At 51.2% G+C, this 54,320-nt stretch overlaps 4 protein-coding genes across 7 annotated transcripts; 1 reads left to right on the top strand and 3 right to left on the bottom strand.

Moving 5' to 3' along the window:
* The first annotated feature begins 9,889 nt into the window (after window positions 1-9,889).
* On the top strand, window positions 9,890-22,483 carry ZNF132 (zinc finger protein 132). 3 transcript variants are annotated; one of them, XM_070772410.1, is made up of 5 exons: window positions 9,891-10,252; window positions 11,071-11,964; window positions 12,694-12,774; window positions 12,931-13,099; window positions 17,425-22,483. In XM_070772410.1, the coding sequence occupies exons 4-5, from the start codon at window positions 13,000-13,002 to the stop codon at window positions 19,347-19,349; spliced, it is 2,025 nt and encodes a 674-aa protein (XP_070628511.1). In that variant the 5' UTR covers window positions 9,891-10,252; window positions 11,071-11,964; window positions 12,694-12,774; window positions 12,931-12,999; the 3' UTR covers window positions 19,350-22,483. The 3 variants fall into 3 exon arrangements, with proteins under 3 accessions (XP_019833697.2, XP_070628511.1, XP_070628510.1); XM_019978138.2 differs by lacking the exon at window positions 11,071-11,964 and having other exon boundaries at window positions 9,890-10,252; XM_070772409.1 differs by lacking the exon at window positions 11,071-11,964 and having other exon boundaries at window positions 9,891-10,263.
* Window positions 22,484-24,730: 2,247 nt separating this feature from the next.
* On the bottom strand, window positions 24,731-32,350 carry ZNF584 (zinc finger protein 584). Of its 2 annotated transcripts, none has more exons than XM_070772434.1 (3): window positions 31,823-32,350; window positions 30,909-31,035; window positions 24,731-26,244 (listed from the first exon to the last, which is right to left on the bottom strand). In XM_070772434.1, exons 2-3 carry the CDS (start codon window positions 30,940-30,942, stop codon window positions 24,977-24,979), a joined length of 1,302 nt encoding a protein of 433 aa, XP_070628535.1. In that variant the 5' UTR covers window positions 30,943-31,035; window positions 31,823-32,350; the 3' UTR covers window positions 24,731-24,976. The 2 variants fall into 2 exon arrangements, with proteins under 2 accessions (XP_070628535.1, XP_070628534.1); XM_070772433.1 differs by having other exon boundaries at window positions 31,902-32,350.
* An 8,580-nt stretch (window positions 32,351-40,930) lies between these two features.
* Window positions 40,931-45,925, bottom strand: RNF225 (ring finger protein 225). The gene has a single exon (XM_070772437.1). It carries the CDS (start codon window positions 44,765-44,767, stop codon window positions 43,787-43,789), a length of 981 nt encoding a protein of 326 aa, XP_070628538.1. The 5' UTR covers window positions 44,768-45,925; the 3' UTR covers window positions 40,931-43,786.
* Window positions 45,926-46,040: 115 nt separating this feature from the next.
* Window positions 46,041-51,818, bottom strand: RPS5 (ribosomal protein S5). Its single transcript, XM_019978165.2, has 6 exons — window positions 51,574-51,818; window positions 50,738-50,846; window positions 47,345-47,554; window positions 47,070-47,198; window positions 46,230-46,328; window positions 46,041-46,150 (listed from the first exon to the last, which is right to left on the bottom strand). The coding sequence occupies exons 2-6, from the start codon at window positions 50,843-50,845 to the stop codon at window positions 46,082-46,084; spliced, it is 615 nt and encodes a 204-aa protein (XP_019833724.1). The 5' UTR covers window position 50,846; window positions 51,574-51,818; the 3' UTR covers window positions 46,041-46,081.
* Window positions 51,819-54,320: the final 2,502 nt, after the last annotated feature.

The following is a 54,320-nucleotide window of genomic DNA, read 5'->3' as shown; positions in this document are numbered from 1 at the left end:
GGCCAGAACGACCATGGGAGAAACACTCCACAGTGTGGGCCATCTCAGAAAGCGAGAGGCCCCAAAACATGGGGTGATTAGTTTGTATGGGCTGGGTTACTTCATAGACTTAATGAGTGGAAGGGCTTTTCCGACTATTTGGGGAAAGAAGTGAAGATTCTCAGGAATTGGGCCACTGCCCACTTTTTGACCTTTTACCATTGGCCTCAGCACTGTCAAGGTGCTGGTGCGTGTGTCATGTAACTTCTCTGGGGCTTCTCTGCACTGGGGAGGGGCTCTACATGTACCCCCACTTCAGCTGCCTTTGGTGTTGGTGGAGGCTGGGGCTGAACTGGGAGCCTCCCCGCCACGTCCCCGGGTACATGGCTTCCACCTACTACAACCAGGTGTCTTTGAAGATGTGTACACAGGTGTCACAGGGGTGGGCTCTCCAGCTTTCTGGGTCTGCGTGGTGGTCCTGGACTGTGAGCCTGACCGCACTGGTACAGATGGCAACCCTCCTCGACTCCAGGCCTCGTGGTGGCCCTCGGGCAGGTTAGGAGTCTGCGGACATCTTTGGTGGGGGACATGATTCTGCTGACCAGGAAGGGGCAGCTGAACCAAAGGGCCTTGCCGGAATGTGTCACATGTGGAGGCTCAAGAGGGCCCATCCCCCCGCCCTTCACCCAGTCCCCCTCCCTTCTCCACGTGGATGTCAAACGGATGTTCTTTTTTTAAATGTATTTATTTGGCTATGTCAGGTCTTACTTGAGGCATAGGGGATTTTCCCTGTGGCTTGTGGGCTCCAGAGCATGTGGGCTCAGCAGTTGTGGCACTCGGGCTTATTTGCATCTCGGCACAAGGGGTCGTATTTTCCCATCCAAGGATCAAACTTGCATCCCCCACACTACAAGGTGGGCGCTTAACCACTGGACCACTGGGGAAGTCCCAAAAGGGATTCTTGTCAGATCGAGTCACTCCTCCAATCATGTCTCCCCAACTCATGCCCCACCCCGTCCCCCCCAGGATAAAGGCCTAACATGAATCCTTCTCCCTTGGGACTTTGTGGTAAAGGACTTCAGGTGTCCTGCATACCCTCCTCCAAGCCTCTGCACATGCTGATCCCTCTGAAGCAGGACAGAGAAGTTGTTTTTTTTTTTTAATATATATATTTTTTATTTTTAACTTTACAATATTGTATACAGAGAGGTTCTTTTAGACAGAACCTTTAAAAGAAAGGCATAGCTATGGAACACGAACGATATGGGGCTTCCCAGGTGGCTCAGTGGTAAAGAATCTGCCTGCCAGTACAGAAGGCACTGTTTCAATCCCTGGGTTAGGAAGATCCCCTGGAGAAGGAAATGGCAACCCACTCTAGTGTTCTGCCTGAAAAATTCCATGGACATGGGGTGGCAGAGTCAGAACTTGTTAGGCCCTAACTGCACAGGGGCTGGGAACTGACCCTCTCTGGCCGAGGGCCCCATGGAGGGTCTGCTGGCAGTGCCAGGGGAGCTTCCCTCCTTCCTGAACAGGCTCACTCTGCTGGGGGCAACTGGAACGTCCTGGGAGCAACTCCCTTCCGACTGCTCCAGACTCTGTGACAATAAAGCCGGAAGGGTTACATCACCTTGGAGCCAGGGCTGTGGCCCAGGAGGCAGAATAGAAATGGGTCGTGGCCAGGGTGCTGAGGGGGCAGATTCTCGATGACAGCGATGTCCACGTGCCTCTGGGGACAGAGTGGGAGGGCAGGGGAGGCGCCCTGTCCTCTTGTGGTCCAAAGGGTCTTGTGACTTCCAGGCCTCCAGGGAAAGCACTGTGGCCAGGTTCTCAGTCACCTGTGTGCCCAGAGCTTACCTGAGGTGGAATCATAGGACTTGAGGGGTACAGCGGTCTGAGAATAAGGAAGCAGGTCCCTCAAACCAGCGCAGCTTCGTGTGGCCACCAGCTGGAGATGAGCCATCTTTCTGTGCCAGGCCAGAAAAACCAGATCCCTGTAATCACCACTCCAGGCAGACAGGGGCAGGTCCCCTCTACGTAGATGGGGAATGGAGGGGCACAGGGAACAGGCAACAGGGGACGCCAGAGCCCAGTACGCAAGGGCACAGGCTGTGAGATCTACAGGGGCCAAACTCATATCTATTAACACCACGCATAAGGTCACTGAGCAGCTGAAGTTGTCCTGAATCCTGCAGTCTTCTGAGCCATATTCCTGAGAGCTGTCACCCCACCAGCAAAAGCCAGGGAGGCTCCTGTTGCCCAAGCTGGGTTGCTGGTGACTTCAGCAGTCATGACCTTCATGGCTGTCCAGCCTCAGGGCGCAGAGGCACAGCTGTGAAGAAAGGAAAGCGGGAAAGGTAAGCACAGTTGCAGGATCTTCTGTTGGGTGTGTACTTCCTGGAGGAGCTAGACCTTAGGATTTCTTTGTGGAACTTCTGCTTTTATAATTTTTGTATCTGTTTTATTTTTTGGCTGCCTTGCATGGCATGAGGGAATCTTATTTCCCTAACCAGGGATGGAACCCAGACCCCCTGCAGTGGAAAGTGCAGAGTTTTAACCACTGGACTGCCAGAGAAGGCGCAGCACTTATTTTACAATATCTAATACCATGAGAATCTAGAAATCTTCCCCAATGGCTCAGTAGTAAAGAATCCGCTGCAGTACAGGAGATGCAGATGGGTTCAACCCCTGGGTCAGGAAGACAGCTGGGAGGAGGAGATGGCAACCCACCCCAGTATTCTTACTTGGAGACTCCCATGGACAGAGGAGACTGGAGGGCTGCAGTCCACAGGGTCGCAAAGAGTCAGACACGACTGAGTGACTGAGCACGCTCAATAGCCATGTGAGTTCAGTGTGGTAGGCAGAACCACGGTTCTCCAAGAACGTCCACACCCTAATGCCTGGAACCTATTAACACGTTACCTGACGTGGCCATAGATGGGAATATTATCCACAATTGCCCGGGTTAGTCTAGTATAATCACATGAGCCCTTGAAAGCAGAAAAGCACAACACAGATATTTTAAATCTAAGAATGTCCTAGGTCTGACACTCATGTCAGCTGCTCTAAAACCAAGGCCTCAGCAAGGCTGCATTGCTTCTGGGGGTAAAAGGGCTTTCCTTGCCTGTTCCAGACTGCCAGCATTCCTTGGTTCCTGGCTTTTTCTGTCTTCAAAGCCAGCAAAGGCACCTTGAGTTTTTCTCACATGACATCACTCTGATTTGGTCTCTCTCCATCTCTATGCCTCCCTCTTCCACTATAAGGACCCTTACAACAAGGACCCGTAATAACAAGGGTTATTACGATGTTTCCTCCCACCCTGCCAACCTCAGACAATCCAGAATGATCTCCATGTCCCAAAGTCAGCTGGTTATCAACCTTATTTCCACCTACCATCTAAATGTAGTTCCCTCTTGCCCTGTAACAACATGTTCTGGACACTAAGTCCTCCACATCTTTGGCGGGAATGGTGCTTTAGTCTGCTTACCATGCATGCTCAGTTGCTTCAGTCGTGTCGGACTCTTTGCGACCCTATGGACTGTGGCCCACCAGGCTCCTCTGTCCATGGGATTCTCCAGGCAAGAATACTGGAGTGGACTGCCATACCCTCCTCCAGGGGATCTTCCCGACACAGGGATCAAACCAGCATCTCCTGCACTGCACACAGATTCTTTACCCACTGAGCCACCTGGGAAGCCCTGCTTACCATAAGTATACTTACACAAAAATTAAGCATTGCCTACTTGTTACATCAAGAATGAGTGCACTTTTTATTTTGGTAGATGTTAAAGGAAGAAATGTTCACATATTGAGGGCTAGGCAAGTCATTCTTGCTTATATATGATTTAACTTGATTTCTATGCTAACTAAAAAAGATAGCACAGAAGGAAGTCAAAGTAGGAAGTCAAGAAATACCCAGAGTAGCAGGCAAGTTTGGCCTTGGAGTACAGAATGCTGCTGCTGCTGCTGCTAAGTCGCTTCAGTCGTGTCCGACTCTGTGCAACCCCACAGACGACAGCCCACCAGGCTCTGCCATCCCTGGGATTCTCCAGGCAAGAATGCTGGAGTGGGTTGCTATTTCCTTCTCCAATGCATGAAAGTGAAAAGTGAAAGTGAAGTTGCTCAGTAGTGTCTGACTCTTCACGACCCCATGGACTGCAGCCTACCAGGCTCCTCCGTCCATGGGATTTTCCAGGCAATAGTACTGGAGTGGGTTGCCATTGCCTTCAAAGCTGGGCAAAGGCTAACAGAGTTTTGCCAAGAGAACACACTGGTCATAACACAACAACACAAGAGAGAGGACTCTACCCATGGACATCACCAGATGGTCAACACCGAAATCACATTGATTATATTCTTTGCAGCTGAAGATCGAGAAGCTCTATTCAGTCGGCAAAAACAAGACTGAGGACTGGCTGTGGCTCAGATCATGAACTCCTTATTGCAAAATTCAGACTTAAATTCCTTATTGCCAATTCAGAGTTAAATTGAATAAAGTAGGGGAAAGAACAGGGTGCACTGGCCAGAAATAAAGAATGTCCATGTTAAAAAAATAAAGTTTAGGGATTTCCCTGGTGTTCCAGCAGTTAATGCTTCCCAGGTGGTCCCAGTGGTAAAGAATCCACCTGCCAATACAAGAGAGGTAAGAGATGTGGGTTTGATCGGAGTGCACACGCATACACACACATACACACCCACTTACTCTGGTGGTCCAGCAGCTAATGCTTCCCTGGTGGCTCAGATGGTAAAGAATCCACCTCCAATGCAGGAGACGCGGGTTCGATCCCTAGTCCAGGAAGATCCCCTGGAGAAGGAAATGGCAACCCACACCAGTATTCTTGCTTGGAGAATCCTTTGGACAGAGGCGCCTCAGGCTACAGTCCTTGAGGTCGCAAAGAACTGGATATGACAGAGCGTGACACGTGCCTACACATACACACACACACCCCGTGCTTCCATGAAGAGGACATAGGTTCCAGCCCTGGTGTACCAACTAAGATCCCACATGAGTGTGGACACACTAGGTTTGAGCTCAGGAGGGCTGTGGTGTGTCATGCTTGCCACACTTGCTGGCAGAGCCCTGGGCGAGAGGAGGGCTCAGCCTGGCAGGGAGGTGCCGCGCAGGCTCACCTTGTCCTGAGAGTGGGTGCAGAGCAGGTGTGAGCCGCGGCGTGCTGCTCACAGCCAGACGACAGTCTGCAAGCAGGCGGCCTCCTCGGCCTCCCTGGGCTTGCTTCTGGCAAGGCCATCACTGCAAGGCAGGAGCCCTGGGGCTTAGAGGTCTGCAGCCAGGATCTCAGGGGCACAAGCGACACTGCAGGTGAGCCTGGGGGCACCTGCCCTCATCATCTGCTGGTTTCCACCGAGGCGGGGCCCAGAACGTGGGCAGGGATGGTGGGGTCCACATTTGGTGGTCCCATCCGCTGCTTTTCCAAGAAGAGTGAGAGATGCATGTTTTACATGGAGCCTTTTGATTTTATAAAGGTTCAAGACTGTTCCCCCCCAAACTTCAAAGTCTATAGGTATGTATGAGCTCCACTCTTTCTATATATAGAGAGAGAGCTATATACAATGTTGGTTTCTGGGCTATCATTTGTGACTCAGGACAAAAGGCAAACCAGGAGCCCAGGGGTCCCCAGACAGGAAGGCACAGGGCCCAGGGTTCGCTGCACAGCACTCTGCGGCCACTCTCAGGACGCCTCTCCACTCCCTCCCCATCATCGACCTGAAGCCGACACTCCTGCAGGCCTGTGGTGAGCCAAGCTTGGGGCCTGTCTTCCTGAGCTCTCCCCAGCGTTCCAAGGCATCAGTATGTCCACTGAACTCAGACCTTCCCTTCCGCCGACAGGGCAGCTTGCGATCAGAGCTGCAGTCAGGTGTGCCTTGGGGCCTCAGGCTTCCAAGCAAAGGGTGGGCTCAGCTCCCTGTACCAGAGCGGTCAGCTGTGGTCAGCGAGGCCTCATGGCGCTGCCTCCCACGCCTGGGAGAAGCCTTTCCCCTGCCTGTTACCCTCCCCACCCAGGCTCTGTGCACTTTATGGAACACCCATGTTTCACCGGTGGTGCCAGAACAAACCCAGGTCCACTGGTTCTGAGTGTGCAATCCCTATCAGAACCACAGCCAACATTCTGAGCAGAAACTAACAGGCTGACCCTAAATTCATAGACATGCAGAACACAACAGGGAAAACAATTGTGCTAAGAAAGAAAGTTGCACTTTCCTTACTAAACTTCAAAAATGTCTATAAAGCCAAGGTACTCACGACAGTGTGGTCCTGTCAGTAGGACAGAAATATAGATCAACAGATTTAAGAGAGCAAAATAGCCTTAACTGATTTCCAACAAAAATATAATGTGGAAAGATGGCCTTTTCAGCAAATGGTTCTGGGAAAACTAGACATTCACATGCAAAAAAATAAATTCAAACCCTTATCTCAACTATACGTAAAAGTTACCATGAAAAAGACCATAAATGTAAGAGCTAAGACTATAAAATTTATTGAAGAAAACAAAGGAGAACTTTTTGACTTTTGGCTAGACAAATAATTTTTTAGGTATGATACAAAGACAATATATAAATAGAAAAACTAATATATTAGACAATGAGTGTAAAATTTAACATCAAAATGTAAAATCTGCTCTTCAAAACGCATCATTAAGAGACTTTCCTGCTGGCCCAGTGGCTAAGACTCTGCGCTCCCCATGCAGGGGGCCTGGGTTTGACCTCTGGTCGGGGAACTAGATCCCACATGCCACAACGAACACCCAGCACAGCCAAATAAACAAATTTTTTTGTAAAAAGACACCATTCAGAACACTAAAAGATGCACACACAGCCTGGATTGGAGAGGAGTTTGGCGGGGGTGATAAGGGAGATATGTGTATGTAGGGCTGAGTCCCTTCACCGTTCACCTGAAACTACCACAACTATGTCTGTTAACTGGCTACCCCCCAATGCAAAATAAAAAGTTTTTTTTTTAATAACACAAATAAATAAAATAAAAGTTAAAAAAAATGAGCCACAGACTGAGAAAAAATACTTAGAAAATACTTACATATGGTTTCTAAATACAGAATCTATGAAGAACTTTATGGCTCAAAGATAAAAAGACAACCCAATTAGAAATAAGGAAAAGATCTGAATAGACGTTTCATTGGAGGAAACAGACTGTTAACACGCACGTGAAAATACCATTGTTCATGAGAAAAATGGAGATCAAAAGCCCAATGAGATGACGGCTTCAAGGGTAGAGAGTTTCAGTTCAAGATAATAAAAATGTTCTGAAGAAGTACAGGGGTTAAAGTGGCACAACTGAATTAATGCCACTGAACCATACACTTAAAAATGGTTAAAATGCTAAGTTTTGTGCATATTTTGCCATGGTTTTTAAAAGCCGTTGAGATACCATTTCACACCACCAGGATGCCAGCTCCAAGTTGTCTTGGTGTTGGCACGGTGGAAAAACTGAACAGTCCTGCAGCGCTGCTGGGAGTATAAAAGGCACAGACCCTTTGGGAAATGGTTCGGGAGCTTCCAAGGAGGTAAACATCAACTTGCCAGGCTTCCCTGCTGGGCCAGTGGTTGAGAGCCTGCCTGCCAATGCAGGCGGCATGGGTTTGATCCCTGGTCCAGGAGGATCTTCTATGTCTCGGGGCAACTAAACCCGTGCACCACAACTACTGACGCCCTCGCTCTCTATAGCCCGCGGCCCACAACCACAGAAGCCACCGCGACGAGAAGCCGGAACATTACAACGAAGCGGAGCCCCCAAGCGCTGCCGGAGGACAGGTGACGGAGGGAAACGTCACAGGTCCGGACTGGGCCACCCGATCAGAAAACAACCAAGGTGAACGATCTGCTGCTACTCAGGCTGTGATGCTTCTGATCTTGGGCCATGGCTGTCAAGGTCCCAAGGCAAACGGCGCTGCGATTGTTTACACGGTGGTCTGGGAGAAGAAGCAGGTGGTCACAGCCACCACGAGGGCCAGCAGCGCCTCTCCTGGGAAAGATGACAAGCCTGACCTGGTGAAGACAGCACCACATCCCAGCAGAGGCTTCACTGGCCTCACTAAGGAGACCTATTTCTTCCCCAAAAAAGGCACATGCTCTTGTCCTCAAAAGTCACTGGGTCCTGCAACACCAGGCAAGGGGCACAAGAATATGATCTAAGCACTGGGCACTGGACCCGGGCCCCCAGTCTTTGTCCCGCCCACACCTCCCCTTACGCCTCCAAAACCCCGTCCCCTGACACCCCTGCTCGCCCTTTCATCTCTGAGGGTGTGGGCCCTCCTCCTGGGTGTGCACTGTCCCCACATCCACCAGAGTTTAGACAGTTTCTCTTTCCTGCACCCACCTCCTCCACTCGGCTACTGGTCCTTCATCTGGACATCCCACACTCATCTCAGGGCCCATCTGGAACCACAAGCTGAGATTTTCCTTCCAAAATCCCATCTCAGGACATAACCTGGTCCAGGCCACCAGGGCAGGGCAGTCTAGACATCAGGAAGCTAAATGGAAATTTCCTGTTCACGGGCACGCGGGTCAGCTCCACCTAGAGCTCTCCAGACAACTCAGACTCTACTCCCACATAATCCAACTGCTACTCTTCTGCCAAACATACTCCTTCTGCCAACCTCCGCTCTCCATCTCATTCTTTATCTGTAACACTTGGGATAGTCCTTTATCCTCCACTACATTCACTCTCCATTCGTAAACGGAAATCCCATCGATTCCACTCTGAAAATCGTATAGGGAATCTGATTATTTCTCCCACCTCTCCTACTTCTATTCTGGAGAGGTCACCGGAGAAACATTTGCAGCAGCATCCTCCTGAAGCTGCCTGCTTTCAGCCCCCACCACAACTCCGTGTTCACGCAGTTTCAAAATCCTAACTCAGATCATGGCCATCCATATTCTAATGAAAATCTGTGGCTCCCAGAATCCAAAGCCCGTCAACAGAGGTGGGACTCCCATGCTCACGCTGTCTGTTCCCGGCAGTGGAGACTGCAGAACTTTCCCGAATGCTCCCAGGCCAGTCTCACCTCCGAGTCTTCGCACATGCACATCCCTCCGCCTGTACCCTCCACATTTTATCACACTGGACTCTGAAATGCAGACTTCCACCCACGAACGCCCCAGTGTCCTGAGCACCGAAGCCTGGGGTTCAGTAGGGGACTTGCGGCACTGGGGTTCGGAGTCCAGGTGGAGGCCAAGAGACCCTGCTCTCTTACCATGCCCGCAGTCCAGCTATATGCTGGGTCATGACCTCGGAACGGGTGGCTTTGGAGCCTGGGGCCCTTCTCCGTAAAGCGGATACGATGCACAGGGCGACGACTCCGGGTCGGCCACGGGCACAGACAGGCCTTGATGGACGACCCGGAGAACAACCCCGCGCCGGGCGGTCCCCCGACAGCCGAGGAAACAAGAACCCGGGGAGACGGGACGTTTGCTGAGGTCACGGGACATACAGGGCACAGTTGGGACCTCCTAGGCTGTCGTACCTACCCACTCCCGTTTCCGCGGGCCTGAGGAGCCCCCTGGACACCAACCACGGTCCAACAACTAGGTCCATCCGCCCGCGACCGACAGAGAAGCAACCATCTGAATCCGGAAGTCCCGCCCTCCAAGGCGTGGCCGTCCCGGAAACGCCTATTTCCTGGGCTATCATTGGTCAATACTGGTGTGAACGCACAGTGAGGGAAGTTCTGGGTAGTGTAGTTCAAGTCGCGTGAGCCGTGATGCGGTGCGTCCAGTCTAATCACCTAGGCAACGACTCGGCGGCACCGCGATAGGCTCAGGGAAAAGCGACATAGACGTCCACGAGCCTGGAGCCAGTGAGGGTCAGGATTTGGGCGTTTTCGCCTGGCCTCAGGTGGTGGGGCGGGACTTCCGGCGTCGCCATTGCAGTCTTAGTTTTGTGCCTGGTGGGGCTGCAGGAGACACACCCTGGGACGTGAGGCGAAGGCCCCCAGGGGGACGTTCTGGGACCCTCTTCGCACCTTGGCACTCCCTTTTACCCTCGGCTTACCGCTCCTCCTTCCTAAGCCTCGGTTTCTCCGCGCCCCGCCTTCGTCCCAAGTTCCGGGGAGGCAGCTTCCGTTTCATACTGGGGACGGTCGAAGCACTGAGTGCGACCATCAACCTGCGTCACCCCTCCCAGTGTTTGTGGGGGTGTTCGGGTGAGCGCGCAGGCTCGTCACGGCCGCCGCCTGACACGGCCCCGCCCAGCCCACAGGCTGTGACCGGTCTTGCAGAGTCGCCGATGGACCCGAGGCAGGTGAGTGGCAGGTGAGATGAGACAGGTCCTCACCTGCTGAGATCCCCGCCCTTGTGACCCTGGGGTCTGTTAGGGGATGGTGGCGTCCCGAACTCGGCCTGCACATGAGTCTGGGCCCCTTAGAGTCACTTTCCCCTGGCATCCTGAACCTAGGCCAGAGGTTATGTGGAGCGGATCACAAGGGGTAGATCTGGAAAGGTGTCCGTGACACAGAGACCAGCATGTGCCAATTGCTTGGAGGTGGGCATAAGGTGACAGTGTTGAGGGAAACGACAGATCTCCATTTCTTCTGGTGGAAATAGAGAGCAGAGGGACTGGAGACAGGCCCGGAAAGGGAGGCTGGGGTGCTGGGCCTCTATTCTCAGTGTGGTGCGGGTCACGGGAAGTTTAGAGCAGAGGAGGAGGTGATCTGAATCAGATCTTAACAAGCCTGTGGATGCTGAGTGAAAAGACTGGAAAGTGGGATGAGACTGGAGGCCCGAAGATCATGGAGGAGGTGACTGCAGTAGTCCCGGTGTGTGGTTTTGGTGGCTAGAGCAGGGAGGTGCCTGTAAGGTAGGAGAAGTGGTTGGCTCCTGGATGTAATTTTTAGGGTGGACTAGATTTCCTGATCACTTCATGGCAAATAGATGGGGAAACAGTGGCTGACTTTATTTTTCTGGGCTCCAAAATCACTGCAGATGGTGATTGCAGCCATGAAATTAAAAGACGCTTACTCTTTGAAAGGAAAGTTGTGACCAACCTAGATAGCATATTCAAAAGCAGAGACATTACTTTGCCAACAAAGGTCCATCTAGTCAAAACTATGGTTTTTCCAGTGGTCCTGTATGGATGTGAGAGTTGGACTATAAAGAAAGCTGAGCGCCGAAGAATTGATGCTTTTGAACTGTGGTGTTGGAGAAGACTCTTGAAAGTCCCTTGGACTGCAAGGAGATCCAACCAGTCCATCCTAAAGGAGATCGGTCCTGGGTGTTCATTGGAAGGACTGATGTTGAAGCTGAAACTCCAATACTTTGGCCACCTGATGCAAAGAGCTGACTCATTTGAAAAGACCCTGATGCTGGGAAAGATTGAGGGCAGGAGGAGAAGGGGATGACAGAGGATGAGATGGTTAGATGGCATCACCGACTCGATGGACATGGGTTTGGGTGAACTCTGGGAGTTGGTGATGGACCGGGAGGCCTGGTGTGCTGTGGTTCTTTGGGTCGCAAAGAGTCAGACACAACTGAGCAACTGAACTGAACTGAGATTTCCTGATATGTGGCAGGGAAATATGGTTGACCCTGAATATTTTTTCAGATGTGGAAGATGGTTTGAGGAGTAGATTTCAGAGGGAAAATAACTGTTTTGGCCATACTGTATTTGGAATGTCATTGAGACTGCCAAATTGAGATGTCAAGTGTATTTCATGCCAGGTCGAGACTAGAGACGTCCGCCGGCGGGAGGCTTGTGCTTGCGCACTGTGAGCTGGGTTGAGGATGATGAACAAGCCTCTGAGTAGAGTGTAGACCTGGGATGAAAAAATGAAGCACAGGGTCTTCCTTGGTGGTCCAGTGGCCAAGACTCCATGCTCTCCATGCAGGGGACCTGGGTTCAGTCCCTGGTCAGGGAACTAGATTCTACCTGCCACAACTAAGATCCCACACAGTGCAACTAAGACCAGCACAGCCAAATAAATAAATACAAAAAAAAAGAAAAGAAAAAGCACATAAGTAAGTAAGGTAGGATGACAGTGGGCCTGAGCTTAGATTGTTTTACCTTTCTACAGCTCACAGGGTTTTCTGGCCATTCTCCTTACGTCCAGGGGGGTTTATTAGGCTGCTGGAGTATCAGGGACAAAAAGGCTCAGCCAAGCTAAGCGTTGCCATGCCAAGAGTGGGGACAAGCAGGTCAGGGATTTGTGTATTAGGAAGGGCAAGGACAGCTATGACTGGTGAAGGGACAGCATGCATAAGGTTAGAGCTGGAAGAGAATAAGGGTGTTTGAGATTATTACTCCTGGTTCTGGGGTGCAAGATTGGAGCAACAGAGCCAAGAAGGGAGGCTTTATCTAGAGAGGTGATGGCTCTCTCTGTTAGTGGGAAGCTCTTGCAGTCAAGGACAGTCCAAGGTTAGCATCGGATCCTGCCTGCCTCTGTTGGCAAGCTAAGTGCATAGTGGAAAACGAGTACAGGGGAAATGCCTGTGGTGTGGCCAGGGAGAGGGACGATGATACTGTGGGATGTGGGAAGTAGAGGTTTGAGGATTGATGTGTACGTGGTAGGGGAATGAGGCCTGATACAGAGGCTTAAGGAAGAAAAGAGAGCTCAGATTTTCTTAGATTTGGGAGGTGTGACCTGAAGGACACAAGGGAAGTTGGTTAGTAGGGAGAGGGGTGTCATATGACCACTTAGAGCTCAAACAGCGTCCATCTACCCACCTTCCTTTTGTCTCTCTCGTTAGGATTGGTCTGAAAACAGTGGCCAGTGGGACTGTGAGGAGAGCGGGGCACCAGTGGGGCCAGCACCTGTGGCCTTCTCAGAGGTGAGGGCCTGGGGAAGGGGGTGAGCTGCAGGCGGGTGGAGGGAGGACGGATGGGGGTCATGAGGAGAAGAGATGCCAATGGGACACGGGGCAGAGCACTGAGTCGCACATCAAGGGCCTGAATGTGCCCGCTGGACCGTTTTGTTTGTTTTCCAGCCCACCTATTGGCCCCCTGGCCTTGCTGTCTCCTCATGGGGGAGCCTGGTGGCCTTCGAGGAGGTGGCCATGCACTTCTCCAGGGAGGAGTGGGAGCTCCTCGATGAAGCCCAGAGGCAGCTGTACCACACTGTGATGCTGGAGACCTTGGAGCTCGTGACCTCACTTGGTAAGGCCCTCGTTCCCTTCCCTGGCCTGGGGCCAGCACCTGCCTTTTGTCTTCTCCCATCCCCAAGCTGGACCAGGGACACTGCTTCCTGCCCAGGTTTCATGTTGTAGCTGCTGTGAGTGCTGGGCCTGGGCTGTGTGCACCCCCGTTTCTCCCTGAGCAGCCTCCTGAGGAGTCCTAACAGCTATTAGGTCCCACAGGGGCCTTGTGGGAGCAGAGGTTGGGGATCAGCATTCTGGCCTGCCTGAAGGGTCCTGCTCAACTTGACCAGTGCCTGGCTGGCTGATCTAGTGTGTGGCCATGCCGAGGTTCTGCCCCTTCCCCAGAGACTTTTTTTTTAATGGCTTTACTGATATATATCATAACGTTCACCCTTTTACTTTTTTTTACAAAAATCAATTTTAACGTTCACCCTTTTAAAGTGTACAGTTTAGTGGGTTTTCGTGTTTTCAGTGTATAAATCTCACCATACTCCATAGAACTTCTTGAAGAGAACATAGGCAAAATATTCTTTGATATAAATCATACCAGTGTTTTCGTAAGTCAGTCTCCCAAAGCAACGAAATAAAAACAAACAAATGGAACCTAATAAAACTTACAAGTTTTTGCACAGCAAAGGAAACCATTAAAAAAATGAAAATACAACTTAGAAACAGAGAAAATATTTGTAAGTGATATGATTGACAAGGGTTTTAATTTCCAAAATATATAAACAGCTCATACAACTCAATAACAAGAAAATAACCCCATTGAAAAATGGGCAGAAGACGTAAATAGACATTTCTCCAAAGAAGACATACAGATGGCCAAAAAGCATGTAAAAACACGCTCAACACTGCTTATTATTCAGTTCAGTTCAGTCGCTCAGTCCTGTCCCACTCTTTGCGACCCCATGAATCGCAGCACGCCAGGCCTCCCTGTCCATCACCAACTCCCGGAGTTCGCCCAGACTCACGTCCATCGAGTCAGTGATGCCATCCAGCCATCTCACCCTTTGTCGTCCCCTTCTCCTCCTGCCCCCAATCCCTCCCAGCATCAGAGTCTTTTCCAATGAGTCAACTCTTCCCATGAGGTGGCCAAAGTACTGGAGTTTCAGCTTTAGCATCATTCCTTCCAAAGAAATCCCAGGGCTGATCTCCTTTAGAATGGACTGGTTGGATCTCCTTGCAGTCCAAGGGACTCTCAAGAGTCTTCTCCAACACCACAGTTCAAAAGCATCAATTCTTCGGCGCTCAGCCTTCTTCACAATCCAACTCTCACATCCATACATGACCACTGGAAAAACCATAGCCTTGACTAGACGAACCTTTGTTGGCAAAGTAATGTCTCTGCTTTTGAATATGCTATCTAGATTGGTCATAACTTTCCTTCCAAGGAGTAAGCGTCTTTTAATTTCATGGCTGCAGTCACCATCTGTAGTGATTTTGGAGCCCCAAAAAATAAAGTCTGACACTGTTTCCACTGTTTCCCCATCTATTTCCCATGAAGTGATGGGACCAGATGCCATGATCTTCGTTTTCTGAATGTTGACCTTTAAGCCAACTTTTTCACTCTCCACTTTCACTTTCATCAAGAGGCTTTTTAGTTCCTCTTCACTTTCTGCCATAAGGGTGGTATTATCTGCATATCTGAGGTTATTGATATTTCTCCCAGCAATCTTGATTCCAGCTTGTGCTTCTTCCAGCCCAGCATTTCTCATGATGTACTCTGCATAGAAGTGAAATAAGCAGGGTGACAATATACAGCCTTGACATACTCCTCTTCCTATTTGGAAGCAGTCTGTTGTTCCATGTCCAGTTCTAACTGTTGCTTCCTGACCTGCATACAGATTTCTCAAGAGACAGGTCAGGTGGTCTGGTATTCCCATCTCTTTCAGAAGTTTCCACAGTTTATTGTGATCCACACAGTCAATGGCTTTGGCATAGTCAATAAAGCAGAAATAGATGTTTTTCTGGAACTCTCTTGCTTTTTCCATGATCCAGCGGATGTTGGCAATTTGATCTCTGGTTCCTCTGCCTTTTCTAAAACCAGCTTGAACATCAGGAAGTTCACGGTTCACATATTGCTGAAGCCTGGCTTGGAGAATTTTGAGCATTATTTTACTAGCATGTGAGACGAGTGCAATTGTGCGGTAGTTTGAGCATTCTTTGGCATTGCCTTTCTTTTATTATTATTATTTGCTTATTATTAGAGAAATTCAAATGAAAACTATTATGAGGTGTCACCTCACACCAGTCAGAATAGCCATCATTAAAAAGTCTACAGATAACAAATGGTAGAGAGCATGTGGAAAAAGGAACCCTCCTACACTATTGATGGGAATGTAAATTGGTGCAGCCACTATGGAAAACAGTATGGAGGTTCCTGAAAAAATGAAAACTAGAGTTCCCATACGATCCAGCAATCTCACTCCTGGGCATATATCTGGAGAAAAAACAGCAATTCGAACGGATAAATTTACTCCAATGTTCATTGTAGCACTATTTACAATATCCAGGACATGGAAGCAACATTCTATCGACAGATGAATGGAAAAGAAGATGTGGTGTATGTATACAATGGAACGCTACTCAGCCATAAAAAAGAAATAATGCCACTTGGTGTAACGTGGGTGAACCTAGAGACTATCATACTAAGTGATGTAAGTCATAAGGAGAAAAGACAAGTACCATGTGATATCTCTTATATATGGAATCTAAAGCACAACACAAATGAACGTATCTGTAAAGCAGAAAAAGTTTCGCAGATGTAGAGAGCAGACTTGTGGTTGCCAACGGTGGGGGTTGGGAGAGGGATGGATTGGAATTAGGAAGTACAACCTATTATATACAGAATGGATAAACATTAGGTCCTACTGTATAGCACAGGGAACTATAATAGGAAAGAATATGAAAAAGAACATATGTATAACTGAGGCAGTTTGCTCTAGTTTTTTTATTTTTTTTTAATTAAGGATAATAAACAAATGGACTTCCCTGATGGCTCAGACAGTAAAGAGCCTGCCTACAATGCGGGAGACCCGGGTTCATTCCCTGGGTCGGGAAGATCTCCTGGAGAAGGAAATGGCACCCCACTCCAGTATTCTTGCCTGGAAAATCCCACGGATGGAGGAGCCTGGTAGGCTACAGTCCATGGGGTCACAAAGAGTCGGACACAACTGAGCGACTTCACTTTCACTTTTTCAGTAAACTAATATCACCACACTCTAATTCTAAGCATTTTCATCACCTAAAGAGAGACTCTGCCCTTTAGCAGTCGCTCTTCAAATTCCCGCCTCCTGTCCTGAGTCCTAGGCAACCACTAATCTACTTCCTGACTGTACAGATTTGCTTGTTCTGTTAATAGGTATTTTATACAAATGGAATTATACCATATGTGTTTTCCGTGACTGGCTTTTACTTGGCATAATGTTATTGAGGTTCATCCATGTTATAGAACATATCAATAATACTTCTTTCATTTTTATGGCTGAATAATATTCCAGCATATAGATATACCAGTTTTGTTTATCCATTCATCAGCTGATGGACATTTGGCTTTTTTCCACTTTTTGACTGTTATAAACATTATGGCTGTTCCAGATGTTCATGTGCAAGTTTTGTGTAGATATATGTCATTTCTCTTCTGTAAATACATAGCAGCGAAATTCCCAAACTGTTTCCCCATTGGCAGCACCATTTTACATTCCCACTGCAGTTTATGAGTGTTTCAGTTTCTCTACTTCCTCATCAAAAACTTGTTACTATCTTTTTTTCTTCAAGCTATCCTGGTGAGTTTAAAGTGGTATCTCATTGTGGTTTGAGCTTGCATTTCTGTAAAGACTAACGGGTTTGCCCGGTGGTGCAGTGATAAAGAACCTGCCTGCCAGTGCAGGAGATGGAAGAGATGTGGGTTCGATCCCTGAGTCAGGAAGATCCCCTGGAGTAGGAAATGCCAACCTGCTCCAGTATTTTTGCCTGGAAAATTCCATGGGCAGAGGAGCCTGACAGGCTATAGTGCATGGGGTCACAGAGAGTTGGACATGACTGAGCGCACACTGTGCACACGATGACTAATGATGTTGAGCTTCTTTCCATTTACTTTTTGTCCATTTGTGTATGTATATCTTTTTTTGAAAAATGTCTTTTCAGGCCCTTTACCTCTGAGTTCTTGCCTCTGGTGAGGGCCCTATCCCGCCAGTGAGCCTTGCACTCTAACTCTGCCCCACCTGGCCTATCGGCAAATCCTTGGCCCATTCCTGTATGTGTCAGTGACACATTTCTAAGGAAGTCACCCTTTTCACTAAGTGGAACGCTCACGTTAACCAGAAATTTCTCGGCTTTCAGGCTGTTGGCCTGTGGTGGAAGATGAGGAGGTGCCTTCTGAGAAGAATGCTTCTGGAGAAGTGGTGTCACAGGTCAAAACTCCCAGTGTACCTCCTTCCATGCAGAAGGCTGACAGCTGTGACACGTGTGAGCCACTCTTGAAAGACATTTTGCAGCTGGACAACCATCAGAGACATACTGGGGAGACTTCCTGCACATGTTTAGCATATGGGAGAGAGTTTTGGTTTGGTGTAAATCTTCACCAGCATCCAGAGTACAATGGAGAAAAGCCCTTCCAATGGAACAGAGACAGGGACTTGTTCGTAAAAAGCTCAACAGGCTCTTTGTCAGAGAAACCCATTACATGTGGGTTAGGTGGCCAGGATGTCTCAGACGGCCATGACCTCCTCCAGCCCCCAAGCACGGACGGCAGTGGGGAGCCACACAGCAGCACAAAGGGCAGGGAGGCCTCACTGCACCTTTTCAGTTCTGGGCAGCTCGAAGAGGTCCAGTCCTCACAGAAGCCCTTCAACTGCAGTGACAGTGGGAAAGCTTTCCAGAAGACTTCTGTCCTCCTCAGCCACCGGAGCACTCGCTCTGAAGAGACACCATTTAGATGCACAAGAGCTGAAAATTCCTTAGAGGAGAAATCAGCCCTTATTAGTGACCAATGGTTTCACACTGGAGAAACATCTCATGTATGTAAAGAGTGTGGCAAGGCTTTCAGTCACCCATATCAACTGAGGAAGCATCAGAAATTCCACACGGGAGTAAAAGATTATGCATGCAGCGACTGTGGGAAAACTTTCAGCCACAAACTCACCCTTATTCATCACCAGAGAATCCACACAGGAGAAAGGCCTTATGAATGCAGTGAATGCGGGAAAGCCTTCAATAACAGGTCACACCTCGCTCGGCATGAGAAAGTCCACACAGGAGAAAGGCCTTTCAAGTGCAGCAAATGTGGAAGAGCCTTCAGCCAAAGCTCCAATTTCCTTCGGCACCAGAAAGTCCACACCCACATAAAACCTTATGAGTGCAGTCAGTGTGGTAAAGCCTTCAGTCGCAGCTCTGCGCTCATGCAGCACTGGAGAGTTCATACTGGAGAACGGCCATTTGAGTGCGGTGAGTGTGGGAGAGCTTTTAACAACAACTCCAACCTTGCTCAGCACCAGAAGGTTCACACCGGAGAACGGCCTTTCGGATGCAGTGAATGTGGGAGAGACTTTAGCCAAAGCTCTCACCTCCTTCGCCATCAGAAAGTCCACACCGGAGAACGGCCTTTCGCATGTGGTGAATGTGGGAAAACCTTCAGCAATAGTTCCACCCTCATTCAACACCAGAAAGTACATACTGGACAAAGGCCTTACAGGTGCAGTGAGTGCAGAAAAGCCTTCAGTCGCAACTCCAGCCTGGTTCAGCACTGGAGAACTCACACTGGGGAAAAGCCTTACGAGTGCAGTGAATGTGGGAAGGCCTTTGCTCACAGTTCCAGTCTCATTGAGCACTGGAGAGTTCACACCAGAGAAAGGCCTTATGAGTGTAACGAATGTGGGAAGTTCTTTAGCCAAAAGTCCATTCTTACGAAGCATCAGAAAGTTCACACTGGGGAAAGGCCTTATGAGTGCACTAAATGTGGCAAGTTCTTTAGCCGTAAGTCCAGCCTCATCTATCACTGGAGAGTTCACACTGGGGAAAGGCCTTACGAGTGCAGTGCATGCGGGAGAGCCTTCAGCAGTAACTCTCACCTCATTCGTCACCAGAGAGTGCACACCCAGGAAAGGCCCTATGAATGCAGCCAGTGTGGGAAAGCCTTTAGTGAAAGATCCACACTTGTTCGACACCAGATAGTTCACACCAGAGAAAGGACTTATGAGTGTGGCCACTGTGGGAAGATCTTCAGTCGCCTCTGCAACCTTGCACAGCACAGAAGGATCCACAGCTGAATGGAGCCTTATGGAGATGGTCTTTGGGAGATCTTCAGCCACATCAAACTTCAGGCAGCAGACTACAAAGAACTTCCCTAATGTGTCGCTGATGTGGACATGCCTTCAGAAGCTACCCTGCCCTTTCTGAGTGGCCTAGGAACCTACACAGCACTGTCTCCCCTCTGGAGCGTAAAGCTCTTTCTAGCTGCCTGTGGCCTCTGAGAGGGTCAGGGAATGAACTGACCCCGTGTTGGTTGAGAGATTCATTAATAAAGACACGTGACAGTCCTGCACGTTATGTACCTAACAGTGCTTCAGGGTACATGAAGCAAAAACTGATGGAACTGCAAGGAGCGATAGACAAATTCACAATTACACTTCGGGAAGTTCACACCCTCCCAGATAATCAGTAAAGGCGTGGAAGACAACACTTTGAACCAGCTTGACCTAATCAATATTTATAGAACTTCCTGTCCAAGAGGACAGAATAGACATTTTTTTCACATGCACATAGAACATTTACCAATATGGAGCATATTCTGGGCCATAAAAGAAGGCCTGATAAAGGGAAAAGAAATAATACACGGTGTGGACCTTGACAATAACAGAATTCTAATAAGAAATAAAGAACAGAATGATGTGTGGAAAACCCTCATTCAGAAACTGAATATCACACTTATAAATAATCCATGGTCAAAGATGAAATCAAAAGAAAAATTTGAAAGTACTTGGAGTGAAAATGAGAACAGCATATCAAAATATGTGGGATTACCTAAAACTGTACCAAGGGAGACATATGTGTATGTGTATATATATATATGTGTGTGTGTGTGTGTCCATGTATACTGGTGAAATATTAATAAGCCTTATGGATTGTAGAAGAATCATTAAATGCCAGGTTTTTTACAGTTCCAACAAAAGAAGCAGACATGACTCCAGGCCATGAAGTTTCTCTTCACTGAAAGGTAAAAGCCAACTTCAGGGTCATGCGAGCCCCCAGAAGACAGACATAAGGACAGACTCGGGGGGTCCTGAGATGAGGTGCACCAGGAGGGGCCTCACTGACACACTGAAGGGCCCTTCGCAGCCCTGCTCACAGCTGCCAGTGTGTGCTTTCTTGAGGGATGTCTGTCTCCCATGTCTTAGTCCATTCCAACTGATGTAACAAATACCATGAACTGGGAGGCTTAAAAATAACAAATTTCTCACAGTCCTGGAGACTAGAAAATCCAAGATCTAGTGCCAGGATATTTGGTGACAGGTGAGGATCCTGGTTGACAGCCATCCTCTGTGTCCTCACAGTGAAGGAGAAGGGGTCCTTGGGGGTCTCTTATGAGACCACTAATCCCAGTCACAAGGGTTCCTTTCTCATGACCTCATCAACCTCCCAAATGCCCCACCTCCAAATACAGAACACTGAGTGGGTTAGGGTTTAACCTAGGTATTGTGGGGGGACACAGCGTTCGGTATACACCACCCTACTACAATGTCAGTTTCACGCATGAGGGGCCTGTAGATTTCGTCCTGCCAGGGGAGTGAAGTCTCTAGGGCTCAGCAGCCGCTTACAGCCTGGGACAGGTGTGCCTGCACTCATGTGAGTGCAGGACGGGATAAGCACCACTCTTTCCCTGAGGTCTCCTACCTTCTCGCTCCCCAGGGTTAGCTCCGAGAGGGCTGTGATCTGGGCCAAGTACCGTCCCTCAGGGCCACCAGAGGTCCCCCAGGGTCCTACTGGGTGCCAGGCTTTTGCCTGAGCTCCGTGGTAGATGCATTTCATCTCCATCTGATGTGCGATACAGAGATTTAACGTGCAAAGGGACTAAAGAACAGGGTCACTGCGGAGCAACCGCAGCTCTAAGAGCAATGAAGCACAGGTGAGTGACAGTGATGGCTGCTACTGCTCGCTTTTAGGTGGGCAGGAAAATATCTGAGGCGGGGACTCCAGGAACCTTTTCAGCCAGAAGGAGCAGCAGTGCAGAGGCACCTGGCAGAGATGACCCATGGAGGGACCACGGGGAAGAAGCAGGCCGAGAGGTCAGGAGACGGGTCATGCCGCCCTGTCAGTGGGGTGAGGAGTCTGGTCAGTCTGCCCTAACTCCCACCTGCCTGTACATCTGGGCCCTATTTGGCTCTGCCAGACTCTGACTCTGCTCCATACAGACCTCCATGCTGAAGGTGAAAGGCTGTTGCTGAATCACGTGACGACCCCGGGATCCTTGGCCTCTGAAAGAGAAGAATTCAATCCGGGGCCAGAGACGAGGCTTGATCGCTCAGAGCTTTTGTGTAGTAAAGTTTTATTAAAGTATAAAGGAGACAGAGAAAGCTTCTGACATAGACATCAGAAGGGGGCAGAAAGAGTAGCCCTTTGCTAGTGTTAGCAATGGAGTTATATACTCTCCAAGGAATCCAAAGAATGTCTGGAGGTTGTAAAGATCTCACCAGACTTACTCCCATAATTTACATTTTAGGATAACATGATCAACCAGGTTTAATCCAGAGACTGTCCTCAGGCAGGATACATAATCCTAAGGAATGCAGAGGAAAAAAGAAAGTTTGTCCTTTCTTCCTCGTCGAGAATTGCAGACCCCTTTCTCCTTGGGGACCCCTAGCCTTCTTATCAACCTGCCTAGGAAATGACTCTCTCATTGTGGGCAAGGTCTGTGTTTCACTGGTATGATTATTTGGCTGCAGTGTTTGTTCCCTCTTTGGGAACTACAGATACCATGCTACGAGTAGATGCTTTGACTAATTTTACTCAACAGGCACTGCAAGATTCTCAAAAAGCTATTTCAGCTCTTAATGCTGAACAACCACAAATTAGGTGGTTTTACAAAACAGATTGGCTTTAAATATTTTGACAGCTGCCCAAGGAGAAACGTGTGCCATTATTCATACCCAATGCTGTATATATATACCTGATACGAGCACTAATGTTACTTATTTTTCTAAACACATGAACAAGATGACTGGAGCTATGAATACTCTTGAAGCCTCAGTTGCCTCACTTTGGGAGATGTTAACTAGTTCCCTATGATGGAAAACTATCTTAATTACAATAATTCTGATTGTTTTATTTTTGCTGTTTGCTCCCTACATCTGTAACTGTGTAATTGGATTTGTTTCTAATTGCATGAAGGTTTTTAAGTTACAAATGGTTGTCCAAGCTCCTATGAGTGCCACAGCCTCCTCCAACTATTACTTGGGGCCCCTGGATCAGAGACCCTCAATATGAGGGTTATGAGACTATGTTGCCTCAACAATTTAGGGATTACACCCCTAAACAGCAGGAAGTAGTTATGGAATGAAAATGACATCCCTTTCCCTTGGCAACATAATTCTCCTAAAAGAAAAGGGGGGAATGAGCGAGTCATTTCCTAGGCAGGTTGATAAAAAGTCTAGGGGTCCCCAAGGAGAGAGGGGTCTGCCATTCTCAAGGAGGAAGAAACTTGGATTGGTAGTCAGGAAGCTCCTAGCCTCGCTAGGAATAGAAAGTTTGGAAGCTAGATGGCGCTATAGCTACAAGATCACCTCTGAGGTTAAAGGTTACTCGGAACTGCAATGGGGTTCTTTCCTTTGGTAGCGCTGGCTCTTAGTGGACCAGAGTAGACTCATACTGATGTGGTGACGCTTGGAAGAAACATCTCAGTTTTATGTTCGTATCGGTCTTATTGTGGTCAGGAATATACTCAGGGTCATGCACAGGCACCCAGGTGATGAATGTTTCCCCCCAGCGGTTTAGCCTGGGAGGCATTCCGGAAGGTTACTCTGATTGCACCCCGGGTGGCATCTGAGGTAATGCTGAAGAGCTGGACGTCAGTTAGGGATGCCATCAGGTCTACCCCTGGTACATCCCCAGCCTGTCTCGGTGGTAGAACCGGGAAAGATGAGTATGTCACCTGTGTCGGTAAGGGACAGACTAAGTCCGACCAGGGAAGGAAAGCTTTGGTGTAAAGTCTGTCTACACTCCCATCTAGAGTAGGGAGGGACGCGTCCAGTAGAAAGATGGCACTGGTCGCTTTTTTTCTCTCTTACAGATGGGAGCTAACAACTCCAGACCCCTCTCTCCTTGGGGACCCCTAGACTTATTATCAACCTGCCTAGGAAATGACTCTCTCAAAGGTAGACAGTTATCACACACAGGGATTACACACACGCGCGTCCAAGCAGGCCTGGGGTGATGTGTGCCGTAAGGTACTGGAAACACCGAGCAGACTGGCTGAGAACTTCCTGCCCCTGTGGCTGCCACCCCTCCTGCCAGCAGGGTGTCTGAGAGGAACTGCTGAAGCTAAAGGCGGCAGCAGCCTTTATGTTCCAACCCCGACACATGGTCCTGGCTGAGCACCACTCAGCCCAAAGCCTCCAGTCTGGGGTTGGCTCTCCCCAAACACGCCTCCACTAATGTCTTCTTCTTGACGTGAAGCACTGTAGACCAGAGACACAGTGACAACCACATAACAAGTTTCACTGAACTGACATTTACCTTGTAAAAGAGTAGTTTCCAACATTTTATCAACGGGCCCACAACCAGCAGATCTGGATCTATATGTGGATCAACAACTTCCTTCCCTGGAGCCCTGTGACAGCAACAGCAAAAAGTCAAGGCTGCTGTCTGTAGACACACCAGGAATCCCAGCCAGGTCATGAAAGCTGAATCCCAGTATGACGGGATCTTCTCTCAGCCCCAGGGTGATGGCCAGGAGGTGAACATGCCCAGAAAGGCTCTGAGGATCCAAGGAACCTGTAGGCTATTTGCTGACAGTGACCTTGGACACTGGGAACAGGCTTGAAATTCCTGAGAAACTGCCCGCCTCCCCCCCAAAACCACGTTCCCGGAACATCCATGGATTCCTCTTCAGAACCAGCTCAAGCCTCAAATGTGCCAGGCCCCCTGCTCCACAGGACTCCTCTCCGTGCTCCTGTGCCCACTCATTCTGCCCAGCAGCCCCTGCAGAACATACGGCCACTCTCAAACTTACCTCCACGTTCTCAGTTTCAGAGAGCTCGGCTGCTGAGCTGGTTCTAGAAGCAGCTTCTTCTGGCCAGCACTGGAGATTGCAGAACTTTCCCCAGAAACAAGGAGCCCAGCTGATACCTGTCCCCAGTCACACGGGGATCTTCTACCCACCACTCCATTCTTCAGGCAAGCTCTGGGCCCAGAGGTACACCTGACACCCAGGCCAGAGATCCACCCAGAGCCCTTCAGTCTTCCCCCTGACGTCTGAAGCTCCAGTGCAAACTCGGCCAACCTTGACTGGAGCTGGCTTTTGCCATCCTGCTGTCCCCGCTGAGGCAGATAACAGTCAGGGACCTCCAGAGAAACAGCGCCCTCTATTCATGAGCCCAGTTTGGTTCTCAGTCCTTCCACACACACACACAGATCAGAGCCCACAGATTAAGGGTGGTGTACACAAAAAGGTCTTTATTAGACATTCCAGAACCGCGTGAGACAGTCCCAGGGCTGGATAAATCCACGACAGAAACCAAACGTGGCGTCCACAGAGTCCATAAAGATGGCTAACCTTCCCTGGAAGCCCCTGCAGACACTGCCCAGCTACTCTCGGCCAGAGCTAGGTCATGTCCACACCTGAACCGGCTGTGGGGAGGGAATAAGACCCCATATGGAATCCAGCGCACATGACTCTCCCTTATGGAGGAGAGAACGGCTTCCCGGAGCACCCAGATTGCACACCACGGGAGCTGTCGGCTCGGAGGGGTGGGACGGCTCCTGTCACAGGAACTGGCAATGGCCCAACAGCGGCCGGGCCGGAGGGCAGCGCGCCTGCCCCAGTCGGTGTGGGCGGCGGGTTCCGCTTGCAAACGGCCCCTCTCCCCAGCCTCCCTTCTGGACTGAGAACTTGAGCATGCGCCAGCCGCGGCTCAGGGCTGCCTGCCTGCCTGCCGGCCCCCTGTGGCCTTCCCGCGGCGTGGACCTTCCTGTGCTGGAGGAGGGTCGAGCCGTGTTTGAAGGAGCGACCGCACTCCGGGCACTCGTGGGCCCGCTCCTCGGTGTGGAAGCGCTGGTGGCGGTTGCGGTAGGACCTGGTAGTGAAGGTCTTCCCGCACAGGCCACACTCGTAGGGTCGCTCGCCGGTGTGGACCTTCCGGTGCTGGTACAGCCCCGAGCGGGTCACGTAGGCCTTCCGGCACTCGCCGCAGCCGTAAGGCCTCTCCCCCGTGTGCACCCTCCGGTGCAGGGCGAAGCTGTGGCTGTACTTGAAGAGCTTCCCGCACTGCCGGCACTCGTACGGCCTCTCTCCGATGTGCACCTTCCGGTGCCGAATGAGGGTGGACAGCACGCTAAAGGCCTTCCCGCACTCACCGCACTGGTAAGGCCGCTCTCCGGTGTGGATTCTCTGGTGCAGGACGAGCGCGTCCTTGCGGTTGAACGTCTTCCCGCACTCGGCACACTTGAAAGGCTTGATGCCAGTGTGAACCTTCTGATGCTTCCTCAGTTTAGAGGGGTAACTGAAGGCCCTGCCACACTCATTGCACACGTGGGGCGTCTCTCCAGGGTGAGCGTTCCAGTGAGGAACCAGGGTTGAGTTCTCCGTGGGGCTGCTTCCACCTGCTGGGCCCCTGATGGGCCTCTCTCTGGCGTGAGCAACGAGGTGGTCGAGGAGCGTGAAGGCCTGGAGGAAGGCCTGCCCACAGTCACTGCACCGGAAGGGCGTCTGCGCCGCATGGCAGCCCTGCTGCCGCTGGCCAGCGGAGCCGGGTGGGCAGGCCTCGCTGCACTCGGGGCTCCCGCGGGGCGCTCCCTCTCTGCAGGCAGCCTGGGGCTGGAAGAAGCCTAAAGTGGCAGGGAAGACCTGTCCAGACGTCCCACACAGAGAGGGCTTCTCTGACAGGCGGACTCGGCAGCTCTCTCCAAGCTCGAGAAGGGCGTCCTCATCCTGCAGTCTACACAGACAACCTGGGACGGAAGAGGCGGGCACTCAGAGTGGGCCTGCAAGGGAGGCGGCACCTTCAGCAGATGCCTGTGGCACACACCCACGGAGGTGTCCACAGACTTGCAGGAGGCAGCAGGGAAAGGTTCGGATGAGGAGGGGCTGGCCCAGGGGAACAGGGCTCTGCCTGACCCCAGAACAGGGAAACTGCAACAGGGACGAGGAGACAGAGACAGGAGCACTGCAGGGAGGGGGTCACGGTCTTCAAGTCACGCTCTGCCGAGGGCTTCAGCTAGGCCAGCGATGCTGAAGACAGCAAGCTCTGTGGAGAGGATGGCTGCCCCCGTGTAAAGATGACTGACAGAGCAGCCAGTGTTCATGGACTACTGAAGGACATGCATCTCAAGTCACACGCAGAGCAGGTCGCAGCGGACAGCTCTGCAGTGGCACAGAGAAGAGGGAACCACAAGACAGAGGCCAGAGAGGTGGGTCATCCAGAGCCTCGGTAGAGACTGCAAGACCACATGGTGAGTCTAGAAGAGGGGCAAGGTGGGAGTAAGTTGTGGTCACTGCCCCAGCACCCAAATGCCAGTGCACACAGATACCCATCACTGAAACCAAGCCCTCCTCTAGCCCCAGTCACTGAGTCTGGAACCCTTCCTGGCCTCTGCTCTGCTGACCACACTGTCCACCATGTTGGGCACCCAGGCCTCTCCCTCACCCTCCATTTGGGCAACCTTGGAGGACCTTGAAGGTGCAAAGCCTAAGAGGGAGAAGAGTAATAACATGCCAGCCCAAATCAAGGCTGACCCACCCTACAAAAACAGGAAGCTCGTGTCACCATGGCAACCATGAAGGATATCAAGTATTAGAACATGGGACTCTACATTTTTTTTAAAAATTGTCGGAGGCAATTGAATGTTCATTATTTTTTATTTTTTTAAATTGAAATATAGTTGATTTACAGTACTGTATTAGTTTCTAGTGTACAGCAGTGATTCAGTTATATATGTGTGTATATATTTTTCAGATTATTTTCCATTATAGGTTATTAGAAGATACTGAACATAGTTCCCTATGCTGCACAGTAGCTCCTTGTTGGAACCTCTTCTGTACATTTAAAAATGTGTTAAGAAGGTAAATATCACGGTTTGTTTTACCACAATTTTCTAGAAAAGAACCCCCTGTGAGGCAAAACTGACAATAAAGAAAGAATTAAAACAATAATATTTAGAGACTTCAATTTCTAACTTTCATAAATGGACAGGACCACTAGGCAGAAAATGAAGGATATAACACTTGAATGAGGCTAAAACTCAACTAGACCTCTAAGACTTCTATAGAACACGCTACTTAACAGAGGACATACTCTCTTCCATTCTGACGTGCACATGGAACAGTCTCCAAAAGAGACCATTTGCTAGGACATAAAATAGGCCTCAGGAGACTTCGGGCAGAAAGCAACAACAGGAAAAAACTGGGAAGTTCACAAATACTTTAGAATTCTTCCTCATCATGGTTTATTACAAGATATGAACATACTTCCCTATGCTATACAATCAGACTTTGTTGTTTATCCGTTCTATATATAATAACCTGCATCTGCTAGTCACAAACTCCAGTCCACCCCTCTCCTCCTCCTTGCCCCGTCCCCTGGCAACCAAAACTCAGTTCTCCATGTCTGTGAATCTGGAAAACTCACAAATTTATGGAAATTAAAGTACTTCTAAATCACCACAAGGAAAATTATAAAACACTTTGAGATAAATGCAAGAGAACACAACATACCAAAAGTTATGGGGAAAAGTCTTGCTTAGAAGGAAAATTATAGCAACACCTCTGAGCTGCCTTATTCACAATACCTCTGACACCAAATCCATGGGGGGGTTTCCATACCATTTCTCCAACTCCAACTGAGTGTTCAAGGATTCAATCCAAGTCTGACACCAGATACGTGGAATTAGCACCAGATCCCACAGGTTACAGGCTTGGTCTCACAAGACTGCCCCTACCTCAGGCATCAATTGAAGTCCCTTGCCTCCCATACTTCTGATAGCTGTAAATCTGGGATTCTCACAATTATTGATTCCTCTTTAGGTTCAATAAGTTGCTAGAACAGATCAGATAACTCAGGAAAAGAATTTACTTACTATTACCAATTTATTTTAAAGACTATAACTCAGGAACAGCCAGTGGAAGAAATGAAAAGGGCAGGGTATGCCAGGGATGGAGACTGAGGATGCAGAGGGTAAGAAGGATCCATGCCCTTGGTGGCACCGTTCTCCTAGCATCTCAGATGTGTCCACTAACCCAGAAGCTCTCTGAACTGGTCATTTTGGAGTTTTTATGGGTGTTTCCTCACATAGGCATGACTGATTGAATCACTGGCCATTGATGATTGGCCCAAACTCCAGCCCCTCCTCCAAAAGTCAGGGTAGGGAAGTGAGAGGAGGAGGCTGGGAGTAACTGAAAATCCAACCTTCCAATCATCCCCCGGTATTTCTGGTGACCAGCCCCTATTCTGAGACTATCCAGGGGTCCCCAGCAACTGTCAACGTTCATCAGCATACAGAAGCATCTCATCACTCCAGAGACTCCAAAAGTTTTAGGAGCTGCATGCCAAAGAATTGGGAACAAAGACAAAATACATATTTCTTATATTGTCACAACACGCATAGTAAAAAAGATCTCTATACGTATAACTGAATCACTCTGCTGTACCCCTGAAACACTGAAAATCAACTACATTTCAATTATAAAATGAATTTTTAAAAAAAGACCTTCGGAAAAAAAAAAAAAAAAAGACCTTCAACCAATATCCTAACTTTATACTTCAAAGAACAAAAAGAAGAAAAAAACCCAAAAGTAGAAGAAGACAATTAAAAAAAAAAAGAAAGAAACTGACTGAAGAAGAAATAGAATAGCTGAACAGACTTAAAAAAAAAAAAAAACTTCCCCACAGAAAAAACAAAAAAAGCTAGGCTGAGATGGTGTCACAGGTTAATATTAACACAGAAATAAGAATTAATGCCAATATTTCAGAAACTGTTCATAAAACAGAAGGGAACATTTCCCAATTCATCCATTGAAGCCAAAATTATCCTCATACTCAATCCAAATAAAGATACAAGAAAAGAAAACTGTACCACTGATAACTCTTATGAATATAGAAAATCAATTACTGTAATACACCACATTAATAGAATAGAGGACAAAAATCACATGATCATTTCAATAGATATGGAAAAGCACTGCACAAAATCTAACAACGTTTCACTCAACAAGAGAACTTCCTCACCTGAATAGGGCACATGTAACAAACTTATAGCTAACATCATACTTATTAGTGAAAGACTGATGAGTGCTTTTCCTATAAGAACTGGAACAAGAAAAGACGTCTACTCTTACAATTTATATCCAATAGCCAAATTGGTTAGGCAAAGGAAAAAGTAAAAATATCTCTATTCACAGATGTCCTGACATTATATATATAGAAAATACCAAACAATCCACTGAAAGAACTATTAGAACTAATAAATGAGTTTAGCAAGGTTGCAGAGTACAAGATCTGTATAGGAAAGTCAATTACATTTCTATACACTAACAATGTATAATCTAAAATGAAATTAAGAAAAAATTCCATTTAAAAGAGCATAAAGAAAAAGATAAAAAAGAGGGGGAAAGAGCATCAAAATGAATAAAATACTTAGAAATAAATTTAGCCTTGTATATTAAAAACACTGTTTAAAAAATTAGAGCTAGTGGGTTTCCATGGTGGCTCAGTGGTAAAGAATCCATCTGCCAATGCAGGAGACACAGGTTCAATCTCTGGTCCGGGAAGATCCCACATACTGTGGGGCAACTAAGCTCCTGAGCCACAACTACTGAGCCTGTGCTCTAGAGCCTGGGAGCTGAAATTACTGAGCTTACTTGCTGCAACTACTGAAGCCCATGTGCCCTACAGCCCATGCTCTGCGACAAAAGAAGCCACCTCAATGCGAAGCCTGCATATGACAAGGAAGAGTAGCCCAACTGCTGCGACTAAAGAAAGCCCACCCGCAGCAACCAAGACCCAGCACAGTCCAAGATAAATACATAAAATTATTTTTAAAAAATATATGGAGCTAAAAAAAAAAAATATGGAGCTAAACAAACAGAAATACATTCATGTTTATGGGTTGAAAGATATTAAAGATGGCAGTCCTGGAATTTTCTGGAGGTCCAGTGGTTAAGACTCCACGCTTTCCCTGCCAAGGGCGCGGCTTCAATCCCTGATGGGTTACTAAAAGCCCACACACCACTCAAAGCAGCAAAAAAAAAAAAAAAAAAGGTGGCTATCCTGCCCAAACTGATCTACTGATTTCAATTCATGGTTGACATCTGGCCCAGGGAGGGCCCTATAAAATTTCTTTTGGAGGAGGAAGACAAAACTCAGCACAGAGGGGCCAAAGCTTCAGCAAAGTCACACAGTCAGAAAGAGGCAGAGCTGGGATTTGCTGGGCAAACTATAAACATCTGAACCCCAAGCCCTACTCCAGGAGCCTGTGGGGCAACAGGTGTCAAAGCTGCCAACAGCTGCTCAGAGAGAGACGAGGAAGGGCACACAGACTCTGTGGGCTTTAGGATAAACAGAACTTCCCATGGAGAAAAGGCAGAGGTGGTCAGTCTGTTAGGGAAAAGTGTGACTTACCCAGTGAGCCAATGAGTCCAAAGTTCTCCAGCATAACATCACGGTACAGGCTCTTCTGGGTCAAATTAAGGAGACCCCACTCCTCCAGGGAGAAATACACAGCCACATCCTCAAAAGTCACTGGGCCCTGTAATGATGCATTCCACTGAGTCTTAGGGTCAATAATGGGCAGAAAGCCAACCAAAATATGGACAGAGAAACACACCCACGCCCTTGACCCATGCCTCAGGTCCCGCGACATCCCTCACTGCTGTCATGGTTCCCTGTGAGCCCCCATCACTCACAAGCCCTCATACCTCTCTCCTCCTAAGACCCCTAGCTCAGAGGATTCCCAGGGCCACAAATACCATTGGTGCCTCTCTCATCTTGTTGCTATTAAACTCTGCATCCAGCCCACAACAGGCTGCCATCGATGGACGCCCTGAAGCACACAGGTCTATTCTATTTCCTGCCAGTCAATTCCCTGTCTCCCAGGGATCACCATTCGGAAGTAACAAAACCCACGGTACCGTCTCTCTCTCAGGCCTGAGTACCATACTCCAAAGGCCCTCCACTTTGCCCTCCTGCACGCCAGGCACGTAACTCTGTACGGCAGCACGGTACAACTCCACACCCTCAGCACAACCTCACCAGTCCACCCCACTGACAACTCTCGCATGCCACTGTGCACTCTGTGTCTCCAGGGTGCTACCACGGGGAGCAACTTCAAGTCCATCCTGCCTCGCCCCCCGCCCCGCCACACCTCCAACGGCCCACGGCCAAGGGGACCCCCCCGGCTCTGCACAGAGGACCTCCTCACCCTGCAACCCTCTGTCGCCGGGAACCACACCACACACGTAGCTCCCAGATCCCCGCCCCTCCTCCGTCTCTGTCTCTGTACAGACTGTCCCTTCACCTGTCACAGCCTTCCTTACCTCTCACAGGCCATTCAGAGTCCAGACCTGCTGGGTGGGGATTCGGGTGCTGAGAACCTGGGGCGCACCTCCCACTCACCTGCGCCTCCTTTGCCATCGGAACCGAATGGCGGAAAGTTTCAGCGGGCTCAGCTGAGATCCGTACCCGCCAGCCCGCCCGAGCCCCCGGCCGACTGAAGACCAGGAGCCGCTTCGGGAGGTTCTCGGGGGACGACAGCAAGTCTCAGCAAAAGGGACTCACGGCCGAGGTCACGGTGCGAGCCAAGGCGCGGCGACGGGCTCCGCGGTGAGAGCGCTGCCCTCACAGTGCCTCACAGCGCGGGTCAACGCCGGGAGCCCAGCCCCATCGCCCTCCCCGTGACGCAGGGACCGCCAGCGGAGGCAAAACCGACACCCGACAGCAACGTCGGAAGCCCCGGCCGGCCAGGGCCGCCAGGTGGCACCTCTGTCCGTGTGCCTCCGTTAACTCGACTCCCGGGTCACCCGTGACCCGGTTTGGGGCGCGCGCGAACTACCTGTCGCGTAACTGACGTCACAGACCGCGTCTGTACAGATGCAGCCGATGACAGCCAGGAGAGGGGCGTCTCCGGGAGAGCGCCGAGGGCGGCCCGGACTTTCGGTTGGACATTTGGACCTGGTCGCGGGCGGAGGACAGCTTTGTCCCACCCACCTGCCTTTCCCTTGTTGGCAAATTTATTTGTTTGTTACAGACCAAAGAGTGTAATTATACTGGTTTTGTTGCTTTTTAAAGTAAGAAATAAGAATTTACACTTTTTTATACACGTCAGTCATTACAGTATACTACAGGATAGTTTTGCTCCATGAAAAATCTCCTCGGTTCCATCTATTCACCCCTCCCTCCCTTCCCCTGAGACCACGGCAACCACTATTTCACTCTCTCTAGTTTTACCTTTCCCAAAATGTCATAAAGTTGGAATCATACAGTATGTACCTTTTTCAGCTGACTTTTTCACTTAGGAATACACATTTAAGATTCCTCCATGCCTTTTTGTGGCTCCAGAGCGCGGTTCTTTTTATTACTAAATATTATTCCATTGTATGAATGCACCAATTTCCTTATTCATTTACGCATGGAAAAGCATCTCAGTTTGACTCCAGTTCTAAGCAATTACGGATAAATTTGCTATAAACATTCCTGTTCCACTGTCTGTGTGGACATATTTTCAATACATTTGTGTAAATACCTAGGCGTGTGGTAGATGGATCACATAATAGGAGTGTATTTAAGTTTATAAGAAACTACCAATTGTCTTCCTAGTTCAGTTCAGTTCAGTTCAGTCGCTCAGTCGTGTCCGACTCTTTGCGACCCCATGAATCACAGCACGCCAGGCCTCCCTGTCCATCACCAACTCCCAGAGTTCACTCAAACTCACGTCCATCGAGTCAGTGATGCCATCCAGCCATCTCATCCTCTGTCGTCCCCTTCTCCTCCTGCCCCCAATCCCTCCCAGCATCAGAGTCTTTTCCAATGAGTCAGCTCTTCGCATGAGGTGGCCAAAGTACTGGAGTTTCAGCTTCAGCATCATTCCTTCCAAAGAAATCCCAGGGCTGATCTCCTTCGGAATGGATGGTTGGATCTCCTTGCAGTCCAAGGGACTCTCAAGAGTCTTCTCCAACACCACAGTTCAAAAGCAACAATTCTTCGGCGCTCAGCATTCTTCACAGTCCAACTCTCACATCCATACATGACCACTGGAAAAACCATAGCTTTGACTAGACGGACCTTTGTTGGCAAAGTAATGTCTCTGCTTTTCAATATGCTATCTAGGTTGGTCATAACTTTCTTCCAAGGGCTATATAATTTTGCATTCTAGACAGCAGTAGAGTTCTGGTACCGCTTGTCAGTATTTTGGATTTTAGCCGCTCTAATAGATATGTAGTGACATTGTTTAAATTTGAAATTCCATAACGGCATATGATGTTCAGAATATTTTCATCTGCTTCTCTCTGCCATCTGTGTATCTTCTTTGGTGTGATATCCAAATCTCTTCTTTTTCCTTTTTTTGGCTGCACCACATGGCATGCGGGAATCTCAGTTCCCAGACCAGGAATCAAACCAATACCCTCTGCAGTGGAAGCACCCAGTCTTAACCACTGGACCTCCAGGGAAGTCCCCATTGCCCTTTGAAAATTGACATCAGGGCTTCCCTGGGGGTCTGTGCATGCGTGCTAAGTTGGTTCAGTTGCGTCCAACTCTGTGCAGCTGTATGGATTGTAGCCTGCCAGGCTCCTCTGTCTATGGGATTCCCCAGGCAAGAATATAGGGTGGGTTGCCATGTCCTCTTCCAGGGGATCTTCCCAACCCAGGGATTGAACCCATCTCTCTTATGGGTAAGTGTGGTGTCATCTGCATATCTGAGGTTATTGATATTTCTCCTGGCAATCTTAATTCCAGCTTGTGCTTCATCCAGCCCGGCATTTCGCATGATGTACTCTGCGTATAAGTTAAACAAGCAGGGTGACAGTATATAGCCTTGATGTACTCCTTTCCCTATTTGGAACCAGTCTGTTGTCCTTTGTCCAGTTCTAACTGTTGCTTCTTGACCTGCATACAGATTTCTCAGGAGGCAGGTCAGGTGGTCTGGTATTCCCATCTCTTTCAGAATTTTCCACAGTTTATTGTGATCCACACAGTCAAAGGCTTTGGCATAGTCAATAAAGCAAAAGTAGATGTTTTTCTGGAACTCTCTTGCTTTCTTGATGATCCAACAGGTGTTGGCAATTTGATCTGAGGTTCCTCTGCCTCTTCTAAATCCAGCTTGAACGTTTCATGTACTGTTCATGTACTCAGTGCACGTGCTGTTGAAGCCTGGCTTGGAGAATTTTCAGCACTACTTTGCTAGCATGTGAGATGAGTGTGGTCATGTGGTAGTTTGATCATTCTTTGGCATTGCCTTTCTTTGAGATTGGAATGAAAACTGACCTTTTCCAGTCCTGTGGCCACTGCTGAGTTTTCCATATTTGCTGGCATATGAGTGTAGCACTTCCACATCATCATCTTTTAGGATTTGAAATACCTCAACTGGAATTCCATAACCTGCACTAGCTTTCTTCATAGTGATGCTTCCTAAGGCCCACTTGACTTCCAATTCCAGGATGTCTGGCTCTAGGTGAATGACCACACCACTGGGGTTACATGGGTCATGAAGATCTTTTTCGCACAGTTCTGTGTATTCTTGCCACCTCTTTTTATATCTTCTGCTTCTGTTGGTCCATACCATTTCTGTCCCTAATTGTGCCCATCTTTGCATGAAGTGTTCCTTTGGTAGCTCTAATTTTCTTGAAGAGATCTCTAGTCTTTCCCATTCTACTGTTTTCCTCTATTTTTGCATTGATCACTGAGGAAGGCGTTCTTCCTTCCTTTCTTTCTTCCTCTCTTTCTTCCTTCCAGCACATGCTGTAGTCAAGATTGCTGGGAGAAATATCAATAACCTCAGATATGCAGATGACACCACCATTATGGAAGAAAGTGAAGAAAAACTAAAGAGCCTCTTGATGAAAGTGAAAGAGGAGAGTGAAAAAGTTGGCTTAAACCTCAACATTCAGAAAACTAAGATTGTGGTATCTGGTCCCATCACTTTATGGCAAATAGATGGAGAAACAATGGAAACAGTGAGAGACTTTTTTTTTTGCGGGGGGGGGGGGCTCTAAAATCACTGCAGATGGTGACTGAAGCCATGAAATTAAAAGACTCTTGTTCCTTGGAGGAAAAGCTATGACCAAGCTAGATAGCATACTAAAAAAGCAGAGACATTACTTTGCCAACAAAGGTCCATCTAGTCAAAACTATGGTTTTTCCAGTAGTCATGTATGGATGTGAGAGTTGGACTATAAAGAAAGCTGAACGCCGAAGAATTGATGCTTTTGAACTGTGGTGTTGGAGAAGACTCTTGAGAGTCCCTTGGTCTGCAAGGAGATTCAACCAGTCCATCCTAAAGGAAATCAGTCCTGAATATTCATTGGAAGTACTGATGCTGAAACTGAAGTTCCAATACTTTGGCCACCTGATGCGAAGAAAGGACTCATTGGAAGAGACCCTGGTGCTGGGAAAGATTGAAGGCAGGAGGAGAAGGGGACGAGAGAGGATGAGATGGTTGGATGGCATCACCGATTCGATGGACATGAGTTTGAGCAAGCTCCTGGAGTTGGTGACGGACAGGGAAGCCTGGCATGATGCAGTCCTTGGGGTAGCAAAGAGTCCAACACAACTGAGCTACTGAACTGACTGACTGACTGACTCACTCGTGGGTCCTGCATTGGCAGGCATGTTCTTTGCCACTAGTGCCACCTGGGAAGCAATGGTTTAGAATCCACCTTGCAATGCAAGGAACACTGGTTTCATCCCCGGTCCAGGAAGATCCCATGTGCCTCAGAGCAGCTAAGCTCAAGTGCACGGCTATTACTGAGCCCAGGCACCTACAGCCTTGCTCTGCATCAAGAAGCCACCGCAATGAGAAGCCCACACACAACAAAGTGTAGCCCCCGCTTACCACAACTAGAGAAAGCCCATGTGCAGCAATGAAGAACCAACACAGCCGAAAAATAAAATAATCTTTTTTTTTTTTTAATCCAGCAGAGGCCCACAGTCCTCTCACAGCCCACGAGTACCTGAGAGCAGGGAGCACAGCCTGTGTGAAGCCAGGCACACCCAAGGCCAAGAGTACCCCACCCACACCATTCCCCAAGTGAAGAGTGAGTTTCAGAAGGGCAAAGAACAAGGCTACAATGGAAGTAGGATTCACACCCTCACCTCTTTGGCTCCAGAGTTCACATGCATGGCTGAGTTGGCTCCACTGGCTGGGAAGCACAATCCACAGGCTGCTGTTGTAAAGGGTGGATCTCCGCATATGTATGATTGTATTGGTATGAAATGCCCACAACAGTGAATCCACAGAGACAAACAGTAGACATGGTTGCCAGGGATTAAGGGGAAGGAGAAATGGGACATGACTTGGATCAGGATGGGGCTTCTTGAAAATGTTCTGGAATTGGTGGTGATGGTTGCATAACTATATGATCATATTAACAACAAAATGAATTGTAGACTCTGGGCAAATTGTATGAATGTGTTTAGATTACATTTCAAGAAACCTATTGTGTTTAGATTACATTGCAAGAAACCTATTATTAAAAATAAAAACGAGAAAATTTTCTGGAAGATTCCTTGGAAAAGTCCCATATCCAATGTGGAGTTTTTCATGGCCACTAGAGTGGAAATATCCATGCCCAGTGAGCGGCATGCAGCTCTCAGGTCCCTCCTGGCTCGTCTGCCCCAGCTTCTGCAGAGACTGAGAGGGCAGAGAAAGCCACAGCTTAGGAGGACATGCCCAGCTGCCCTACCAAGGCGTGCCCCTAAGGGAGACGCTCCCCATCCGAGCCTGCTTTCCCCTTGAGACGGAGGGTTCCAGCACTTCCCAGGTCGGCCAGGGGGTGGGGTTAGGGTTAGGGAGAGCACATCTGAGTCACGCTCTTCCTTTGTAATCTAATCTACCTGTGTTCGCAATAGTCTGCGTTAAAATTTATTAGATTAGCACTAGCTGAGCACCTGGTTCTTGCCTGGAGAATCCCAGGGACGGGGGAGCCTGGGCTGCCGTCTATGGGGTCGCACAGAGTCGGACACGACTGAAGTGACTTAGCAGCAGCAGCAGCTGAGCACCAAGGACCGCAGGGCGGGGACGTGTCTGTCCAGTGCGCTGAGCCTTGCGCTCAGCAGAAGCGCCACCGGTGTGATAACAAACCGGATCACTGCCTCCTCCCGCGGCCCCGCGGCCGGGTTGCCGAAAACGCCCCAGAGGTCGTCATGATAGCTTCGCTTCAGGTTTCCGCCCCTGACTGACTGGGCACAGCCGCCTCCCGCAGGCTCTCCCTCTAGACCGCAGCCTGACAGCTGTGCGCGCGCAGCGCTACCGCGCGAGGGTCCGGGTGCGGGTAAAATCGCCACAGCGACGGCCGCCGCCGGCGCTCCTCTAGCTTTCAGCGCGGGATCGTCTCTGTACCTCCCACCGGCGCGGGGAGGGTGTGACGCACGCGCAGTCCCTCCGAGCAGCGCGGCGAAGGCGGGCCAAGTTGCCAAGGCAACTACGGTCACGCCCCCCCCCCCCCCAGCCCGGAATGCGGCCTCCGATTGGTCCGCGTTGCTGACACCCCCTTAGCTTTCCCCTTCTGGAACACCGCGGAGGTTCAGTTCAATTCAGTCGCTCAGTCCTGTCCGACTCTTTGCGACCCCAAGAACTGCAGCACGCCAGGCTTCCCTGTCCATCTCCAATTCCCGGAGTTTACTCAAACTCAGGTCCATCGAGTCGGTGATGCCATCCAACCATCCTCCGTCGTCCCCTTCTCCTCCTGCCTTCAGTCTTTCCCAGCATCAGGGTCTTTTCCAATGAGTCCCTTCTTCGCATCAGGTGGCTAAAGTATTAGAGCTTCACCTTCAGCATCAGTCCTTCCAATGAATATTCAGTGTTGATCTCCTTTAGGACGGACTGGTTGGATCTCCTTGCAGTCCAATGGACTCTCAAGAGTCTTCTCCAACACCACAGTTCAAAAGCATGAATTCTTTGGCCCTCAGCTTTCTTTATGGTCCAACTCTCACATCTATACATGACCGCCGGAAAAGCCATAGCTTTGACTAGATTGAGCTTTGTTGGCGAAGTAATGTCTCTGCTTTTTAATATGCTGTCTTGGTTGGTCATGGTGGCTCAGCTGGTAAAGAATCCGCCTGCAGTGAGGGAGACCTGGCTTCCATCCCTGGGTTGTGAAGATCCTCTGGAGAAGGGAACAGCTACCCACTCCAGTATTCTGGCCTGGAGAATTCCATGGACTTTACAGTCCATGGGGTCACAAAGCTCTGGAAACAACTGAGCAATTTTCACTTTCACTAGGTTGGTCATTGCCTGGAAAATCCCATGGACGGAGGAGCCTGGTAGGCTGCAGTCCATGGGGTTGCTAGCAGTCAGACTTCACTGAGCAACTTCACTTTCACTTTTCACTTCCATGCATTGGAGAAGGAAATGGCAACCCACTCCAGTGTTCTTGTCTGGAGAATCCCAGGGACAGGGGAGCCTGGTGGGCTCCCATCTCTGGGGTCGCGCAGAGTCGGACACGACTGAAGTGACTTAGCAGCAGCAGCAGGTTGGTCATAGCTTTTCTGCCAAGGATCAAGCATCTTTTAATTTCATGGCTGCAATCATCATCTGCAGTTATTTTGGAGCCCAAGAAAATAAAGTCTGTCACTATTTCCATTGTGTCCCCATCTATTTGCCATGAAGTGATGGGACTGGATGCCATGATCTTTGTTTTCTGAATGTTGAGCTTTAAGCCAACTTTTCCCCTCTCCTCTTTCACTTTCATCAAGAGGCTCTTTAGTTCTTCTTCAATTTCTACCATAAGGATGGTGTCATCAGCATATCTAAGGTAATTGATATTTCTCCTGGCAATCTGGACTCCAGCTTGTGCTTGTGCTTCATCCAGCTTGGCATTTCTCATAATGTACTCTCCATATAAGTTAAATAAGCAGGGTGACAATATACCAATACTAAATAAGCCTTGAGGTACTCCTTTCCATATTCTGAACCAGTCTGTTCCATGTCCTGTTCTAACTGTTGATTCTTGACCTGCATACAGATTTCTCAGGAGGCAGGTCAGGTGGTCTGGTCCCATCTCTTGAAGAATTTTCCACAGTATGTTTGATCCACACAGTTAAAAGCTTTCATGTAGTCAATGAAGCAGAAGTAGATGTTTTTCTGGAATTCTCTTGGTTTTTCTATGATCCAACAGATGTTGGCAATTTGATCTCTAGTTCCTCTGCCTTTTCTAAATCCAACTTGAACATCTGGAAGTTCTCACTTCATGTACTGTTGAAGCCTGGCTTGGAGAATTTTAAGCATTACTTTGCTAGCGTGAGATGAGTGCAACTGTGAGTAGTTTGAGTATTCTTTGGCATTAATCTTCTTTGGGATTGGAATGAAAACTGACCGTTTCCAGTCCTGTGGCCACTTAGGTTTGCGAGCGGGAAGAATAAAGAGGTAGGGAAACTGGTGTATGGAGGAGGGAGTTGAGACTGCTGGGCCCCAGGAGGAAGGAAGAGTGAGGGTCTTCCTGGCCGGGGCCAGGGAGTGGACTTGAAAGGAGTTGTTCTTCAGAAGGCTCTCTGGTCCCTGCTCGAGTCCATGCCTTGTCCTTCCCTCAGCCTGATTTCCCATCTCTAAGCTGGACACTTCTGCTCTCAGCATCCAGCGAGGGCCCTCCCGTGGCCCTGTGCCATCAACCTCAACATAAGAGGCAAACCCATGGCCAGACATGGGTGTAGTGTGGCCAGAGGCCTCCCTGGCCCTCATGAAGAGAAGCCGGCTGGATCCTAGTGGTGTGGAGCATCCCGCACACCTTGTTTGCAAGGGGAGGAGACCTGGGAGGGCCTGGGAAAGGTTTGGGGAGTGGAGGGCCCCATGAGTGTGCAGGGAGAGGTCGTGTGTCCAAGATGATGGCTGCCTCTCGCCCTCTGGACATCAACTGCCCTGCCATGGCACCTCCAGTGCGCCCTAAGTATAGAGCAGGCGCTCAATAAAAACTTATGGAGGAACGAAAAATTCTTCCCGCAACTTTATCATCTCCCGTTTTACAGAAGATAGAATAAAGTCTGATGGGTAAAGGTCTCCCTGGCACCACGCCAGGCACTGAGACGCCCACCCCCCACCACCAGCCATCTCCCCCCACCCTGTGTTCACAGGCATCAGGACCATTAAGAAGAGGAGCAAGACTGGGGCAGGTGTGGAGGGTGCACCCAGCAGGGATGGAGCGGGCCCAGGCAGACCTGGAGAGCACAGCGCCAGGTGGCCACAGAGGCTGCAGGTGCCCAGCAGTCCTGGCCCAAGTGGTGGTTTCAGGCAGTCCCTTTGTTCACGAGGAGCATGCGGGTGCACATCAAGGTAGTAATCAGCAAACAGGGCCACTCAGCGACGCCTGAGCTCTGTCATCAGCTGCATTTTACAGGAAGCGAGAACGAGGTTTCAGGCTCCCATCTGGGAGGGTAGAGAAGCAACCACTGCCCACCGTTTGGAAGGAGAAGCAGATTAGGACAAGTGTTACCAAAATGTATGCGTGGGGGGTGTCTGGCTGCTCACTGCTCAAAAGGCTGGTGGAAAGGAAAGTTTGCTTTATTTCAGATGCTGGCAAGTGGAGTAGAGGGTGGCAGCCATCTGTCCAAAGGCCAACTCCCCCCTCTGACAAGCAGGCAGTGAGAGCTTTTATAGACAAAGTTGGGGTGGGGGGACAACATGCAGAAACAGCACCGTCATCTCTAACAGTGCACTTCAAATTGGTCATCAGTGGTCTGACCGGCATCATCTTGGTTGTTTTAAATACAGTTGTTCAGTCTCGGGTGCAACTGTTCCCAATTCTTTGCGATCAATTCTCAGAATTGTGGCAGCTCAAATCCTGGGTACAGCCTGGTCATCATGTACCTGGTGACCAACTTCTCCAGCTGGTGTTTTGGTATCTGTAAGACAGCTCACAGGACATGGCTCAGAATGTTATCTATAGCCCTTGAGAAAGAACTGGAGGTCCTTGAATACACCTAATGACTACATCATCATTATTTAGTCTCCTTAGACTGTTTTCCTTAGTTTCTCACTTCCCTGATTAAACTTCTTCTTGGACTAGACTTATCCACAGGCAAAGGGCAGGCAGAGAACAAGGTCTGGGAGCAAGGTCCTGCTCTGCTTCACAAGGAGAAGCCAGCCCTGCCAGCTGCCCTAAGCCACGAGCTCCCTCCCTCAGGTCCCCCTGCCTCAGGGCCAGATGATGCTTCCCTGAGCATTCTTTCTTTTCTTTTTTCTTATTTATTCACTTATTTGGCTGCACCAGGTCTTAGTTGCAGCATGTGGGATCTAGTTCCCTGACCAGGGATCGAACCTGGGCCCCCTGCATTGGGAGCTGAGAGTCTTAACCACTGGACCAGCAGGGAAGTCCCCTCCCCTGAGCACTCTTGAAGGTACTACTCCTCCAGGCAGCCTTCCTTGAGCACCTTCAGGCAGAAAGCATCGTCCCTTTCTCTTCTGTGCACCCAACAGCCAAGGGCCCCTTTCTGAGCACCCCCATGGCCGGGCCCATCTCTGCTCATTCTATGCCCTCACCTCAACTCCTCCCAGCCTGTAGTGGAGGAGGCGAGGGATGAGGAGGTTGATATTTGAGACCCTATGAAAGCTGAATAATGCCCCCCCCAATACCTAGAATCTGAATCTGTTACTTAACAGTAAAGATGGACTTTACAGAGGTGATGAAATTAAGGATATGGAGTTGGAGATGTCCTCAATTATCTGGCTGGGCTCAGTGCAATCCTGGTGTCCTTTTCAGGAAGAGTGCAGCAGGAAAGTGAGGAAGAGAGTGAGGAAGATAAGTAGCATGTGCTGTTGTAAGGAACTGAGTCAGTGGTGATTTGTTGCAGCAGCTGGGCAAACCTACACAGACCACCAGTCAGCCCTGCTCTTGCCTGACCAGTTTCCTCCCTGTGGGGCTGGGCTGGGCCTGCCCCGTGATGCAGCACCCTGGTCCAGGCCCCTGCAGGCGTCATTGGCCCCGATGTTGGACAGGAACTGGTCCAGGGAGACACTCCCTCAGACGGAGCAGCAGATCCCATCGGAAGCAGCTCTGCTGGCGCGCCTTGGTGAGGATGCCCGGAGCCAGGTGAACCGAGGTGCCCGCAGCAGTCCCTGAAGGGCCGTCCCTCCCTACAGAGCTGTTCTGCACCCGTTGTGTGCCAGGTCCTGAGGACACACATGTAAACAGTCAACCAGGTGCCCCCAGCCCCTAAGAAGTGACATTTCTCCCTGGAAAACGCTGGACGCCGCTCTGCCGCACAGCACACCACCACTGCGCGACGTGAGGCAGACAGGGCCCCAAGGCCTGCGGGGAAGACAGAAGGCCCTGGTCCAGTTTGTGTGGCGAGGGGCTGCCCCACTGTGATAATTCAGGAAGGCTTCCGGGAGGAGGACCCCCTCCCTGCAAACTGCTGTCCACAGGGAGGGTGGAGGCCCCTTGCCCTCAGTGCTGACAAGGTGCTGAAGGAGTCCTGGAGAAGGGCAGAGACTGACCCTGAGCATTCAGGGGGTGGAGATGCGGGTAATGGGGGCTCCTGGCGGGGAGAGGGGCCAGGAACCCTTGCGGCAGGCCAGGAATGTCAGGAGAGATCCCCACCGACACGGCCTGACCTGGAGGCAACCTTGGCCGCTCTGAGCCAGACCACAGCTGCCCTCACAAGAGGAGGCTTCTAGAGAACTCCAGAAGCCACCCACCACAGTGGGAGCGAGGGCCGCTGCAAGCTGCTGCTCAGGGCCCAGATGGGAGCCCATCTGGGAGGCCTGGGCCCCTCCCCGGCATGCCCCAGCCCCAGCCCCAGCCGGGTGCACAAGGCCGCCACGCAGGCCCTGCAAGGAGACGGCTGGATCCCACCCAGGCCCAGCCTGCAGGCAGCAGAGTGGAAAACAAACTTCCCAACCCGGAGAGAAGCAGGGTGGTTGGTCCCAGCCACCCGCAGACGTGGGTGCGGACCCAGGGAAAGCCCAAAGTATGAGTCAAATCAGAGACGGCAGCCCCGGTGCCAGCCAGGGCTGAACGTCCTCCTGGGGCGCTGATGACTCGGAGGACACTTCTGAGGCTCAGGGTCAGGGGGTGCCCCTAGCAGGGCCCCGCGGGATGCTGCCCAGGGGGCTGGAGTCCCAGGAGAGATGGGGACCAAGGGCACCCCTGGCCCGTTGATGGGTGCCTCCCCGCGGGGCCTCGACACCCACGGGGCTCCTCCAGCAGTGGCCCACGGGGACTGCAGTCGGGGCTGCTCCTTGGGAGGGTCCCTGCCTCCTGAGGACGCCCGGAATGAGCCGCTGGGCCTCGCTGGAGCAAGGCGCCCTTGCCCCGCGCCCGAGGTCTCCGGGGCGATCATGGGGAGCCTCGGGACTACCCTCGGGTCCCCGCGCCCCGTGCCCGCGGGGTCCGTTCAGGGCCAGCCTCCGCCCCCCGCGCGCGCTCCGAGCGTCCAGCAAGTGTCTCTGTGTCCTTGGGGAGCCCCTCGGTCTCCAGCGCGTCCTCCGAAGCCCCCGATGGGGCGGCGTCCGGATCGGAACTCGAGTCCGGGTCGGGGGCCGCGGGGAGCGGCGTCCAGCCGGGGGTCCGGAGCGCCTGGGCGGTGGGCCGAGGAGAGAACCAGGAGAGGCCAGGCGCCGGGGCGAGCGCCACGAGCTGGGGCCGCGCAGGGTGGGAGGTGGTGGCGCGCGGGATGAGGAAGAAGATGTAGACGCCCGAGACCACGAGCCCCGCGGCCACCAGCACCGCCAAGACGACGGCCGCGTGGAAGAGCCAGGCCGAGTGCGCCAGCGACAGGCGGCGCGACAGCGGGCGGCCGAGGCGCAGCGGCGGCGGCGGCGGCGGCGCGCGGGCCTTGCGCGGCCCGTGCCCGGGCGGCGGCGGCCGCAGGTAGAGCAGGCCGCGCCGGCGGTCGAAGCGCACGGAGCCTGGGGGCGCCGGCGGGGCGCGCGCGGGGCCGGGCAGCAGGCCGAGCTGCGTGGGCAGCGCGGGGAGCCCGCGGCGCGGGGCCAGGCGCGTGGGCGCGCGGCACACCGGGCATGCCACCGCCGCGCCGCCGCCCGCCGTGGCCAGCGACAGGCGTGCCAGGCACTCGAGGCAGAAGACGTGGCCGCAGTCCAGGCTCTTGGGCAGCTTGAACACGCCGTCGAAGGGCGACACGCAGATGAGGCACTCCACCGGGGAGGCGGGGGCCAGCATGGGGCCGGGGCTGCCGTCCGCTTCCTCCTCACCGCCCTCGTCCTCGTCCTGCCCCCTGCCGGGGGAGCGCGGGGTGCACGCGGAGCCCGGGGTGCTGGGGCCCGAGCCCCGGGGGGCCCGCGGGCGGCGGAGCCATGGCGGCCGAGGGCAGGGCATCCGGGCCGGCCTGCGGGGAGAGGCGGTCAGCGGCCTGGCTCTGGAGGGACCACCGACACGGGGAAGGGCAGCAAGAGGAGCAGAGCCGGGAGTAGGCGGCTGGAAGGCAGGAGGGTGCGGGCAGCGGCGGGGGGTGCGGACCCGAGGCCGCCGGCGGGCAGGGGGGGTCTAGAGGCTGAGGACTACGGACAGACACCAGGATCACCGCGGACTGAGCCAGACTTGGGGACCCCCAGGCGGGAGCAGAGTGGACCTGAGGGACTTCAGAAAAGACCCGACGGGCTCTCAGGAGAGCTGAGCAGAGACAGACCGGGGAGACCACAGATCAAAGGAGAAGCAGGAGAGGGAGAGGTCCCAAGCCTCAGGACGTCGGGCCGGCAGCCCACCCGGCCAGGAGGTTCCCCAAGCACAGACCCCAGCAGCCTCTTCCTACCTGGTGGCGCCTCCACCCTCGGGCTGACACTTAAGCACGGGTTCTGACCCCATCCCTAGACCTGCCTGGAGGTGGACACTGCGCGCCCCTCCCCGTGGGCGCCGCCCACGGCGGGGCCACGCCCCCCAGCTTCCCACTGGACCTGTTCGACAGCCCCCAGGAAGGTCCCGTCAGGACTGAGCGCACAAGCCTGACCTCAGCAGTGTCGGGGGCGGCTGGAAGCACAGGTTGACAAGGGCATGACAGTTCAGGGCCTGGGAGGGGGAAGCCCTTCCACCTCCAGCCTTCCCCAGCTCATGAACCTCCCACCCAGTCACTGTGGGATGAGAGATATTGGGGGTACCAGTGTGTCCATGTGCGGGGGGCACCCGGGCCGGGGACAGCGTACCCAGAGCCACCTTCTGGGGTCCTGGGGGTTGAAGGCGGGCAGACCCACAGTGCACTGGACTGGGCCACCGCTATGCGGCCAGCAGACGGGGGGGAGACACTGTTGTAGCCCAGGGCCCAGGCCCTGACCCCAGCTGCTCCCTGGCAACTCTCAGGGTGGGCTGCACCTCCCAAGTGCCCGCCCAGTGCCATCTCTGCCAGGACAACCCCACCCCTCTCATCTCCGACACCTGCCGGGACGGTCCAGGCAGCCAGGCCTGCAGCCCAAGGTGCCGCGGTTTCTGAGTCAGCGATACTTCCCGAGCTGAGTCCTCCCTGGTGAATCCAGGTCCCCACAGGCCGAAGACACGCCAGGAATTAATGCGGCCAACTCCTCAGACACCATGCTCAGCCCGCCCCTCACCCTCGGCTCCCACTCAGCCCCCGCCAAGGACAGACACGGAGGAGGGGCTGCCCTCACAGGGAAACAGGTTTATTGTGGCTGCAGCCAGCGATCAGCGGTTAGACTTGGCCACGCGCTCCAGCTCGTCCTTCTTCTTGATGGCGTAGGAATTGGAGGAGCCCTGCAGGAAGAGACGTTTAGCTCAACGCGGACCCCCTTCCCCTTGAGACCCCCCTGCCCCCTACAGCATCCCCGCCCACCTTAGCTGCGTTGATTAGTTCATCCGCCAGGCACTCGGCAATGGTCTTGATGTTCCGGAAGGCGGCCTCCCGGGCGCCGGTGCACAGCAGCCAGATGGCCTAGGGGCAGGGGGCCAGCTGAAAAGGTGCCCCCACACCAGGAGGGCTCACGGTTCTCCGGTACCGGGCCCCCTAACACACCCTGCCGACCACGCTGCCACCCGCAGGCCCACCGAGCATGGTAACGGGAGCCCACGGTGCTGCCCAGGGCAGGCCGCTAGGGCTGGGATCAGACAGAGAGCCACAGAAAAGGGTGTCAAAGGCTGAGGCCTGGGTCCCTGATGGAGCAGATTTAAACCGGCTGAGACGGGGAAAGCAATGTGTGCTCCTGGCCCGGAAGCCTTGACTGAAAACAAACAACTGTAAAGGGTGTGCTGGTGCCAGCTCCACAAATTGGACCTGTGATGCAACGTGAGCGACAGATTGCGGTTACATTCCTTGCAGTGACGGTGGGGACAGACCAGACTACCTAGGAGACACCCGCTGAAGTGTTAACAGAAAAACGGTCAGAACACCTGCAATGGGTGGGTTCTCACACGGTCCAAGAAAACACAAAACAACATAAAAACATACACCCAAATGAAACTGGTCCTTCAGCCAAACGATGCCCAGGAGAGGGCCAGAGCAAGGATGTGCTCTGTGGGGTGGGAACCGTGGAAGGCTTCCTGGAGGAAATGACACTCAGGTAAAACATGCAGATGCGAACATCCCCAGTTGCTAGCCTCTGCCCCAGGCAGCATTCTGAACCAGCCAGGTGGCTGTTCCTGGGTGCCTGCATGTGCCCAAAGGCCCCAAGCCCACCTGATTCACACGGCGCAGTGGGGACACGTCCACGGCCTGCCGCCTCACTGTTCCAGCTCGCCCAATGCGGGTGGAGTCCTCCCGGGGGCCGCTGTTGATGATGGCGTTCACCAGGACCTGCAGGGGGTTCTGGGGGGTGCGGGGGGACGTGCATGAGCCAGATGCCCAGCCCGCGTCCCTCCCCGTCCCTGGAGGACCACGGCATGCGTATGGTGGGGCTGCTGTTGGCTGCGGGTTGCCTGAGGGCACTCTCCCTGCCTGGCCCCGAGCCCTACCTCGCCAGTGAGCAGATGGATGATCTCAAAGGCGTGCTTGACGATGCGCACGGTCATGAGCTTCTTGCCATTGTTGCGGCCATGCATCATCATGGAGTTGGTGAGGCGCTCCACGATGGGGCACTGTGCCTTGCGGAAGCGCTTGGCCGCATAGCGGCCCGCGCTGTGGGGTAGGTACTTGGCATACTTCTCCTTGACAGCAATGTAATCCTGGGGCAGCAGAAGAGGGGATGGAGGGAGCTCACTCAAGAGCAGGAAGGACATCCGAGGGTACCAGGGGGACCCAACACCCACTTATAGGAGCCCCCACCCACCTGTGGGCTTTGGATGTGAGCCCCTACCTGCCGCAAAAATTAAAATCTAAGCAAGTGACCCTTGGAAGGAAAGCTATGACAACCTAGACAGAGTATTAAAAAGAAGAGACATCACTTTTCCAATAAAGGCCTGTATAGTTAAAAGCTGTGGTTTTTCCAGTAGTCATGTACAGATGTGAGAGTTGGGCCATAAAGAAGGCTGAGTGCTGAAGAACTGATGCTTTCGAACTGTGTGGTGCTGGAGAAAACTCTGGAGAGTCCCGTGGACTGTAAGGAGAGCAAACCAGCCAATCCCAAAGGAAATCAACCCTGAATATTCTTTGGAAGGACTGATACTGAAACTCCAATCCTTTGGCCACCTGATGCTAAGAACTGACTCATTGGAAAAGACTCTGATGCTGGCAAAGATTGAAGGCGGGAGAAGGGGAGGACAGAGGATGAGATGGCTGGACGGTATCACCAACTTAATGGACATGAATCTGAGCAAACTCTGGGGCACAGTGAAAAGAGAGGGAAGCCTGGTGTGCTGCAGTCCATGGGGTTGCAAAGAGTTAGGTAAGAGTTAGCAATTGAACAACAAAGTGTCTTCTTCACAAGGTCCCTAGAAGAGTACTTTCCTAATAATGGGAAGAAGGTTGTGGAGCACGAAGGAGATGGCGGCCCACAACTCCGGTTTTCTTTAACAGTGTCCTTCACTCTTCACTGACATTTTGTATCAAACAATTCTTTGCTGTCCTGCACACTGTAGGGTATTCAGTAGCACTCACCACTGACACCCGGACAAGTGCCCGGACATTGCCTAGTGTCCCTAAAGGGCTGACAGGGGATCCATCCCAGAGAACCAGTTTTAAAAGAATCATTCAACAATCTTGCCTATGGATACATACAAGTCCCAAGACAATATCTAGTAAACACTAAATCATTGGGGGAGGGGCTGAGTCAGAGGACTCCATGTACCTGAAAAGGACTACTTCTGACCTATTTCCAGGATGAACCCTACATTAAAAAGTCACTCTACCACAAACAAACAAGAACATATACAAACAATGAGTTTCTACAAAACCAAGGACTGATAGCAAAGAATACAGGATTCTGACATAGGCATGAGAGACTGGAGTCTCGTCTGGAGAGAACCATTTGCACAAACAAAACTATACAGAGGGGTGTACATGCAGGACTCGCACTGTGCAAGAAAAAATTGTGAATACCAAACACCCCAGCAAGCATTTGGTTAAGTTGCTGGGCCCCATGGTAAAGTCCAATACAGCTCTGTAGTGAGAATTTTTTTTTTTTTTAATATTTATTTATTTGGCTGGACAGGGTCACAGTTGCAGCGTGTGCGATCTAGTTCCCTGACCAGGGACTGAACCCAGGCCCCCTCCACTGGGAGTGCACAGTCTTAGCCACTGGACCACCAGGGAAGTCTGATAGTGAGAATTTTGATACCATGCTGACTTCTGCTTCCCCAGCCTCTTGGAGAACACCAGGGAAAAGTGAAAAATTGTTTTTATATTACTAAAGTTTTGTACCAAAAAAAGCAAGAAGGAAGAGGCAAACACACATGTGACAGACCATCATGTGACCTGCCAAGACTAAAACATTTACTATCTGGTCATTTTAAGTTTGCAAACCTCCTCCAACAAACCCATGAAATAAAACAGCTCTAGAAGACACTCAGAGAGAAAAACAGGTTTGAATTTTCTGTTGGGCTCAGTGCCTGCATACTGTAATATACATGAAAGATGAAAGTTCTCAGTTGTGTCGGACTCTGTGTGACCCCATGGACTATACGTCCATGGGATTCTCCAGGCCAGAACACTGGGGTGGGTAACCCATCCCTTCTCCAGCGGATCTTCCCGACGCAGGAATCAAATCGGGGTTCCCTGCATTGCATAGAGGTAATTAAATAGTAATGCTGGTTGGGTGGCATCACAATGGACCTGAGTTTGAGGAAACTCCCGAGAGACAGTGAAGGACAGGGAAGCCTGATGTGCTGCAGTTCATGGGGTCACAGACTCAAACATGACTTAGCCCCTGAACAACAATACTAATGCAGTCAGAAAACATAAATTTCTTTTTATAAGGGCCCCACAAATGTCCTAATGAGCCCAAGTGTAAAACAATGTGGGGGCAACACTGTAGTGGAGAACTCCCATTTACCAACTTCAAAACCTATTACAAAGCTGTAGTAATCAAGACTGTGATACTGGCAAAAAAAAAAAAAAGGCATAGAGACCAATGAAATAGAGTTCTGAATCCAGAAATAAACCCTTCCATCTTTGCTGAATTGATATTCAACAACAGTGCCAAGACTATTCAATGGGATAAATAGTCCCTTCAACAAATGGTGCAGGATACATACATATACCATATAAATGAGACTTAAGTAACATTTTATGGCCTAAATTGTTAAGATGCACAAAACTCCAAAAGACAAAAATCAAATGTGCTAGGACAACTGGATTTCCTCCCACAAAATAATAATTTGGGGCTTGTACACTTAAAATACTTGTGCAAATGGAGGGACGTGAGCACCTGAGGGTTTTGGTAAACTTAGGGCTCCTGGAACCAACATGCCCTCAGACACTGAGGGACAACTGGAAAGTCTTTAGATTTTCAGGCATTTGAATCTTTGTAATTTGACTCTTCTCTCCAGAGCACAACTTCTGAACTTGATGAATATTGCCCATTTTTATTTAATTCTAAAACATATAATTCAAATGTTATAGCCTGAACGAAACAGTATTACCTTTGCCATTTTCAATACTTGAGTAAAATAAGAAACACCTTTAAAAAACAAAATGTATAAAACTAAAAAATAAATTTTCTGTATATTTCCCTACAACACAAAAAAACTAAACCACCTGTGGGAAGTGATAATTACTGTGGAAGGAACCATCTCCTGGGAAAAACTGTAGCAACCTCTAACAGGATACAAAGAAAAGCAGATATGGTGGGTGTGGTGGCCCAGGAATCCCTCCTTTACCTGTCCCACCTTCAACTCTACTTGGGAGAAAGGCTACAAGTTTCAACTGACCCCGCCCCCAGCTGGAGAACATAATCGTAACACCCTCCACACCTGCAGAGAAATGTCATTGATCTGCACGTCATCGGTGCTCCACTTTCCAAAGAGCTTGATGTCGGGGGTCTCTGCTACTGCAGGTGCAGCTGTTTCCCACTCCGTCATCCTAGGGATAAAAATCGTCAAAGCGCAGGCATACTTATCACTGACTCTGAGGCCAGCTTAGAGCACAACCTGAGAAGTGGGAAATTACCAGCAACCAAAGAACGCTGGGAATTATCTGGGGCCACCATGCTGAATGCTAGAAAAACCACTCATCTGTCAGCAAGCCACACCTGTCTCTTACCCAGGAATCCTGAGGCCCAGAGCTGACAGGCACCCCCTCAACAGTTGCAGGGCGGCCCAGGTATGGGCAGGTTGAGTCCAAATGCCCTGACGGTGCATCCGCTAGAATTCAAACCCCAACCATGTTCTTCCAGAGCTTTGTGAACCTACAGATCCACAACTCTCCTTTGGACTCAGCTCCCTCATCAGTAAAGTATAAGGGTTCTGTGTTTTACCAATACAAAAAGTGGAGTCCGACCCCGAGGGGATCTTTAGGGGCTGTTATGTAGGAGGAAGCGTCTCCAAAGTGTGAGTCTTGTATGTAAGGAATCTTCTTACGTAAATAAAGTACAACTGCAAAGACCAAGGCAAACCGCCAGCAACTTCTCCAGTACGCCGCGAGGCAAGGCTACGGCGGCGGCGGCGCTGAAGCCAGAGGGCGAGGGTAACTTTCCCCGCGCCTCCATCCGGTCACCCGCACTAGGAAAGCTCCCGGGCACGGGGCACACCCACAGCTTCCGGAAAACCCAGGATCGCTCCTCGGACCCCCTACTCCGCGGCAGCCTCACCTGAAGACACGGCCGAGGCGTCTCTATCGCTCGGCGTGGAGCACGCGCCGCCCAGACACAGACAGGAAGAGGCCGCGCACCGCGGGCTGAGGCTTTTAACTGAGGCGACAACTTCCGGGTCAGCGAAGGTGGCAGGTGCGCATGTGGACTCGGCCTAGTAATAGACCAATCCGGAACGAGCATGTAAACGCGCCCTCGGGGTCAGACGGAACACGTATACATTCAGCGCATGCGTTCTCGCAGAAGTGGGCCCAAAAGCCAGTCTGGCGGAAGTCCAACTTCCAGCCCTTGAAAGCTCGTCGAGGAGCACTTGCACAGGCGCAGAGGTCTCTTTGAGGCTAACGCCACCATGTCTAATAAGGTCAGAAGTCTGGCCCGCGGTGATCGCTACGCCGACCCGCACGCGTTGCAGGCCGAGTCGGCTGAGTGGTGCCGGGACGTCTTGACTGCGCTCCTCTGTGGTCCCGGCCCCGAGCGTGTGGCCAGGCTCCACTCGAGTGTCCGTCCCCCCTACACTCCCGCGGCCGGGGTTGCTTGGGGCCTGAGCCTCCGAGAGGGGACCCCTCGCTTCACCTCCTGCTGGGGTCCTCTTCCCCAGTGTCTCTCCTTGTTCCCCGCTTCTTGCCCCATTCCGCGTGCGGGAGGAAATCGGGGAGGGGTTCTGGGGGACAGCTCCCTCCCTTTCTGATTCAGCTAGGGCCTGTGTTGTTGAGGTCTCTAGTCGAGTGCATGGGCCGCACCGTGATGGGTGCCCTGTCCACTCTGCAGCCGCACTCAGTGACCCCGGCGATCGTTGTGGAGAGCACGTGGCAAGAGTCACACCCCCAGCCTAGACCCTGGAGCCGAGCTGGGAGGTGGACGCCTCCTCGGCGGGCTTCGCAGACGCAGCGACCCACCAGCTGTACACCCGTGCTGGCTGCAGATGGCAGGAAGCGGCACCTGGCAGAACTGAGTCCCCTGAGCCTCCTCACCTCCAAGTGCCCATCTCAACCTCCACCGGTGGGAGTTCCCCTTCTGAGACCCGAAGGGGCTCAGCCTCGTGACTCAGGCGGTCCTTCATTTGTCTCCAGCAACCCCACTTGTCCACCGTCCCAGCATATGAATTGCGGGTGCTCAGTAGCTGCGGTGTGTATTGACTGACTGACTGACTACTGACTATAAAGACTCGGTCCCACCCCATCTCAATTCCTGGAGCTTTTCAGAAACTCTGGACTGTCTCAATCGCAGCCCATGTCTTTGTCCAGGGGGGACACAGGACTTGAAGCTGGTCTGGGCAGAGAATCAGACCTCAGGCTCTAGGGGGGTGGAAGTCTGGGAACTGAGCCCAGAGGCCAAGCCCCCACCCCCCCCCACCACCCTGCATCCTGTAGCCTTCCCCTGGCCTCTGCCCTGCTGTGTGCAGAGCAGCAGTTGGGCTTCCCACCATGGTCTGTGGGGATAGGGAGGGGCTGAGTAGGCCCTGTCTGGTCCTGGGGGATGCAGCTGGGGAAGTACTTCCCAGGGGAAAACAGGAAGCTAGGAGTAGGCACTGGGCACTCTCACCCAGCAGGATATAGAGTGCCCCGCCTCCAGCCCTGCCTCTTTCTCCTCAAAAGCTGACAAGGGCCCACCCCTCTGAACCTGTTTCCCCTGTCTGTGAAAATGAGAACTAAATCAAACAAGGTGAGTAAGGAGTCTGTGGCCTGGCCATCAGTGGTCACTTGATAGTGGACATCTTTATAGACTTGACAAGAGTGACCACCGTGCAGTGAAGAGCAGATGGGAGGACCTGCTGTAAAGCCCTCTGTGGTGGGGGGGGCGGGGGTCACCTTGCTTAGCTGAAGATCACACACTATTTGCCAGGGCTAGGGTAGTCCCACCTCTCCAGGTCCCCAGACACAGGTACAAAGTCTGGAGTCTGATCCTGTAAGCCTCGGGATGCTGGTACTATGTTCTCCAGGCTGGAGGGGGCAAGGCTCTGTAAACCCCACCCCCTACCCCCACCCCCGCCCAATTCCTGGTGCAGCATGTTCACTCTGGGCTAAGGAGCCCTGGCCATCCTCTGTGCCCTGGTTTTCCAACTGCTCCATGAGGGTGGAATGTCAGGCTTGTTTTCTGTGTATCCCCAGCTGGAAGTACAGCCTCTGCTCACAGTAACTGTGGCACGTCTCCAGAGTCTTGCTGCTCCCACTGTGGGCTTCAGGCAGACACTGAGTCACTGGGCCTCCTTCCTCCATGAGACACCAATTTCAGACCCATAGTCCTTCTGTCCCCTGTTCAGAACACCTCCTCACGTGGTTCTGTCCCTCTTCCTGGCCACCTCTTTTTAAAAATTAAAAAAAAATAATTATTTTTATTTGGCTACCCCTGTTTAGTTGTGGCATGTAGGATCTAGTTCCTTGACCAGGGATCCAACCCTGGACCCCTGCCTTGGGAGCACAGAGTCTTAGCCACTGGACCACCAGGGAAGTCCTCCTGGCCACCTCTTAATCGAGGTCAGCCTTGGGAAACCCCTTCCTAATCCCAGGTAGGCATTAGGAATCTAGGAATCAGACCATTTGCTCTTCAGAACAACTTGATTAGGTAGTCATGGAGGCCCAGAGAGGTGCAGTAACTCACCCAGGGTCACACAGCAAAAGGGGGCAGAGCTGGAATTCTAAGCTGGTTGCCCCAGAACCTGACCTCTCCTCCCTCAGCTGGCCTCTCCACTTCTTTGCATCATGTCTGCCCCAGTGCCAGGGAGCTCAGCACCTACAAAGTGCCCAATA

Source organism: Bos indicus, chromosome 18 (assembly GCF_029378745.1).
Source record: "Bos indicus isolate NIAB-ARS_2022 breed Sahiwal x Tharparkar chromosome 18, NIAB-ARS_B.indTharparkar_mat_pri_1.0, whole genome shotgun sequence".
Classification (NCBI taxonomy): Eukaryota; Metazoa; Chordata; class Mammalia; order Artiodactyla; family Bovidae; genus Bos; species Bos indicus.
This window is presented reverse-complemented; position numbering and strand designations above follow the sequence as displayed.

Bases quoted from the DNA above. Each gene is read 5' to 3' on its own strand.
- ZNF132 (XM_019978138.2), top strand. The intron at 12,775-12,930 runs GTGAGGGCCTGG...TTTGTTTTCCAG, and splicing joins CACCTGTGGCCTTCTCAGAG to CCCACCTATTGGCCCCCTGG. The intron at 13,100-17,424 runs GTAAGGCCCTCG...CTCGGCTTTCAG, and splicing joins GGAGCTCGTGACCTCACTTG to GCTGTTGGCCTGTGGTGGAA.
- ZNF584 (XM_070772433.1), bottom strand. The intron at 26,245-30,908 runs GTAAGTCACACT...CTTCCGTCCCAG, and splicing joins TGGACTCATTGGCTCACTGG to GTTGTCTGTGTAGACTGCAG.
- RNF225 (XM_070772437.1), bottom strand. From the start codon at position 44,767: ATGCCCTGCCCTCGGCCGCCATGGCTCCGCCGCCCGCGGGCCCCCCGG.
- RPS5 (XM_019978165.2), bottom strand. From the start codon at position 50,845: ATGACGGAGTGGGAAACAGCTGCACCTGCAGTAGCAGAGACCCCCGAC. The intron at 47,199-47,344 runs GTAGGGCTCGGG...CGCACCCCCCAG, and splicing joins TCCATCTGCTCACTGGCGAG to AACCCCCTGCAGGTCCTGGT. The intron at 46,151-46,229 runs GTGGGCGGGGAT...CTCTTCCTGCAG, and splicing joins AACTAATCAACGCAGCTAAG to GGCTCCTCCAATTCCTACGC.